Source organism: Aplidium turbinatum, chromosome 1, assembly GCF_918807975.1.
Source record: "Aplidium turbinatum chromosome 1, kaAplTurb1.1, whole genome shotgun sequence".
Classification (NCBI taxonomy): domain Eukaryota; kingdom Metazoa; phylum Chordata; class Ascidiacea; order Aplousobranchia; family Polyclinidae; genus Aplidium; species Aplidium turbinatum.
Window position 1 is genome coordinate 49,450,508 of NC_137472.1, and position 72,089 is coordinate 49,522,596.

At 37.4% G+C, this 72,089-nt stretch overlaps 2 protein-coding genes across 5 annotated transcripts in view; both read right to left on the reverse strand.

Moving 5' to 3' along the window:
• Positions 1 to 3,978: 3,978 nt before the first annotated feature.
• On the reverse strand, positions 3,979 to 43,344 carry LOC145782086 (tripartite motif-containing protein 2-like). 4 transcript variants are annotated; one of them, XM_082593853.1, is made up of 15 exons: positions 43,220 to 43,344; positions 39,830 to 39,894; positions 12,696 to 13,215; positions 11,987 to 12,121; positions 11,707 to 11,865; positions 10,991 to 11,119; positions 10,531 to 10,755; positions 8,704 to 8,820; positions 8,248 to 8,400; positions 7,675 to 7,892; positions 7,283 to 7,430; positions 6,899 to 7,067; positions 6,405 to 6,509; positions 6,063 to 6,230; positions 3,979 to 5,564 (listed from the first exon to the last, which is right to left on the reverse strand). In XM_082593853.1, exons 3-15 carry the CDS (start codon positions 13,197 to 13,199, stop codon positions 5,254 to 5,256), a joined length of 2,541 nt encoding a protein of 846 aa, XP_082449979.1. In that variant the 5' UTR covers positions 13,200 to 13,215; positions 39,830 to 39,894; positions 43,220 to 43,344; the 3' UTR covers positions 3,979 to 5,253. The 4 variants fall into 4 exon arrangements, with proteins under 4 accessions (XP_082449979.1, XP_082449971.1, XP_082449962.1 ...); XM_082593845.1 differs by lacking the exons at positions 39,830 to 39,894; positions 43,220 to 43,344 and adding an exon at positions 31,262 to 31,368; XM_082593836.1 differs by lacking the exons at positions 39,830 to 39,894; positions 43,220 to 43,344 and adding an exon at positions 14,720 to 14,861 and having other exon boundaries at positions 6,405 to 6,503.
• A 15,012-nt stretch (positions 43,345 to 58,356) lies between these two features.
• LOC145782113 (cytosol aminopeptidase-like) overlaps positions 58,357 to 72,089 on the reverse strand; it is a 16,814-nt gene continuing 3,081 nt past the window's right edge. Inside the window, exons 2-10 of the mRNA XM_082593864.1 lie at positions 64,001 to 64,304; positions 63,337 to 63,498; positions 62,278 to 62,412; positions 61,859 to 61,988; positions 61,274 to 61,458; positions 60,724 to 60,812; positions 60,181 to 60,283; positions 59,669 to 59,748; positions 58,357 to 59,299 (exon numbers count right to left, since the gene is read on the reverse strand). Of these exons, the coding sequence (XP_082449990.1) occupies positions 58,991 to 59,299; positions 59,669 to 59,748; positions 60,181 to 60,283; positions 60,724 to 60,812; positions 61,274 to 61,458; positions 61,859 to 61,988; positions 62,278 to 62,412; positions 63,337 to 63,498; positions 64,001 to 64,304 (1,497 nt within the window). The 3' untranslated portion in view covers positions 58,357 to 58,990. The remainder of the gene's footprint in view (positions 59,300 to 59,668; positions 59,749 to 60,180; positions 60,284 to 60,723; positions 60,813 to 61,273; positions 61,459 to 61,858; positions 61,989 to 62,277; positions 62,413 to 63,336; positions 63,499 to 64,000; positions 64,305 to 72,089) is intronic.

Here is a 72,089-nt window from a genome sequence, read left to right on the forward strand (position 1 = left end):
TTTTCATGTCCTGGCTCAAGGTGTCTTCTAGATTTTCCCATGACTTTGTCGAGTGGAGAATTGCCAGGTCGTCCGCATAAGCATATTTGGCGGAGACCGTAGTCGGCAAGTCGTGGGTGTAGATGTTGAAAAGAAGTGGAGCCAGGACCGATCCCTGTGGGACGCCGTTTTTCAGGCGTCTCAGTCTGCTTCGCCGTGAGCTACCGGTGGTGAGGGTGAAGCTTCGATTCCTGACAAGTTCCATAATCATATGAACCATATGTCGGTCAGGAAGCAGGCGAAGCAGCTTGCAAGTAAGGCCACGATGCCATACGGTGTTATAGGCAGCTGTAAGATCTAGAAAGACAGCGCCGGCCTTCTTTTTTTGCCTCAAAGCAGTCCTCGATGTCTTGGGTTAAGAGTGTGACCTGATCTACGGTGGATTTTCCGCGCCGAAACCCAGCTTGCTCTTTTGGAAGGAGCGGGTCGATGATTGGGTTGACGCGTGCATAGATCAGTCTTTCGAAGATCTTGAAAGGAACACAGAGGAGGGATATCGGACGATAACCTACATAGCTATATATAACCTACATATCGGACGATAGCTCTACATAAACCCCCTCCTAAACCTTAAACTTGCTTTGATGTAAGTGAACTAACATTATGCTGAGTATAGCCTACCACGCGGGCCACTCAGAACAACGTGGTGGGCGGTTACACATGTCCGCAATAGAACAATGACCTAATTGTGACCTAGATCGCCTGTGACATCATAATATATAATATCTGTAGAAGACTATAAGGCCATTGCAAGTAAGGTATTAAGTACAATCACTAAATGTTGATAAAAAAGAATATACAGGGCTCTAAACTCAGTTGGAATGGTTGGATTGTGTAAAAGTCCTCATTTGTATACGTTGTTATGTAGGCCTACCATTCCGCGACCCTCAGAAGCATCCTCGCGATCCTCATTTGGGTCGCGACAATGAGTTTGGGAACCACTGACCTACAAGGACCAAGAATTTCGCGTAGCGAGCGGATGCTCCCTGCCATTACGCTGTTGCCGGAGCATGACGCGAGCTTTTAATAAGTTTTAATTTAATACGAAAAATACATGTATTTTTCTGTCGATGTATTTTTCTTGTATTTTACACAAAATGTATTTTTACAACCTTAGTCGCGACCCATTGGTGGGTCACAAAGCTATTTCAGGTGGGTCGGGAAGCATTTCTAAATGTTACTGAATGTTAAATTTTTTAAAAAATACCGACATTAGCCTACTTTGGATTTCGCAAGCCGCAGTTCAGTCTTGAACAGTAGGCTACTGCGCCTTCGCCATCGCTACTCTTATCTTCACTTCACTTGTTGACTTTCCATTTTCATAAATTGTGTACCCTATTTTCTATTGGATCGGGAAATTATTGCATTATCATTACGTAACAATTATGCAACAAGGTAACAAATATGTAACAATTAGACGTGTTGTGTCGCAATGACTATTTCAGTACGTACGCCAGTAGTAAAGATGCCATAATAAAGATGTCATATCTCATTGTGGGTCGCACAATAAAACTTGCATTAAAAGTGGGTCGCGAACTAAAAAAGGTTGGGAAGCACTGCTCTAACCTATGTTTCAACATTTTTTTCACCTGCCATTTTGATTAGGAATACGTCGCTCATCAATGCACAGTGACGATCGGTGAGGGAAAGCAAGGAAAGCAGTGCTTACTTGAGCGAAAACTATGCAAAATATAATGACTGAATTCTAGGTTTAACTTCTTATTATTTTTATCACGTCTATTTTAACTTGAAAATTACTGTATTCGTGACTAGAATTACTCGTAACGCTTGTGAGTAGTCTAAGTCCTTACCAAACCGCATGTCTTGCCTATAAATGCCAATTAACGCAAACGCTCCTGTCAGAAACAACCATTGAGACTCCAGGGAAGCAACTTTCACAGTTGCTTTCCCCAGGTTCAAAAACGTCAAAAAACGCCTTCGTTTTATCCAATCCTCACTCGTTTTGCAAAACGTCACCAGCTGCTTAGCCAAACAGATGTGTTATGGTTAGAGTTGCTTTCCCAGTGACGTCAATGTGTACATTCGCTAGACTAACTCGTCATACGCACAGAATGGTCTCTCGTCACGGTACACAGCACAGCATCATAAAGGCGAAAAGATTGTTGCTGTTTTTTGATGTCTCCTCGCCATGTAGGGTAGGTGCGGGACCCATGGGACAGATTTTTTTATTTGTTAATAGCGACTCCAACATAAATACTACGTCGTCCATTTTTTCATAGTTTGTAGATCCACAGACTTACAAGTTATGATGTAAAAATTATTGAAATGTTATAATTAGTTATTGGGTTATTCAACATTTTATCAATGTTGTTGGTTGTCCCATGGGTCCCATACCTATGGGACCGATGGGACAGTGTTATGGGACCGATGGGACATATCCAAAATTGCACAAAAGAAGTACAAAAAATGATTTTATGAACTGAAATTGATTATTTACATTAAAAGTGAAAAATCAACATGAAAAGTCAAGTTCCTTTGTCAATGTTCGTAAGCAATTGCAATATCCATGTATAGATTGTCTATACAGACGAAACAATCTCTGAGAAACGTAGAATGCCGCTTAGGCGTGTTGTCATATCAACTGGTTGTGGCAAGGATTGTTTTTTCTTTATCTTTTTGAGAAATTGAGGCAACATCCTCATTGTTTGGTAAGACAAATTAAAATGCCTATTTAAAATGCCCTTGTCCCATCGGTCCCGCAATCAGCAACTTTGGAAAATATTTTTCTGCTGTCCATGCTGTTGACATCTGAAACTCCATTAGTATCACAAACCTTGCTTCTTATATCACTGATTTAAAACAACTTTATTGTCAATCATTGTTATTTCTGATATTTTCCACAGATTTTTTTTAATCCTATAGCTACAAGTTATTTTAGTGTCTTAAAATTAATATTTTGCCGCCATTGTTTACACAGTTGAGCTAGAGCTAAATCCTACTCCTTTCAAAATCAATATTGACAAAAACTATTCACTAGAGGGCAAGATATTGATTGATTGAATCTTTATCCTCGGATATCGCGCTGTCCCTTCGGTCCCCGTGTCCCATCGGTCCCGCACTTCCCCTACTAGCTTTCATAGTCATGCCTTTGCCCTTTTTACAGCGTTGATATAACGTTACTTCGCCAATGAACGTTCAGGTGCGGATGCAATATTTAGTTCGTTATGCTTCTCTATACGCAGGAGGCAAACTTATCCAGCTTTTTGTACAAATTTTGCTTGCGGTTGTAATGTTTAGGCCTAAGTGTTAGTTTTTGTAGTGTAGGCCTAACTGAATATCTGAGAATGAACATTCATGACGAATTAAATATTTAGACAACTATTATTCCATGTCTAACACTGGATTTTGGTCCTGCAACGTTAAAATTAAGATTGTTCATAACTTCTAAACATTAAATGGATGTATGATCACGACATAGGCGAAGCACAATTTGACAGATTTTTATTTTTGATTTGTTTTGGAAATGCTCTCAGAGCGCACCAAATTGGAAGTGTTTTTCAAACATTTCTGGAGGAGGCCCCCCAGACCCCCGCTGGAAGTGTTGGCTTCGGCAACACGCCTTCGGGCTTCGCCCGACGGTTACGCCCTTCGTGCCTACTATCTTGCTGCAGCATATTTCCAAGTTGCTTTCCCAACGGTTTAAGCCACCGAACGTCACTGTCAATGCATATAGACTAATTAAAGTAAGCTTACCAGGAGCCTAAACTTCTAAGGAATGTGCGAAATAATACTTAGATTATCGAAAAATCACTTGCTTGAAAGCGTTTGCAAACTACGATTTTGAGTGGACCTCAGTCTTTAAAATTTTAGATCAAAAAAAATGAAATTTAGCCTATACTTTTTCTGAATGAAGCGCAAACTTAAACCCAGGATACTTGAAATTACTAGGAGACATTAAGACCCACCATGGTTAAGCAATTAGGATACACACTATTTATTCAAGCTTACCATACACAAGTATGCGAATACATTTTATGCGGTCACTCACTCAAAACAATTGCAAATCAATACATCATGGAATTTCAAACCAATCACCATAGTTCCCAATGAGAAGTCTGTGTTGGTTGGGTAAATAAACAACAACAAAAATATATTTTTTAAAAACAAGGCAGGATTAATTTCCTTATCAGAATTTTTTTTTGGAAGCTAACACAATTGTTATTTACGCTGCATTTTTGCTTCTAATATGTCAACTTATACAGTAACCTAAAAGCTACTAACAAGGAATGTTTAACAATTTATTGCATGGTATGCTCGATGCGTAGGCTACAGAAACAAAGAAGTTTTCCGTCGAGCTTCTGCAAACTTCGACCTTTCTTGTCCATTCGAAGTCAAGCAGCTTACTTTTATAGACTACATCTGGAAAAAATATGCTCCGATTTTTGGATTGAACGCAAAAACATAGAAAACTTTGGCATCATATCAAGCTAAATATACAAACAAGCGCGCAAAATGCCCACACCGTGTGCGTGGAGTAGGGATTTAGGTACGGTAGGTTGCAAAATGGAAGAGCGAAAATAATCAACTTAATGTTGAATCAATATTTGTGAATGATAAGTAGATACAAACACAAGGTGTTGCTCTGAAAGTGCACTCCGTGAACAAAAGCTTCACATCAATGAAAAATAACGTCAATAAAACTGAGATGATTGATAGGAGCACTTCTTAGCCCACGATCAACAAAAGGCTGGTTCGTTCCATTCCAAGTTACAATGAAACCTTGTAGCGTTAACATTTGGAAAGTAAGAACTGCTAAGCATTTAACAGCATTCTAAAGTATTGGGCCTACTACGTTTTTTATAAAAGTCAAAGAAATTCATGGTTAAAAGTAAAAGGTAAAGTAGTCGTCACGGTGGTGGCATGTTAATTGACAAGACAATCAAAATAAAAAGTAGCAACGCATAAGTAAAACGACTGCAGGTTTTACTATGTAACAACAAAAATAAAAACAATTGCATGCAAATATTTGTGTATGCATTAAATCTACAAGTAGGCCTAGCCTGCACAAAGGTATGATTGCAATATTGCAATGAATGCTTTGCAGAACTACTTTTTACGAAAGATGGGAATTCCCGCTCTTTTAACATCTATTTAATGAACCACTCGAATTAGGTTTCTTTAGATCATCCAACCTCGGCGCGATGACGACTGCCATACGGTAGTTTGTTCTGTTACAGTACAGGTACAATGGAATTAGGTACCGCTAACCATGGAAATGTGATTTGAATCACCGAGGGATGTGATCTTTCCGGAATAGGAAACTTTTCCGCTTCCGCTGCTGCTGAGGCTCCCACTGCTGTCATTGGTCGTACCATTTGTGACGCCATCGTTGAGGTATTGTGAAGGCACAACGTTGGATGTAGGCGGAGGTGGTGGTGATGAAGGCAGTTTGGTGAGGTCACTGTCACTGCTCGAAGCTTTCTTACTCGGCATGGTTTTATTGCGTTGCTGCAGACTCGATGTCGCTATGGTGTTATGCAAACCTCCGTTCGACATTCCGTTCACTAAAATGTAAAGGTTTACCTTTATGAAAAAACTATTTACAATAATTGCCACTTCTGATGTCATTTTCTTATCGTCAACAGAAGAGCGTAAGAAATGTCACAATAATTAGTTGCTTTCTCCCATTTAAGTTAAAAAGCCATAAACCGGCCATTTCCTCAGAAAAGATTTTTGTTGGTTTTTAACGTCATGATTTGTGTATTTTACTGCTTGGTTAATTACTTATAGACGAACGAATAGGCTTAAATGGTCATCCTGTATTCAACTATTCATATCGATTAAGCTAAGTTGCATTTCGAAAATGTGAAAAATGTTGCTCAAAATACTTTTCCGGCCGATTAAACAGCTGGATTTTAAATCTAAACACGCAAAGAGTTTTTACCGTTAAGCTGCTACCGTTATTTTTTATAGTTTATCTTCGTATTGACGCTATCTAGGATTGACAGCAACATTTTACTTCAAGCTTTGAACAAACTCTAGCAATTCATCAGATCACGTACCTTGCTGCTCGGTATCATGTGACCCTGGTGACGTGAGCCACCATGACACTTTGTTGCTAAGAATGTTTGGAAGATCAAATTGACCGGCAAGCTGTTCGAAGTCAGGAATTATCGATGGAGGAGACATAATCTCTTCCATGGAAGATATAGATGAGCCATGTTGGTATTCTACAAAGAGAAAAGAAAAACCTCTCTACCAAAATTGTACAACTTTAGTTTGTACTTAACATCTGACCAGTTACACTTTCGTTAACGAATATTGAAACGCAGTAGAAGACTTTTTAGGTTAGAACCATTTGATTGGAGATGCTGTGTTCAATCATTTTCATAAAAATTGAATACCTGGCAGTTCAAACATTTTGATTGACCAGCTGTAGTCTTCAGAGATGACAAGCTTTCCGCTGGTTGTAAGAGAAAGACACCACGGGAAGTGAAGACTGTCTGCTCCTGACCAAAATACAAATTTGAAATTTAAAAAAACGATAATAGGCTACTTCAGATAACAAAATCAATGGCTTCAACCAAGACAACGTTCAATTAATTTGTTGTCTAACTTAAAAGATGACAACAAAGAGCAAAGCATTGGCTTATGTTAAAACGAACTTAAAAATTGAGTTTCAAATCTGCTCTTCTGCTGCCGTTACTTGTAAAGTTCAACAGTGCACTGAAATCTCGTTAAACTAAATCTCGACGCAAGTAACAAAAATCCATTTAATGCTTAAATAAATTTAACATTTTCATACATAAATTTAATACTGCGCTTCTCAAACGCATGATCTTCATAGTTTTTGAGTGCTTAGCAGGAAGAGCAACAATCTTTCATAAAATCAACCCACCAGTGGCAATATGTCGGAGGAAGCATCCATCCGGAGTAAACAGATCGACTCGATGGTTCCAGCAATCTGCCACCAGGATGTTGTCCTGCTCGTCGGTGCAAATTCCTCTTGGACCCTGGAATTGTCCCCTTTCTGGACCCTCTGAACCAAAACTCAGCAGAAATTCACCCTGGAAATGCAAATAAAAATGCATCAAATACGTTTGTTTCCTAATAAATAGGCTAAACACTAAAAAAAAGTCTAGACAATTTATGTTTTGTTAATGACAATATAACCTTGCTAAAATACAAAAGCGCACAAATAAATTTTACTGTTTTCATTATTTTTTAACTATTTTTGAATAGCAACCACAAAGAAACAAGTTACATAAGCAAGTGCACCGACCTGCGCAGAAAATTTTTTCACGCTACAGTCTCCACCGTCTGATACAATGATATTGTTGTGTGAGTCGCAGGCGACATAACGCGGCTCCACGAGCTTGCTGTCTCCCTTTCCTTGTGATCCAAATTGAGTCACAATCCTCCCCGTCTCCCTGATCATGAACGTAACCATGAAAACTGTTGTCTTCAAGAATCACTTTCAACTTTTTTGTATTATAATACACAAAACACTAACATAATAAACAATTGTAGACTTACCCTAAATCAAACTTAACACTTCATCATAGGTCACTTTATTCAAGTGGCTAAGTCACCAGTTTCGCCCAAATATTTTCTGTCTCATAAAAACTCTTTGAAATTATGCTTTGTTATTTCATCTAGTCCAAATCAACTCACGTGTGCACAGATATAGTGTGTTTTCCTACGTCAGCAACCACCATCTGGTTATTGGAGTTGACTGCAATGCTTGTGCAATTCAAGAAGAAACCTTTCCCGAAACCCAATACGTTCTTTCCTTCGTGTGTCCATATATGGACCTGATCTTCACAGCACACGGCTATGTCGTCATTATGAAGGACAGCTACACCTGCTGGTTTGCACATGCGTTTGTTCACCTGCAAGCAATAGGATATCATTTTAAAAGAAAAATTTTCAACCTTCTAGAATCTAGATGGTAATAACAGGCCAAAACCTTATCGACAGTGCAGGAACATACAAAATACATGTTAGATGCATAGTGGATTAACAGACTATAACTTGTAAGTATGTCAAGATTTTTTGGTGTTTAGTTTAATAAAAGTTTTATATGAGACAATTATGTTGTACCATAAATAAATAAACTGCACAACCAGTTACCACAGCACTAACCAATTATAAATATGAAATGAGCTACGTTATCGTATAAACAGAAGTTTAAACATTAACATCAAATCAAGCACAGTTATATAGTGTAAATCTGTAAAGTCGTACCTCAGTGACAATGGAGTCCTTGAAATTTCCTTGTGGGTCAAAGATTTGAATTTTTGCACCATCATAATCGGCTGATATGATTTCATTAACAGAATTAACAGCTAGCGTAGGGGTGGATTCGAACTCACCATCTCCAATTCCTTGTTTGCCGATCTACGCAAGACACAAGTCACGTATTTATTACATTGATTTTAAACCACAGTATTTCAAGTTTTGATTCACCACATAAGCGTAAAATGAAACTTTTCAAGCTTTTTCGTGTTATCAATAAATCAGCCCACTTCAAATCGAGAACAGGTATTCGAGTCCACATAACCGATTTTCAGCATGCCAATGATTTATAAATTACAATAAGAGTAAAGCGACTAGTACGAGAATGGTTTAGTGATAACAAGTCTTACCATGTAGGCTAACTTCTCAGGAGATAACCGCTAAGGCGGTAACCGCTAGACTAACCTGCACCAACAGTTTCGTTTCGGAGGTTGATTCCTCCCGCTGAATGACCGCCTTCCCACTTTTCCTCACCAGAGGTCCCCCGTCGCTCAAACAAAATGAATCCAATTGCCGCAGCACCTACACACAGCAACAAATGAAACCTTGAAAAATAATTTTCTTTATGCCAATAGCCACAAAACAAGAACTGTACAAAAATCATTTTGTGCAAAAAAAATATTAATCAAAATGCAAGATGATCACTTGTTCAAGCAAACTCTGTGTACACCTCAATATGATTTTTCATAGTTTTGGTTGGAAATATTTTACGAACTTTTTTAACCAACAAACGCAATAGCTCTGGCATTCACCAATTTGTGATTTAAGCAAAATTTCTTTGCCAATACACTATAAAGAGAAATAAAACATAGTAACTTCAGCGGGTTTAGCATACTTTATTTCACACAAAATATGACACAATCACTTTTTCAATAAAGTCTTAAACACCTTCATGGCTGATGAACCAAAAGACACGCCTGAAGAAGTAGATTTTAGTTATTTCATTAATATACCCTACCTAGGAAAAGATTCAACAATTTTTGCGAAAAACCTAGCTAAACTTATAAAAAAGAAATTTTCATGTGACATTCATCCTGTGTATAAAACATTTAAAGTGCACCAATATTTTCAATTGGTCGCCTACCCCCTTTGCTCTTTCTTTAAATGTTGTGTATAAATTTAGTTGTTTGCGTGACGCAAACCAGACATACATTGGTATGTCAACCAGACATTTGTTGACAAGGGCCGGGGAGCACTTAAACCCAAACCTAACAACTAAAAGTGCAATTAAAGAGCACATCGCCTCTTGTGAAACGTGCACTGACAATGTCTCGATCGAGCAATTTAAAATCATCTCTCGAGGCAGATCTGATTTTCAGACTAAGATCATGGAAGCCTTAAGAATCAAACGTAACAATCCATCTCTCAACCGGCAGTTATTCGCCTGTGGCTCATCGTTCCTTTTGTGTGTGTTCTAATTGTTTTGTCCAATGCCTGTAGTCTACACCTCACGTGATCTGTTTCCCACCGCATAATTTACTCGCAATCATTCTCGTATCATTTGTTCAGTTTGTGCTTTCAGTCCAGAGTGTCGTTACAGTTACAGTGCATAGTCAAATTTATCTTACGATTTTTCATTTTATGTATTGCAGATTTAATTCCTGATGAGGACACACGTACGTGTCGAAAACGTTTGAGTTTATTTTATTTAATTATGTTATATTTTGTGTGAAATAAAGTATGCTAAACCCGCTAAAGTTACTATGTTTTATTTCTCTATGGTTCAACAAAGCAAACTCTCTACCAAAGCTTTAACACTATAAAGATTAATTGAAAATGGCTTGATAAACAAAAAAGTAAAATTAGTTTGCTCTGTTTTTCTTTTTACTAGTCTGGTCTTTCACCGTTACAGTGCTTACAAAGGTTATTAAATTACTGCGTAGCCTGCTGCAAAACCTATTTTTTTAGGCAGAAGAATTGGTAGCCTACCACAAACACTTCGCTCTGCAAATCTATTTTTGAACACAAACGCACATCCACAGCTCAGCCAGATCACATATCAGTTTCGAGCTGAGCACATTGGTCGTTAGCCCATGACCGAAACCACAGCAATATCGTGTCTTACCACACTCTTTTATCTTTGGCAACAATCAACAAGCAAGGTTACAAAACAAACGTACACGCTCAAATGCAACAGAACCAGCCTTTTTACATTGGTTTAACTATTGCGCAGGTTGAATGACTGCAAAAGAACTAAATTTCTAATTACAGTTATGTAGAGTTTTGGATTACCTTGTTCACATTTTCGTCAAACGTCGCTTTCTGCAAGGATAGCCGCCCAAGGTTGTCCCTGATCACACGAACGCTAGAATCAGCGTTTGCATCAAAGTGCACGACTTCTGTGTGATCGATTTCGTGGTATGCGAGAGCAGGGTGAGTTTCTAGGAGCTGATGGAGTATTTGTGTCATCTGATTGTTTAGTCCAAGGACTTCTTTTGGCGTGCCATACTCCAACACCTACAATGAATCATAAAATGAAAAAAAAATAATGTATTGCAAAGAATACCGTACCAGACAGAAAATCTTTACATTGCCAATAGATATTATGCATTTTAAACCAAAATATCATGGGTTACTATAATACCAATACACACTTTTAAGGTTTGAGCTTTATTTTTGTCGTTTTTTATGTTCATTTTCTAACTATTTTGTGTCTTCAGAAGCGGTGTCAAAAACAAATCACAAATACTACCTTTCTTGAAAATTCTGTGCATGAAACAAGGGAACTAAGTTGCATTTCAACCGAATCCTCATCACCATTGATATGCTTGATCTCATTTGCGTGCATGTTGTGAAGCTCGTCAATAAGCTCTTGCTTGCGCTGGATATATATATTTCAGAAATAAATAAACATGGAGATGTGGGAATTTGTGAAGTCATCAAGGTCTCGATCAAACGAAAATGGAAAACGCCATACACGAGTTTCACTATTGTTTGGGATCATCACTGATGATCACGGGTGAAACTCGAGTATGGCGTCTTCTATTTTCGTTTGATCAAGACCTTGATAAATAAAACACATTTTCAGTTTTCACTAATACGCCAGATGAAGTTGAAAATATTTTTTTAAATAAAAAAATTTATGTGGTGAGCGGAGTATTTTAGGACTTCTAAAAATATGGGTTTGATGCTATAAAAATGTGGTGCGAATCGAACAAAAGCTTCCAGAAAGGTACTTATTGAAAAGCGTGACTTCCCAGACAGCCATCTTATCTGGTAAAGATCTGGTCCAGATGAAGTGGATGTCTGGGTTTGTATTGAATGAGATATAATCTTATTGAAGTACAAGACTAAAATAAACCACTTGATCTAAAAATTTGATTTGTTTTGTCAAACAATGCGTTGTAAATATTTTCCTTTGTTGACCATTTTGAATACAAACATTTTTATGTTAAAAATTTGTCTCACTCTGTGAATGGCGTTGATAAAGACTTCACAAGTCTTTTCAATATCAGCCTCTGCAGCATCCCTGTCCATTTTCTTCATCAGTTTGATTTCTTTCAATGTTCCTTGCAAAGTTCGAAGGACATCTGCTTTTTCTTTTGCAGTTTTCAAAAGGTTCTCGATCTGAAATGGAATAATGTTATTGTTCAATAACTAGAACAGACAAAAAGAAAAAGAAGCGTAAACTGGAAGTTGTTTAACGTTGTATTGCGGTAAGAAATTATTCTCTGTCGGTAAGTTTCACCTGGTGCCCTTGGTTCAAGACTTCTTCTTTTAGAGAACATCTCCGATGTCTTGCATGTTCTGATTCTACGCATTCATGACATATCGGACGTTGACAAGATTGGCAGTAGATCTTTGCTGCCTCTCCATCGTGAATCTGGAAACAACAGCAATAAGCTTGACACTACAAGTTACTGAGATTTGGTCAGACTTTGTAATTAATAAATTTGGTCAGACTTTGTAATTAATAAATAAGGTTCTCTTCGGTAAGCATGGAATGCATGAGTACACTGAAAAGTTAATGATTTTCTCAATTACAAAGTTGCCACTGGTTTTGACTTGACAAATGAAACACCCATCTAGCAAAAATTGATTGAGTCTTCACCCTTGCACTGGGAAAGCTTCTTTAAAAGCTTAATCCTGGCAGTTTCGCACACTTGTAGAGGCTTTAAACTACTGACGCAGACCCGGTCATTGAGATTGACTGGGTGAAGTTTCCGATTGTTAAAATGTTGTTGGCGGGAATTATTCAATCTATTATTGCCATTTTACATTTTCAACGTTTGACGATGTCAACAAAAACGTTAAAACGATGTGACAAACAAACTTTTCGATCTGAGCTACACTAACTGTAGAATATGAAAACGGCAAAACAATAATGCTTTACCTGTTGCATTGGTTTGTTGCAAAATAACATTAACTAAACGTCAAACACTGAATCAAGTACTTACCATGCAATAGATCTTAGCTCGGCTCTTCAATTCTTGGTTGTGCATTCCAGATTCAAATTCGGAAAGAGGAACTATCTTGTGTCTTCTGGTCAGTTTCGTCCGAATGTGCCAGGTGGAACACTCTGAGCACAAAAAGTCTGTGCAATCCAGACATCTAGCGATGGCTGCTTTTCGACTATCATGATCACAAGTGTCGCACATGAGCGAAGTGCCATCTTTATCTTCACTTCTTATTTCTTTGACGGTTTTCAACATGTCTGACATGTTCAAAATAAAAAAATTGTCCTTCAAGCCATTTATCCCATCCGCCGTCAGATGCTGCTCACTTCGGCATGTCGGACAGACCACCACTGTACTATTGGCTGGCTTGTATTCATCTAAGCATTTCAAACAGAATGTATGCTGGCAGTTCAGACTCTTTGGTCTTGTGTAAGTCTCAAAGCAAATTTGACAAGTGAGAAATTCATCGTTGATCTTGGTCAGAAGATCGATCGAGCTAGCCATCACGTGACCGGAAAACCTATGGAAAAAACGTTGTCATAGTTACACAAAGATAAAGCTTTACAAACTTCAAAATATATGTCTATCTTTTGTGGTGATGCATTAAAATTAACTTTAGCAAGACATACTGCTGGAAAAAACACGTAAATGCATTATAGATTTACTGGCAATGATAACTAGATTATGTTTGGAAAAAGAAAGCTTAAATCCATAATCGCAGGATGATTTGTGCTGGTTAGATCAAGATCAGATGAGTATGACTGATCTCCACCCTAATTAGATGCTGTGCAGCTGAAATATTTCACCTACAGCTTATTTGAATCGCCGAGCAGTCTACATGCAAGATTAGCTCTTGTGGGTAATGTTCCGTCACATTCTTTCAAACTTTGTAAAATTTAATTTTCTTATTAGTTCATCTTGCCCATTTGAAGAGGCGAGGTCAATGCGGCTAGCCTGCATGTGGCATGCACTTTGAACGAACTGCAATGAACAAAAATCAAAACGCTTTCAAAATAAATGGGCTTATGACCAAAATCTTATAAAATTTGTCTTTTTTTGTTTGTTTGAAAGTCTGCTTCCTATTTCAAAAATTAACGATTCGGATTAAGACAAAACATTTCATGCAAATATTTCACCAATACTTAAAATTGTTAATGCAGTAAGGAAGCATATGGCAATAAAAACAAAAACTATAGTAGGCTACTGTAGGCTACTTCGATGGTTGGTTTGAACTTTTATTCTCGGACTGGTAAAGTCTTTGAAAGATTATTCCTGGCAGTTTCGCAAACTTGAAGAAGCTTTGAACCACTGACGCAGGTTCAGTTACCGAGATAGGCATAGTGAAATTTTCGATTGTTAAAGTGTTATTATCTTTGAATTATTTCATCCACTAGGTGCCGCTAAATGGAGAGCACAGTCTTTAAAATGGGTTACCCCAAGAGTCGAACCAGCGCTACTTAATCTTGTGATTTTATTTTGCATAAAGTCGGAAGCTTAGTCAACTTAGTTGCCGAGGCTGTCGATAACCTATCATGTTGGTTAGTAGCCTACGATTAAAAAAGCCGTATGTTTCATCAGCTTCATCTGGCAAATGCCATCAAAATTGTTCTAAGCCGCAGATTTAGTTGCGGTGTGAACAAAAGAAACTTTTTGCTGCAAAAGTCCACATTTTTATCGACTTGTGTGGTCGTCTGACGGATCAGTGAACATCTTATATGACGCCATTGCCAAGTTCGCCAGCGTCCTTGTGTTACTGCGTTCCGGCTGACCGAAGCAGCAAAAAAACGACACAATTGTCCTCTGTTTAAACCAGCACTTACGCCAGCTATGCATTGTGGTGAGATAATAACTGTTTGTTGGGTGATAATATGTCGCAGGTGCGAAATCACATTCATTGAGATTCTGAGCAGCTAAGACGCGGATAAATCTTAAATATTTCAAATACAAATACTCTTTGAAAATGACCCCATCACTGTTCTTAGCCACCGGAAATACGGTTGCTATGAGTCGTGGAATGTCATTACCTGATATTCTCTTTGAATATATTGTAGTCCGGTGAAGAGCGCACCCTTGTGCGGATTGGACTCATTAGTGCAGTTAATTTTGTAAGTCAAAGTTCAAAAATCATTCAGCAGCTTGTCCTATAACTAGGCAACTGCCTTATTCAGCTAAATAGAAATTATTTTATTTTACTGTTTGACACTGTACAAGAAACTTTTCAAGAAAAACCTTTTTCACACTAATTTTACTTTTTTCTCCTCGTAATAAACATAGCATTAAATTTTATTCTAAAGATAATGAAAAAAAATAAAGTTTTTGGCTTCGTCTGTCGATGTCAACAAATTGTAGCCTATACAACGTGACTTTTAAAAGCTAACTTTTGACAATAGCAAGATTTTTTGTGGCTTGGTTACCCTGAAAGTTGTCAGACAGATTCTGCGCTAATCCAGCCATTGTTTTCTCCACAATACACGTCAACGACGAAGTGAAATTTTTAAGTAAATTATTTTGAAGTTAGTGAACTTTAGCAAGTCAATGCACTAAACAACAATGTTTTTTTCCGACGTCAACTGATTTAGCCTACATTCCCTTCCTTAAGCTACTGCTATACTCTCTTCAACTTGATCCCAACAAAGCAGAAAAAAAGCTCAAAACAAGCCTCACACTAACTCCAAAGACATTTTACCAATAGCCATCTAATTTCTGATACTTTCCTGAAACGTATGAGACGCAGATGCGTTTACTAGCCCAGTCGGTACGACGTCAAATCCACATAACTGTCTGGCAAAAAGTTGAAACTACATAACTTCTTTTTTTCTTCAAGAACTAAAACTTCGATTACTTCTCGCTTCAGTTTTTATATATTTGTTTTAGCTGTGACGTCGTGATTTAAAATGTCGAGATAAGCTTTTAGGTTTAAATTACAACGTTTTAAGCACTGATCTGGTATTTTTACAACGTGGTTGAAAATAGAAAGTTTCAATATAATTTACTTTCACAGATACCGAGATCTACATTTAGTGCATGATTTCATGAGATTTATGTCATTTCAACAAACGTCGTCTTTACCCTTTATGTTAAAGCAAAAAACCTTCGTTCCTTTAAAACATATTGTAATACTTCAGCTTATTTTACACCAAAAGACCGTGCCATGTTATTGAAATTAAGTTTTAAAGTTGAAGCAAATTTTTTATTGCTTTCAATCGAGTAAAGCGAGCCCTATCGATGGTTGAAAAAGAAAATTACTCAGCAGCAAAGAATGGATCCTTTTTTGTATTGGTTTGATACAAGATGATCATTGGACTAACAAGATACTTGGCGTCGCTTTGTCCAGGGTATTAGCAGAAGGAAGCGTAGCTGTTTATTATTTCTTTGAAAACTGAGCTCTACTAACTTCAAGTTATACTTTTGTTTACTTAAGTTTATACTATCAAAAGCGAGTGCATCAGAAACACAAACTAAAAAAATCGTGAAAGGGTAAAAAGACTGTGCATACAGCACGCCATGAATTACATTATTGCCACAACAATGAGCAAACAACCAAAAGACGGCAAACTAGTAGGCCGGAAAGTAATTGCACCGCAACAGGCTTTTCTAGATCTCAAACTTGAAAAAAAAACTCGTAAACAACTTTCCATTTCAACAACACCATTTTCGCATGAAAGTCAAAGCATGACGTTTCGATTACTGAAATTTGCTACTGTCGTATCAACTGTTGATGCACTAACGACTCCACAAGATTGAGATAAACCTGTATGCAGAAACGTTCACCTTTAATTTGACGTCACAGCTCAGCTGCATTCGTCAGCAAAGGTCGCGGTTCAAGTTCTCGCATCCGGTTACAACAGTCGGCAGCAGGAAAATCACGGCATTTGCGTTGAAGCAGCATTTTTTTGTTAGATTGTTATTTGAGGGAACAATACACGGTTTGAAAGTTTGAAATAATACCTTTTGTGGTAGATATTTTTGTGTGCATAAGGAGAGACTTCAAACAATGCAAGATGCATTGTCAAGTCAACAAAATTGTCACTACGCGATGACACTGACGAAACGAAATGCTGATCTTATCTCAAAAGGAAAAAGATTTGTTTGTTGTTACAGTACTTAGAAAGGTTCAGAAATGGACATGCATGCTTGCTCATATTAAACGAGCAACTGTTCGTGAATTTGGCTTTATGAAACATACAGATTTTCATTTCTAAACAATATATCATTGAAACGTTTGGGTTTTCACTATCTTTAAAGATGGTAGTGTGCTCAACTACCGAACATTAACAATTACCTTGCCAACAAATACCAGATATGGTCAAATCTTCCATCTCAATAATCTTTTATTCGCTTGAAGAAAGTTTGTATCAAAGTGGCACCTGAATAAAATTGCTGAGAATTATCTATTTGCAATGGCCAATCACTATTCTTAGTCTGGTGCTCAAATGACAGAACTGAGCGGTTTGGTTGCAATCTTTCTTCTATCTATTGTATGCCTCGTGAAGGCATTCAATGAAGAATAAAGATTTTGAACATTTCATTTTCAAAACCTAGTTTTTCTTTCTGCTGCAAAATTCGATCTCTGCGCATTTATTATTGTTCAGTCAGTTTCTAGATCTGTGCTATGTTTCGCATACATTGTTTTTCGTTGTGATGATCAGAAATAAAAATGAACTGAACTGAGCTAGTGACGTTTAAGAAATTGAAATTTACTGCATTTGGTACAAATGTTTTCAGATCTCTGAAAAGGGCTTAGGTTAAGCCGAAAACGTTCAACTGTTCAAATTTATTGTAAATATAAGTAATGTACTAATGTAGTCTTACAATGCTCAACCTGTGGTGTTGTTGCTCCTTGCCTGTCTACACGTCTTCGAGTAAATCTGCAATAACGACAACTGTTTTGATTAGAGCTTTTAACAAAGATCTTTGATCTAACAATTTTATCACAGCTGCTCTGACTGACTAGTCTGTAGAAGGCACAACTTACATACATCCATTCTTCCAAATATAACGTTGTTCCAACGTCAAACAATAATGTTTGTCAACTGGACGAGTTCTCACCAACACAACAAAATCAGTTCAAACGTTGCATCAATAAGAAGTAAATGAATTTGCTGATTTGATATACTTTCTTGTCCTATTATGACCAGCAACTAAAAAACAGCGCGATCCTTGAATGACCTGCTTGATAATTAGCTTGAAATTGAACCATGCAATGCACTATGCAAAGATAATAGCGACCAGTTAAACGACCAACAACTTAGCTCAGTTGAAGCATCTTGATCAGATTTTGAAACGTATTATCAATACTCCTTTATTATTTCGAGCCGTTTTTTGTGATAACCAATTAGTCTACCGTTTTCTGTTTAAAAAATAAATTTGTTTTGCCTTTTTTAAGTTTTCAACGTTTGTACGGGATAAACAGCTAACACAAACGTCAACATAATGTCTCGAGACAACAAGATACCGTCTTTAACATTGACAGACATGGCCATATTACATTTGATAAACAAACCTAACAAGGATATTTGTAGACATCCGCTTACAAACTGTGTGAACATAATCCCAAATAAAGTAGGACAGGATTTACAAACTACTTGGGCTTCAGATGAACGTTTGCATGACAACGCTTCTTTGTATTTATAACCAAAAATATGCAAAGGATTAACAACGTAGTTGGGCGTCGTCACTAATTCTGATCAAGGCCACCCACTAGACGAGGCGTGGCAGGATGTCCGCAACGAGGATGACTGATCTAATTTATTACTAATTTTCAGAAGCGCAAACGTTTAAATCGTCTTCATTGATGCGTTTGAAGCTGGAGGAGTGGAAGTTTATCTATACCAATTAGGTCATACTTTTGTATCGACGACAACAAACTACCAGTTAATCTTTTTTTATATCAAGCTATACTGGAGATCACATGCTAAGTTTCTTACAGTAACTATTCGTTACGTTTCAGCAAATAGTTAAAAATTAGTGATTGGCTCGGGATGTTAAATTCAACAATATTCGCAAACTTAGCGCTGAAGCATCAACCCTGAAAGACGCAGTTCAACCCATAGGCTATTTCATAGACTGATGCTTGGTGTAATGTTTAAAACGATTTTTCTTTTGGTCGAAACGAAAGTCAATACAAAGCATTTAATCAAAAACAAAACAATTAACTTTGTGCCGAAACGAAACTTTGGAATATTTTCAAACCATTTTTGTGCTGGACACTCTACGTGAGCCTGAACAAATTTGAAAATCATGCTCTTTCCAATTTACAAGAAAAAGAAATTGCCTTTCTGTTAAAGCAAACAAAGGTAATAGATTATAAGTCGAAAAAACAGAGTATTGTGAAATTTTTAAATATTTTTTTGCTTGCAAGAATCCTAATTGCTAGTCTTGACTTTTTTCTTTTGGCTGGTTTGCAAAACCTTCAAATTTTTCTTGAAATCGTTTTGTCACTGCTATTTTATGACAAACTACTTCTTATACAAACAACCAAGCCAAAAGTACATTAACTGCAGTGTCAAACAACGGACAAGGAACACTCTAGTAGCTGGTTTAACTGCTCTTCGAACAATTTTCATACTGGCTTCAAACTGTTTTCATAATGCAATGCTTCAAAATTCAGACGTTTCGTTTGTCAGAAATTTGACTGAATTTAACTGGTTTTAAAAGTCCAACTGAACTTCAAGCCTTGCCTTTCATCATCATCGCACAATCAAAAGAATTTGATCGTAGTTTCCTTTCAAATTCAATATTCACCTTGGCAACACTGGCTTTGTGTGAAACTGCATCACTCTGGGGCTTTGAGTTTTTGAAATAACTATATTTTAAATGTTGCTCTGCATGCTTCAACGCATTCTCGTTATGCTCAATTGCATAAAATTTTAACGCCAAAAGAATGTTTTTGAAGTTTTCAGAATTTATTATCAGTTGCGCAAGGACAAAACAAAATGCATCAATAAAGAAAACGTCCATTCTAATTTTAAAAGCAGTTTACGACAAGTTCTGTTTCTTCTATGTAAACTAGAATTTAGGGGCTTTAAAGGTCATTGCTCATCGTGCCACTATAAATTCCACAACTAAATTGCTGCTCCAAAATCACAGCCAACACACTCTGTGTTATCTATTCAACATCACAAAATGTCAAGTAGGCCTCGTAAAACAATGGTAGGGTCGGGTTTTCAAATAACTTTGGACTGATGCTAATTTAACGACTGCACCCAACTGACCTACAAATTAGCAAGACCACACAACCATTCAACCAACCATCATAAACCCCTCATAGACAATCGTACACAAGAAACCGTTTAGTGGTAAGTCTCTGATTGCTATTGTTTGGCTTTTGAAGCCCGAGTTTTGCTTTTGATGTAGTTTATCATGAACTTAAAAAAATGTTCTTTCTAACTCAAAGCAGATAGCATTAAGCAAGATAAAGTTGAGCCATTCTGCAGACGACTGCAGTGATAATACAGAATAGAAATTAGAATAGAATTAGAATCTACACTGTGAAGTAAGCAACGATCATGCTGCTAAAAGCGAAACTCAATCAATTACAGAATAGAAAACATAGAGTTACTAAATAATTTTTTCAACAGGGAGCAACTATCCACTAAGTAAACTGTAGTAGCCTACTGTTATTGTTGAATCGGGGCATCATACAATAGGCCTTGTACTTACTATTGGAAATAAGCGGCTTTTGAAAGGTGCAAAGCAGAACAAACATGATCTAAACGTCACACAGCTCAGTTTTGAATTGAATTGTTTTTTCAAATAGTTTGTATTCATGAAGGTTGAAGGGTCACAAAAATTGATGTTTGTTTATACAAGTAACAACAGGCGTGTAGCTTATATAGTGTCGGAGTAGGGAGCAAACTTAGGGATGCCCCTAAGCAAATCACCCTTCTTCAGAAAGATAAATTAAAATACTGGGCTAACCTTGAACATGGACTAACACTTTGCTCATACTTTGCTTCACAGTGTTAGGATGCCAATGTGACAAGAAGTGCTTGACACCCCCTTACACAAACCTTTAGTTACGACTTGTCCAACACCTTGCAGCAACATTTCAACCAGGCGCCTGATGTAAGCTAACTGTAAGCTTTTTATAAATTGTGTACATCGTGCAGTTTTGTTCGTACATCAGTACAGTCAACGCCGCAGATATTTTTTGTGATATCTTATACATTAGCAAGAAAGTAAGAATATTGTTGTTAAATGCAAGAACGATATCCCTGCTGAAACCTGAAAGTTTTCCGACCTAAATTAAGACTTTCAATGACTACATTTTTAGTCACAGTATTTCACCTTCAAAAAAATATTACTTCATCAATATCGATAGGGCAATTATCCAATTCATGATCGTCTTTATGTGAATATACAACAAAATACTGAGCGTTTTTTTACGACATATAAAAATAGATTTATAAGTGTTGAACGCTTTGATAAATCGACTAACGACTATCCAAAAACATGATAATTATATAACTATCAACGACATGTTTTGTCTTGGTTACAAAATAACTCTTTTCAAGCTTATTTTTCTCACACGCCAAAATACAAATATCGATTTCTCACAAAAAAATGTACGTCTGTGTATTTTCAAATTGCACTCTATTGCATCCGGCAACAGTTTGTGGCGTTGAACAACATCCTTTCATAACAGCAAAGTCGAATAACTTCAACTTCTTCACTCCAAGCGATTTGATAACTTTGATGTTTGAATTTCTGCGCTAAGGTTATGTGAAAGTTTTGTTTGATTTGTTGTAGAACGCAACGTTGCTGAACCTAGCTCACACCTTTCCTTATCAGGAGATTTTCTCCGACCCTGCAATTCTGTGCCATTGTCAATATAAATTTCGACTCAAGCCAACCACTTGAAATAATTTTGTTTTTTTCTCACGCAAGTCAACTTCGGCGTGATCTCCTTCTTTTAACGTCACAATTCAAGCGTTTCTTTATTATCTCGTCTTCGTGAAATCTCATGCGGCATTATCGAAATCTGAAGATTTTACGATTTTGTGTCTGCTGTTACGACTTCATAGCTTAAAATAGAATAGCAACATGACCATATACAGTTCGCCTTTGCAAAGTTTCAAAAGTATTGAAAAACGCTTATCGGTGATAAATATATGTTCTTTTAATGTTGAAGAAATGTTGACTCGCGGTACAACCAGCAAGAAGTGACCATAAAAAGATAAGCAAAAACGATTTTCAACAGATAGCTGAGTAGAAGACACTAAAGTAGTGCTTTTGGTGGATTTATGACTAAGAGCAAACAGGCTCCTTATCACAATGCTTTCATAGAGACAGGAAACGGCTCCTCTTCACATAGCGCCTCAGAAGCGACGACAAACAACGGCAACTTAATTGTAACGAAAAAAATCGCATTCTTAAGGACACATTTGGTTAAATAGGCTGCTTAAAACGCTTTTCAGATGTCTTGTTAACCGAAGCACATCTGTGAATTTGCAAGCGATAACATTTTTTTAAAAGTGTTCTGTTAAAAAGCATCGTAAAAAGCTTTACAGTAAAACAGTCAATACTTCTTCATTTGTTGTTCAGTGGTCCACAACCTTTAGTGTATAACTTGTGACGACCCCGCAACGACTAAGTAAGAAAAAGGTCAAAGATCATCTTTCATACCTCGTACCTACCTCAATCGTGCTATGACAGGTTTTTAATTTGATGCTTGTCGATATACCAACTGTTCCATTTAAAATAAATCTACCGAGGGCTCTTTTTTTAATTTGCTCTGCTGAACAAGGGACTGGGAAATACGGTGTTCAACTTTAAACAATCTCATGAAAAACAATCTGTATTATGACAACGCTATTCGCATTTTTACAACTGCAAAGACTGGCTTCAATTTTAGTGCCACAGTGACAAATATTGTTTGTCTTTTTTTCAAAAACATATCTCGTATGGTGGCGGTAAAGACTTTATTTGCATTCCAAGTGGCAAAATTGCAATAATCTTAAGTACAATATACTATACAGCTCAGGAGACCTTCTCCCCCCTTAAAAAAAACAAAATTAACAAGTTGCCTACTCATTTTTTACAGAAAAATATTCTGTAGACTATAAGTTGTTTGTCTGGTTGTAAACAAAAAGTAATCTCCAATTTACAAACCAATTTACATTGTTGCAAGAAGTACCAGTGAAGCATAGTCTTGAACAGACGCAGTTCAGAAAATTAAAAAAAAACTTTTATTGTTTTATAATATTTGGTACCAGATTCAATTTGATGGCATTCTTTTTTGTTCGGGTAATCTAAGCAGAGATAGACGCAATTTTGCACCTAAGTAAACACACGCAGTGAAATTTCTGCTCGCCATAATGCAGCAAGTTGAAAAATGGTGATGCCATATTTGAGCTTCTAATAATCCCTAGTTTATTTTTTCAATAAAACAGCAACCAAGAAAAAACATTTTCTTTGTGTCTGGAAAGTATATTTGTCAACAGTCACCACTAATCTCAAAATTATGGTTTCAAACTCTCATTGTGATATCATTTTTACACCTGGAATTTAAGCTCTAGAATTCCAGCTTGATGTAATAAATATTTCTTCAAGAGAAAATCATTTCATTTGAAACTCTTTGGCACTTTTTGTGTTGTTTAAAGAACAAAGAACATCGAATCAACGCGAAACTGCAGCAAGGGATATAGGAAGAAAACAAAGAAGTCTTTGAAGATATAAAACGTATTGCACCAAACATAAAACGCTGAAGAAATGTAAACCGCTTACAATTTTGCGCCCCAGGGGACATGATAAAATCTTTAAAGTTTCTCGTTCGCTTTTATATACAAACCTTTTGTTGTCAAAAGTAATGGATGAATTTGTTGTTTTAAGAATTATTGCTGAAAAGATATCATTATATCCTGTCCTGGTGCAAAGCATATTTCAAAGCACATGTTTGCCCAAGCGTCGATGTTGTGAAAACGTTTCAATTGAACAACACTTTTATGTGGTTATTCTAAATGAGATTGAGCGGTATCATGGCGGTAAATATACAGGTAAACTTTCACTTATACAAATCAAATCTAAAAATATTTATTTTTCGTCCTCCTAGGTGGGATGTCATAAACACCCGTTATCCACTGAACGCTCCAGAAAAAAATCCAACAAACAAATTTCGCTTCAAAAGTGTAATCAAAACCTTTTATTTTCCGTTTAAACACGACTCTAACATAATTCATGAGCAGAAAATAGTGTCTTTGCTCGTGTATCATAAAACTGATTGCTAGAATTCGGCATAGAACTATAAAAAAGATGTTGCTCTAATCGATAAGAAATAACCAATTCATCGTAAGATTCCTCGTGTTGTGTGGAGCTTCAAAATAAACAAAAATGGAAGAAACACAATAATTAGTGTGTTGTAGATTTTCTTAATTGCCATATTGACCACGACTTAGAAACGAAGATAAGTTGGACTTGCAACAAACATTGAACCACAACGCTTGCAGGGACTGTCGGTTAATCTACCCAAAGCGTTGTCTTTCAAATTATCTTGAAAGAAATCGACACGACCTACATCACGATGACCGAGATCGCTTCACCACGTTGTCATGATGATTGATGTTTATCTCATCAAAGGCACAAATAGAAAGCAAGAAAATGATCACAAAACGTCGCATTTGTCGATGAATTAATAAACAAAAATATCGCTCCCTGCGCCAAAGACTTAATGCTCTGAAAGCCCTTGCAACAGAAAAACCCCGTTTTTCTGGCTTTTTCAATGAAAATAGGTGCATCAGCACAACATATTTTACTAATGGACTGGATGGCGTTTAGAGACCATGTTTTCAGTAAAAGTAAGATACATATTGGGTTGGCTTTTTGACAAATATTTGATATAAAGTAAAACTCCTTACATTCACACAAGGTTGTACGCCGATAAGTTTATTTTTATGGTTTCATTCTTTAGTTTATACGATGCGATTCTGATAAATAGTTTGTGTTTATATGATTTACAACCATAATGCACTTTCATTGCACTGTGCATGAAGTCGGAAGTACCGTGTTGAGATTAATATCTCCATGTCCAGCTCTATGGTCGGATGTAGAATTGTTTGTTTTGACAACAACAGCTCTCATGGGCATAGCCGTACGAGCCAGGGGGCAGGGGGGCAGCCGCCCCCCCTGTTGTTTCAAAACGTCGCGAATTCGGGCAAAATCTTGCAATTATTAGGGCAACAATTGCTATATAAAGCGCTACAAAATTGCATAAATTAAGAAAAACTATAAATTAATATCTTTTACCTATCAAACTAAGTACAGCCTCTTATTTGCACAAGAAACGTGCCGCAAAATTTTCATTTGGCACACCCATATTGATATATTGTATTGCATGGTGATCAAACTGCAGTACGAAATTCATTTAATCAACTGCATCATGCCAATTTGGGCAACCACCAAAATATGTCTCTAATACTTTTGTGAAACTGCCCAAATCAAAACGCAAAATTTGCTATATAGCTAATTTTATTAATTTTCACAAATGCATCGTGTTGATTTGGGCAGCTGAAAACATGAAATTATTTGATGAAACTGATTAGTCTGTTTATGCAACTGCCCAAATTAGCGTGAGGCAGTTTCCCCAAAATGAACAAATTCATTAATTTTCCCATTTACATAACTATATCGTTTAGATTTGGGCAACAAAAAAGTATGAAATTGCAGTATCTAATCATAGTCTATTTATAAAACTGCCCAAATTGGCATGATGCAGTTGCCTCGGCATCGACATTTACAAAGTCTTTAATTTTTTTCATAATATCCATAAATGCATCATCTTGATTTGGGCAACTACAAAATATGAATTTATATAAATCTGGTAAATACTTTTATAAAACAATTCGGGTGGGGAGGTCACAGTACTTTTTCAACCATAAACGAACATAGCTAAGCAACACCACAACATTAAACAAAAACATGTTATACCTGTTAAAAGTAATGTTAAGGTGTTGCTTAGCTTTGTTTGGTTACTTTTATAAAAGGTTCTGCTACTATTCGGCGAGTTCCCTATTCGGCGAGAGCCTTTTTCGGCGAGTTCCCTATTCGGCGATTTTTTGAAAATCCAACGACGCCTTCTGCAAATCCGATGATTGAATATTATTCAATATTCAGACATTGAATCAATGTAAATACGTACTGCTAGGCTAATTGGGTTTTTTTAATCCTACGTCACCGTCTGTATGCAAACTTAGAATATATCAAGCTTAGTTATTTTTGTCATCAAATTACCTAGCCTAACTATATTTTTAGAAGTAGTGCTGCCAGACCTTTTTATTTTTGTACTAAAATTCGTATCATCAAAACTACTTTAATTGATTGAACAAAGTTTATTTGAACAGAAGTAGTATGTCTGTGTTTTATTACATTTAATTATAATTTCTCTATTGTTATGTACTTTTTTCTGAATCTGCATGGTCCCCCTGAGCCGGTTTCCTGCAATGTTTATTTTTTGAGTCTTTTATGACATCACAACTGAATATTTAAGTGGCGTTGTTTATTATTTGTGGTGTGTAAAACAATATTTGTTACTCCTACTTACCATGCCAAAGTGCAGAAGCATCGAGCAATGCACAAGCAAGGTATCTTCAAAGATGAATTCAGTTGTTCTATCTTGATTACTTTGGTAAGAAATTCTAGCTAGCTGGTGATCAGTGGCGTAACCAGGGGGGTGGGTGGGTATTGCAAAGAGCGAGTTTTGCCATTACCAAACATTCAAATATCTCAGCCAGGAATTAACAACAAGAAAACATAGAAAATTGTAGCTTTATTTCCGAAAAATGCCAAAGAAAACATGATCTTATCCTTTTGCTATGCCACCGCACAGTACCATTATACAGGAATATTCATAACCACATTTTGTTGAAAATACTCTCAGAATGCACCAAATTCAAAGTAATTTTTCAAAATTTTCTGGGGGAGGCCCCCAGACCCCCCGCTGCTGGATGTCGCCATAACCGAAACACGCCGTCAAAACCCCCCCTTTCAAAATTACTGGCTACGCCACTGCTAGTGATCTTGTTATGTTAGTTTTTCACTGTTATCATGCACCGCATACATTATATTTGGGCAATTTCTATAAAAGCGTGCACATTTGGGCAAATTTACGTTCTGCCCCCCCAAAATGGTTTGGTCTCGTACGGCTATGCTCATGGGACAAGCTCAGCCAGTTCGAAGACCATGTGACTTTTCATTTTCTAAAACTTGTATTTGCTCAAACATATTACGTCAACGTCAAAAGCCAAAAACTCTTAAGTAATTGCGTTTGTTCACGCAATTTCAACATTAGTTTTGTTGCTTAAGTCTACATCAGTGGAAATTCCAAAACATAAACTAAACTGCATTGAAAAACCTGACAAGCAAACGATGTGATGTCGTGATGAACCCTTTTAAATATTAGCCTACTCTTAATGGCTGTTCATATTAAACTGTTATCAATGAAAAAAAAAAAATCATGATTTTTCTTGCAGTTCAAATCTTTGTTTTAAATCGCAGTGACTTTATTTGTTCATTGAAAAATACTAAGGTAATTCGCAGCGATGTCTGTCAGTCAAATTGACTGAGCATGTTTAGCACGCATTCAAATGCAGGCATAAAGCACTATCAAAATCTTGTCAAACGTTAGCTTGGGCACGTAGTTTAATCCAAAATGCTTTTCAAAGTATTGTGTAAGCTTTGCAGTGCATACTTTCATGGACAAACAACTTGGGTGGTATTGTAATCGCATGGGAAAACATGTGTTAATTGTAAACTGTCTTTTACGATAACTTATACATGAAGTATATACATATGCAGTGTACATTGCATACAAAACATCATATATTAATTTAAAGGTTGTGTAATCATGATTATGATGTCATTGAAAATCCGTCATGAGATGTTACAGTTGTTACACCCATGCAGAAATTTTTACATTGATTCGACGTCTGCAGACGTCGAATCAATGTAAAAAGCGGCTGATTTGCTGTATGGGCAGTTCATTATTTCAGTTTTGTGGATGTATATACTATGTTAACGTCATTTGTGTCAAAAAAGTCAGTTCATTAGAAAACTCTCTTCGTCTTTTCGTGATATTTTTCACTTTGGAAATACTGTACACTAACCGATAAAGCTAAAGAACAACATTCACTATTCTCTACTGCCATCTAACGTCAAAAATTTAATTTTAAACGTTGGATAAAAGATATCATTTTCAACGTTGAGACGAGAAGATTCGTTGAAGAACCGAGCAGCACCAGGTTGGATGGTAAATTTGTCACGTCACGTCTTATGCTTCTATTTCTAATTTTGGAGTAACGATTCTCAACCTTTTTGTAGTTAAGGTAGTTACAAGGATTTCCTTTTCGAAGGACTATTAAGCCTGTGATCTCTTAAACTTCTCAAGTAATCTTGATTGAAACCTTTGCAGAATTATTTTTAAATATATTACTTTTAGCGTTGGATGCACTAACAGTAGAGTATCCACAATCAGCCGATTAAGCAGCTTAATTTTCAGATTAACTAATATTTTGTTTACACTTTTTGTAATCTGTTGATTACAACTTCCAAGTACCGATCCACAAATAAATTTCCCTCAAACTGTTTCTAGTTTAACTAATCAGACGATTAGTTTCATTGGCCGCTTAGTAGATATGTTGTTGTTGCCATTCAACTCTTAAACGTCCAATTAGTTAATCAACAATTAGTTTGCACGTTTTTAATTAGTGGATCAGTATTCAGTGATTCTAATCTGCCGATTACATTTGTGAAATAAAAAAAAACTAATCAGTTGATGAATCTACTTAATCGGCCGTTTTGCTTAATGGGTAAGTGATTCGCTGTTGGTGAATTCCACCATGAGCGTTTAAGTTTTAACTTTTTGTCTTGAAATTAATGTATTCAAGTACCCCTCAAAATTTTCCTCGTCCCCTCGGGGGTCCGTAAATCTCAGACCGGAAACCATTTGCTTAGGCGATCTTATGACTGGAATCGTATGAAAATACGTTCTCAAATGACTCATGTTTAAACTGGTGATAAACAGAATAGATAAAATAAAACCGGAATATAGATACTGTATCAATAAAACAATAAGAATTGTTTAGGATGCTGCTTCAGTAAATTCAAACATCAAAGACTCGAAAAGGATTGAAACTCTTCAAGGCGATTAGGTTATTTTCTTGCGTTAGGGTTTAGGCAATCACTTTAAAAAAAACACTACTAATCATTAATCATGATGCTTTGTGTTGTTCTTTTTTAGCTCTGGAAGCAATTATATCATTTGGAAAGTATCCTTAATCCAATGACCTCATATTGCATGACATCATATGCTAAACGCGACAAGTACAAACAAGCTCATTAAGATAAATGCAGCAATTGTGAAGTTTTACTTCTATTTTGGAAAACGGTTCATACGTGTATGACTCAATGTCTTCTGGTACATGTCCAGTCCACAAAACAAAGATTAAACATCTATTAAACATCACCATATTATGTCGAAACGATGTGAAAAGTTATTGTAGTTAGACAGGCAGAAATAGGATTTAGTAAACTTGGATGTGGTGATGAATGATGATGCAACATTTAATCAAAGAAGATAAGTGTGAAGTAAAGTCGGTCTAATACAAACATATATTTTCACTCTATGTAGGACAGCCTGGACAGGGAATTCCTTCTAGTAATTAACACAAGTCTGAATGGTAAGCAGTTGCCATGAGGTTGTTTGCGGATTTTCAAAGCATTACTTCATGTGCTTGCAAAATTGGCAATATGGCAATATGAGACTACAAACACAAAGCCACACCCAAAACAAAACATGCCCGGAAACATTTGAACATCGGTAATATGGAGCTTATGTGTCTTTAATCATCGCTTTAAATATCTCAAATGGACCACCAATTTTGAGCGCTAAAACGACCATATTCATGTAGCAACTCTGGAAGTTGAAACATTATAAAATTTGCAGGATATTGCTTTTTAAAGTTTGGTGTTTGTGATGTTCAATTGGTCTTGAATTCTTTGTCACGTAAGCCTATCATTTTACAGAACACTTCTTTCCGCTTCCATTCGCCTGCTCGTTATGTTATTGAGGTTTTAAAGCTTGACAATATGAATGTTGTTTATTTAAACAAATTCCATTTATCTTGAGCGCTAGCAGCGAACAGCGCACTGCGGTAGTTCATTTGCTGAATTTTGATTTTGTTATCACAACTAGAAGAAAGAGACTTTGCAAAGCTCTATTTTAATTAGCCTATGTGCTGATGTGCTGAGAAGTGCAGGTGTGTGTGAATGTGTTGATATCCTAAACAAATTACACCACATGTTTGCTGTCGAAAAGTGGAAGTGCGCGATGAAGTGATGGACCAACAAGAGCATTTGTTGAGTGCGTGTTATGAGTCATACCAACAGGTTGTTTTGCTTTGAACACTTAGCAGATGCACTGAAAAAGCTGTGAAGAAAATATAACTTGCATTACGTAAATATCAATGCCAAAACCTTAACAGCGTGTGTGATCCTTGACGGAAAATTCAGAAGATTCTTATTCAAACAGAAAGAATACTCAAAACGATTGATCTTTGAATAAAAGTTTTACAAAAATAACATTTCCTTAAAACAGGGGTCACCAAACTTTTTTCTCTGAGGGCCGGATTGCTGCGAGATTGACAGCTGCGGGCCGAATGCAAATTGCGAAAAGATATACAACTATTTAGAATTGACTTGAATTGAGCACAGTAAATAACAAAGTCAGCGGTGGAATAGCAAAGTTGTGAGGAAAATCGAAAGGTGGCTGGAAAAGGGATCCCCTGCTGTGATACACTGCAGGGCATCGTGCTCTTGAAAAAACATTACATCTTTCCAAATTTGGCCTAGGCTGTCCCCATTTGTGGTGGCCTTATGATAAAAACAGAACACCAACATGTAGGCTGCCTGGTGGAAAAATGTACAAATTCAACATACAACAACGAACTATTAAAACGAACAATTTTAACAAAAAAATTTTTCACTCTTTTCCTTAGCACTTGTATTGCAGCTGTTATTTCCGCAGCACGCGGCGGGCCGGATGAAATCAGTTCACGGGCCGGTTCCGGCCCGTGGGCCTTAGTTTGGTGACCTCTGCCTTAAAACTAAACTTTAGACTTCGTAGGTAAACGAATCATAAAAGCAAAAAAATTTTACAAAACGTCACGATACGTATATTCTCTTTTAAAGCATTGTGAATGTAGGCACTTCGTCTACATTGTGAATGGCATGACAAAACAAAGCTTGGAACCAGTTTAAAAGTCTTCAGTATTACATTAAATTTCACGGAGAATCAGACTCTCAACCAGACGCCACCCATGCAGTGTTAACAATGTTTTTGTTAAATCTTATGCTATAAATTATTTTTAACTTCCCGATGTTAAAGAAACAGGATGTCTTGCTGATTTTAAGCAATTCTTTTAAAAAATGTTTGCCCTTGTTATTACTTGCCTGGCTGCCTCTTCAGTCAGCAATATATGGCAACGCAACTTATTCTTCGAATCAAATCAGATTTTTAAACTTTATAAAAATAAAAATGAATGAAATGGCAACACAGCTATGACGCAATAACTTACTTCTCGTCTTCCTCTTCATCCAGAACGCACAAATTTTGATTCACGATTCCAGCCATCTTACAAACAATATTACAACGTCCCTAACACGCAGTTGCAACGTTACTCCAACAATTCTACAATGCATTCAACAACGTCATGTCAATGGATGCGTAAAAATGTCCCAAAGAGGCTGATTTTGTCATAAACAGGTCTACACTTGATCAGCAATAAATTAGCCTTGTTGCAACGAACTCACCACGAGTCACGACCTTATGGGTGAAAGCACGCTACCTGCCTACTTTGGAGCCTCCAACACTTTTGTCAAACTTGCAAAATATACGAACTATTATTAAAACATTACGTAGTTTGAAAAGCATAATGTGTTACTTCAATTGGGCAAAAACCCCAAAAAGTCTAAGCAAAGAGAGCGGCAGATATTCTCTTCACCAAACGTCACTAATTGCTTTTGCCAAATCAGAATTAACAGTTCGGTTTAAAACGAAAAAGTTTCGAATTGCTTGAAGCGAGATCTTTCAGATAGAAGATCATTGTGAGCTTTAATCTCAAGTTGACATGAATACAAACAAACTAATCACCAGCTGCAGAAGCTTGCTTTGACGTTGCTTCAACGTTGTTTTAACCTAAACCAACTATCAAAGATTTCAACAGATTTCATCAGTGCTACGATATCACGTTTGTCTAGCACTTTCCATTAATCTACATAAAAATGATATTTCAAGATGGCGAAACCTGTGTTTTGTTGTCCACTGCCTTAAATACATGAAGTAATTAAGAGTCTCATTCAAACGCTTGAGTTTCTTTTCAATACACCAAAACGAAATGATTGTGTTGCTGTGTGAACCCGTGAGTTAAAGGTTGCATTGAATTAAAAAAGTACACTTTTACCTAAGCTGCGGTTGCTCAATGCAATTTCATGTAACGATTAAAATATCTTTCGCTGATGTGCACTTAAAGTTGCAAAACTTGCTCAGATCTGTCACAATAAAATGTGGTTTCATGGCAATTTGAAGAAAAACGTCGCCGAATTTCTGTACGTTTATCGAGGCATCTAATCCACGGTTGTACAAGGGATCTCTTTTTAATCTGCTCAGTCATCTCTCTCGTCTTATCAACGTGTTTCATCTGCAAGATGACTGCAGCAAAGCTATTATAGCTATTTACTTGAGGATTTAGTTGCAACTTCAAAAGAACACGAAAGGTTGAACTTGGATTGGTTGAATAGCTGTCAAAGAACGTTACGTTGTTGGCTCAAAGAAAATAAGAATTCGCGTCAAGATCTCGCATTGCAAAACGCAATAGTAATTTATTCTCTATCTTGTTCTACTATGCTTGCAATAACTTTGGCCCTTTTTAAAAAATCAGTTCTTTTTACATTGATTAAACATCAAGAAACATTGAATCAATGTAAAAATACAGGTTGATAACTCATGTCAGGTTTTTCTGATTGAAGACATTGAACAGATAAAATCTAAACTTCTAGCCTACACTTTCAATATATAGATCCAGTTCTTTCTAACACAGCAGTGTTTTTAAGATTAAACAGAAGTGATGCTTCCATACTCGCAAAGCTTAGTTTCTCTTACAACATAAACTACAACTTTTCTTTGACAATTCCCTTACAACTTTCCTATAATATCTGAAATGTTCTCTTGAAGACACGCCCTTTGACCAAAAATGTTGTTAGTCTATTAACCGCCTAACTTAAGAGCGGACAATGCCAAAAATCATCATTGTTCCGTTGCTAGATAGCAATCTACTTTCCAAAAATATTTTCTAGCGTCATTTTGTTCCGCATCGCTGCACATAACTCCGAAGAACAGGTCGCATGAGCATTGGGCATTTGAACAGATAAAAGCAACGCATCGCTGACCATCCATGATCAAGAGCGGATATGTTAACTTTGTGAAAACTATTTTTGCCAGTAGCGGATATGACAACACACTTTAGATAAGAAATATTGATTGTGTGACAGAAAATAACAAATCCAACCTCCGGATTTAAAATTGATATAAGACTAATCAATTGACCTCACTCTCCTAAACTTGAGGTGTTTTCTAAACAGACACGGGCGCAAAGAAGGTAAGGTCGTGATGTTCAAACGAACCACGAAGCGGTATAAGCGCATGCACCACTAGTACACAGGAAACCATGTTTAAGGAAGAATTTTTTCTCTACACCTTAAAAAAACAGAAATTTAATTTTTGATACTTTTTTGTGTCCGCCAACGTTTCATAGATGCAATAAAAACATTGAATCTTATTCATTAATGATATCCAATGATTTTTTGGGTTGTTTGTTTTTGTTTTATTCAGTTTATAGCTAAATTGAAGATGTGAACTTTAACTGTGAATATTACATGGCTTAGACGTAATTAGGGGAATGGATAATGTATTTCAGTTAATTCTAATTTTTTTTTGAAAACTCCGTTATAAACACAGAAAGTACAAAACGATAAAATACAAAAGTGTATAAAATAAATCATGATGTCACGACGTATTGCATTACATAACATTGTCAAGTTTCAAGAAAGCACTCGATAGTTTGAAAAATGCGGTTGTTAAACTGCACAGTGGAATTGCATTTGTAAAAAAATCAATCTTTTTTATTTATCAAACGTATAAAGTTTTATCAAAGAATTTATGTTTTTTAGTAGAAGAAATACAGTAGCGTGTGATCAGCTGACAGTGTATAAATGTAGCAAAGTTTTTCCTCTACATACATATCTGAAACACATCACTCGTCACATCAATCTTACAAGTAAGATGTTTTGTTTTGACTGCAGACATTCTGCAAGTGTTTGATGTCTGATGTACTGTAATAAGCAGTACCGGTAGCTTAGCAAGAGTTTTCAAAGTCAAAAGAAAATAATGCTTTCTTGGCTCCTGCTGACAATGTGTGAGCCATTGTTGTTACTCCCTGTACATTGTTGCATAGAATGTAAAGTCAATTTGGTGCCTCTAATACTGCGCCTAGAGAGGGATATCCCCCTCTCCCTATCTAGGGCTTTGATAACCAACAAACTGTAGTTTGGCTGAAATAGTGATCAAATATTACAATTTATCTTCACAATTAGTTTGGTAAGTTGAAGACGACAAACAATACTTGATTATACATCAATGACATTGACAGACAACTATTTATAAAGTTGTGAAAAAGTTTATGGTAAGTTGATATTGTTTGCTTGGACACCTCCCAAATAGACAAGCGCATTGTTTCGTATCAGTCGCTTAAACGGGTGAATTGACAAATTGGAGCACGCGGCGTTATTGCAGTGCAGATATAGCATAAAGTCACGCACGAATAAGATGTTAAACCGATAAAATAAGTCGTTCAACGTTAATCTAATATTAAAGAACAGATTTGGCATTGTGCATGAAATGTCGAACAATGCATTGCTTTGTCCGAGTGGTCGTATTGCATTTCATAATAATCCTGTTGAAACCACTCAACTGTGACCTTTTTATTTGCAGTTTGTGTTTCGGATTTTCATTCCCGTGACAAAAAGTGTTTCTCTATCAAAAATTTTAAATCTAAGGAATTCAATTGTTTTTCGTAATACACCTTGCATTTTCTTCATCGTTTTCATATTATAATTCGCTTTTGTTCTGTTTTATCTCAACAATGCTTTCAAGTGTTTTCTATAGAGATTATCTACCGATAAAACTTCACCAAGTTCTTCTACGCCTTCAGACATCGAAGAAGATTGTTAAATTGCATGTTTTATCGTTTTGTTTGTTTGTAGGAATCTTGATCCCCAGAATGAGAAAGCTTCTTTAAGAACTAAATTCAGGCAGTTTCGCACATTTCTATAGACTTTGAACCACTAACGCAGGCCAAGTTACAGGCCAAGTGGCCTAATGCAGCGTGGTGCGCCACCGACACCAAACTACATGGTTTTATACAATTATACCCCACCCGGTGGCGCGACCTCCTGGTATGGACCTGCCTCGGCCGACTTGGGTCAAGCTCAACAGAATCCGAACCGGAGTCGGTCGCTTCCGTTCCAACATGCACAAGTGGGGCCTAGCTCCCTCATCGGCCTGCGAATGCGGCGCGGAGGAACAAACTGCTGACCATGTCGTTCTCGAATGCCCCATCTACAAGGCACCAAATGGAACGCATGGTATGGCAACGCTGGACGAAGCTACACTCACCTGGCTCTCTACCACCTGCCCTGAAATTTGATTTGATCTAGTCTCAAACGAAAGAAGAAGAATTAAATAAAGTAAAATGAACTTCAGACAATCTCGCTTTTTTAAATACGAAAATATGCAAATTTTATTTTCGAAATGGTTGTTTACACAGAACAAAAAACGTCCTTGTCTTGACAATTTGTCAAAAAGTGAGTATCCTTTAGCGATTTCGTTCAAAGGAAGCATGTTTTGTTGCTACAAGTTTTTACAAAGCTTTGTGTTGTGGTACAAAATTATGTATTGACAATAGCACTTGAAAGAATTTATTTAGTTTTAAAGTGCATCTTCTGCTTCGCGTCAATACCTGCAGAACATCTACCAGTCCACCCATTTGAAGACATGCCTGTTGCAGTTTGCACAACAATGTTCTGAAAGCTCTACCTAGTGACAAAACTTTTAACAAATTATTACCACTTGACGGCAGCCTACACAAAAATAAGCTGATAAAATTCTTGGTGGTGAAACAATGTTGAAAACAATTTTCCAGTGAGAATAGGTTTTTATCTTTTATGCGTCAAATACTGTTTTGCAAAGTTCAAAGCAGTTGCAACTGGATAACTTGTAATATATCAAAGCATTGTAATTTGGCACAAAAATTATTAGAAACAAAATTATTTTGCCGAAACAAAAGTTTATCTTACTCTAAGTTATAAAAGGCAGCAAAACGAAAACACAAACGAAGAAAACAATTTCGAACCACTCTGCATGGCAGGTAAAAATAAACTAAGTCTATGTGACGTAGTGTGGACGATTTTCACTTGTCACCAAAATCACAACCACAACATTGATACATTCTATAAAACTGCAACGGATTTCAAATGGCAAGCTGGTCGACACAAAATGCACTACACTGCAATTTAGTGAAAACACTTAGCCTATATATCACTCGCTACTGATGATCTCAGTAATCTCATTCTGTTCTATACATTTTCAACACGTCAACAACTATAGTTGCACGAAAAAACAAAATACCTTCAGAATTTCAAGTTAGCAATTTTAAAAAGTCTGACATCAGGAACGGAAATGCCAAAGTTTCTCCGATTTTACGGCCCCACATAAAGCTCCAAAGACGGATCAAAATTTTGGCTAAATGCCACACCCAGACATATGTAAGGTCCGATTACATTTCACAAACCGATCTTGCAAAGATCAAAATCCTTACTTCTAGCATGGACTGCACGGCATACAGGATACGCCCAGCATAATTTCAGACAATTGAATCTTTTGCAGCGACCAGTAGGCTACTCCAAAAAGTAAACACATTGAATTTTTAATTGCTTACTTTCTCAACTATTTGCAGTAGCCCAAATCTAATTTTAGTTCTCGTTATTTTTTATTGTTAAGATTATATTGTACCAAACCGTATCAGCGTAAAAATAGCTTAATTATTACCTTATAACTTATATATTACAACATCACCAAAGTTCAGAGAACTCCTTCCTATCTTCACAAGCAAGCAACATTCTGCTGCAATCAGAGGTCAAGTTTACTCCAGTTGTGTGAGGAGTGTCATGCCGAAACGTGGGCAGCATTAGCAAACATCATTAAGCGCTTACAAAAACGTAATGACAGAGCGACTGTAAGATGGGCCTGCCTGAAGACAACATCCAGTTTGAGAGTATTTTATCCAGGCTTAAAATCAGTGTTGTACGCGTCATTGAAATAATTTGACGGCGTCAGCGTCAGCGCAAATTGCCTAAAAACTTTACGGCGTAAAGGACTGCGTAAGCTCTTAAAGAAATTGACGGCGTCAGCGCTAATTTCTAGCGCTATTTTTTGCCAGCGTCTCATAAAACGCAAATATTTCAACCAAGTTCAGGCTAACAATAGCTATAAATAAAGAGCAGGTATTATGTTTTGAGACTGTATTGTAATTAGCTGCTCAGCCTATTAGTTATTTCCTTGCAGAAAAACAAGCATTTTAAAACGGTTGTCTGACAATCTGCTGCGTTTGGGACGCATATTCAGGGGCGCCGAAGCGATTTTTGATTGGAGGGGCAGGAGTATGAAATAAGGGCACTTTTGTTGCTGAAAGGCCAATTTTTGAACAATGGCATTTTGAACCAATCAAAGAACAATGGCACGGAAGGGCATCATGCTATTTTATAATCATGTAATAGGCTATAACTTACTGTGATGGAGAATTTTGTGTCTTGAATATTATTTTGAGGCAAAAATAGAACATTATAATTAGGCTAAAAGCGAATAGCATAAATTGTTATATTGCAAAGTGTGCAGTAGCTTACATGACCTTAAAAGGGCACCATTGCTCCCTCTTTCCTCCCCATCCAAAGAAATTTGAGGGCAGGGGGGCATCTGCTCCCCCTGCTCCACCCCCGGTTCTGGCGCCCCTGCGCATATTGTCCTTTCCAAGTGAAAACATGCGTTCCACACTAGCGCTGGTTGGTATTGGTGTGTTGTATTTCAAAAACAAGTTGAAAACGTTTAGTCGGAAAGGTATCACTGTTCCAAGCGTGCTGTGATAGTTTAGCATGTATAAATCTTTTAACGAGGTCCACTGCACCAACACCGCTCTTTTCAGGGGCATAGAGCTCTTGAAATAAAGTATATTCAACGTCCGCGATGCCATTCATGGATTTTTCGCTTTCTGTCTCTGATCCCTCGTTCTCAATACATGGTGATCACCATTTGGCGAACTTCTTCCGCATGTATTCCAGGGAGCCATTCCAACCAACGCAAAAACTGGTAATTCGGATGAGTCGCGCTGGCCAGAATACATTGTGAAACTCTTATTGTGAAACGAAATTTTCCATGAAAACAAAAATGACGCTTAGCGCTTGACGCTTAAAATCGGCAAAATAGTTGACGGCGCTATCACTTCCGTCAACTGAAAAATAAATTGACCGCGCTAGCCTCAGCGCCAACAAAAAGTTGACGCCGTCAATTTGACGGCGTCAACGTACAACACTGCTTAAAATAAGAAACACTGGTGAAGTCCTCCAACCGGGCAGAATGAGATGCCTTAGGCACGTTGAGCGCAGCACTATAGCTGGATCTCTCAGGTCAGATGCGTCAATGTTGCAGCACAGCGGGGTCAAGGTGAACCAAAACTTTCTTGGGAAAAACTTGTTAAGTGTGACCTCTTAGCCTTGAACATAGACTCTGTTAACCCAACAGACCACGAGGTTTGAAGAGGAAGACTTCCCTCTCGGTAGACAGACAGGCCACTCCCTCAACATGAGGATCAATTTATGGCCTGTATCACCAAAATTGGTTGATGAAGATGATGATCCAAGGCCGTTGGGAGAATGTTTGGGGCTCGGTATCAACCAGCCCGGAGCTCTAAACAAGACACCTCTAGAAATAACATTCTACTTCCACCGCTTCAAACAAGGGGAGATCGCTCACAAATTCATTAAACAAAGAGATAGTGTAGCCTACTTTTGAAAATAGAGTTTTGAGAGTTGTCGCTTAACCAAAAAAAGAATCTCAAGCAAATGCAACTGTATTATGTCAAAACAAGATTCCAAAAAGTCCAAATATTTGATGTTTTCTCCCTGTGCCTGTTACGAAGATTTCAGGCTCATTACGCCATTCCTGATAGGCGTCCAAAAAAACTTCCTGAACCCTCTGTCAACGTAACTGCTTGTAGCCTGTTCATAGCCGTTGTACTTGACATTTTATTTACTTATCAATGAAATCTAAACCAACAGAAAATTGCTTTGTGCCTTCCCAGAAATACAGTACGTCCTGTTATGATTTTTTGAATCAAGTTAAACTTAGGTTTTCGAACATTTTGAATCAATGTAAAAACGGCGTATTTTGCTCTCTGGGTTGTCACGCTTGGCATCACCAATCAAACATCACCACACGTGTGTAAACCAACAAAGACAGGCCCTCATTAACAACAGACAGGTTAGCTAAACATCACAAGGACATCCCGCCATGTTAGGAATCATAACGTCATAAGTCACTTCCTGTTGACATTGCGAATAATACAATAAATTCATATCAGAGATTTTACCGCTACTGGCAAACACGTGGACTAATATACCGAAGCTCATGGCTGAGAGTAAGCCCAGAGACGTCATTAAAAATGAATAAAATTGACTTGTCAAAATGTTTGCTAGCGCATGCAAACCTGCAATATGTCGTAGACTATGTTGCCAAATATCAGTATGCTTTTCATGCGAAACGAACGTAATAATATGATCGTTCTTAATTGTCGAGCATTCGTTCATTATTGTCGAGCAATTGTTCAATTAAGTGAGATAACCAAATATCGCAAAAGGGAGAAAAAGGGTGTTTTTCTAATAAATAAACTTGCAAACATGAAAACATGCAAAGTCATGCAATAATTAGCTAATAATAAACTTCTAAGGAAAACAACATTATACGGAAAACATTGTCTAACCTGTACTAGATGTAATCTTTGTCTTGTGATGTCCCCTGTTCGTACCCCTGGTTCTGGTTCTATTCCTAATGAAAAAGTTACAGTTAATAAACTAATATCTTATAATTGATAAATTGTTTCAAACTCAAAAAATAGATAATGACATGCAAGAAAAGCTCCTCTCATGCTTTGACGAAAGGTCTCAACTGGCACATTGAAAACACTCAAACAAGTCTGATTTGAGTCCTTGATGAAGCTACAGCAAGTAAACATTCTTGAACATAGAGCAGTCATCAAGGGACAAGAAAAATATCTTTCTTTTGCTCCAATGTTCTTGTACATTTCTATTATCTGAAAAAGTTAAGCGACTGAGACGTGCGTCAGTTCAGAACAAATATGGCCGAGAAGTTCTTGCTTTTTTGAAGACAAATCGCAAGCAAACATATCTAACACGGACATTTTACAGAACTGCTGGAACATTTGCACTCTGAGATTGATATTCTAACCTTTAAGAGAAAACAGTCTTGAGACAAACATAAATTCATAGAAACATCTCAATGCAGACAGTAAATAGTCGCTGCAAAGATAGAGGAGGGTTTGTAAATCACAACCATCTTTCGGCTACGATACTGCATTATGCCTATTCGGCAAATGATTATATAATTTTACTTGTTCAGTTCGGTTCAGTTCAGTTTGTTTTTATTTCTGACCATCACAACGAAAAAAACTAACAGTATATATATGACAAACATAGCAGAGGTCTGGAAAAAGGTAGAAGCGACAATACGCGGAAGTTATAGCGTGCATGGTACCAAAGCAGGACAATCAGTCTAAAATATGGCACGGTCGCTCGCAACACTTTAATAAAATTTTTATAAATTTTGTAAAGGAACTTGCTGCTGACATGGCCTATCGTAGTTTGATGTTGAGTTGATGGATTCGCACATCAGCAGGAAACAGTAAAAATTATTGAATATTCAACACACATTTAAAGCTACACGCGGTAAGCCTTGTGCTGATAGAAAAGGAAAATGCAATGTAGGTCTCTTTGAAACGATTCGTTTTTTGGTTGACACAAAACATTAAAGAGTTTTTTCAAAATGACACAGAAAAAATAAAGAGAGAATTTTGCGTCGCAGCGAAACAAATTTTGTTTTGAACAGCCCCAAACGCCACATTCATCTTGCAGCCGTATCAAGACCTAAGTTAACTGAACAGCCACGCCGTGACATGCAGCCAAGATCACAGTTGAATCTCAGATTAGCACCTTCGGCAGCTCACAGTTATTAAATCAGCTACAATGCCTCACGGTGAATGAGATATTGTAGCAAGTCCTGACTCTTGGGAAGGTATGCAACATGGATTGCAAATAAAGCCCAAAAAACTTTCGATCTGTCTGCGCATTTCAAATTAAGACCGCATATAGAATTACAGCCGGAATACTGAAAAGTTTGGATGTGCATCATTCGTGATTCCTTCTCTGGCAATATTTTCAACTTTAAGGCGATGAATTCATCTTCTGAAGGAAATCCCATTCATTATATGAACGTTGCAACTTTGTTTGTTGAAGATTACAGCTCACTAATTGAAAAAGGGTTGTGGCTTTAGCGGTATGAAGTCATCTTCCACAGTCTCAGAAATTAGTTATGCGATATTGTTGTCTGAGTGCTGTTAAAAAAAAATTGATAAGATTTTCAAGTTTCAACATTTTTATTTGAAGTGTTCTCAGCAATTTTGAAAATTAGACCTTGATAGATGTTTTCTTTCAACCAAACTACAAAATAAAAACACGTTCTCAGAATGCCAATGTCGTCAAAGAAATTACGACTCGTCATCAAGATTCATCACAGAACTTGCCAACAGAACGTCGACGTCAAGAGCAATTGGCATAGTTTAGATAATGTATATATAAAAACATTCTTACGTTTGTGGAATGTAAGCAATGGAATAAATGTGACTTTTTAAGTCTTTCTGAAATTGGTCTTCAACATGTTTTTTGTAAGTTATTTTCTCACTAAAATTTTTAACTTTTACGCATCGGCAGGGCCTCTGAGAGAAATTTTTACTAGGGGTACAAAGAGTCATTCCGGGCCCCCCTCTCACTCCGGGCCCCCTTTGTCTTGGGCAAAAAGTGTGATGTTTGCTTAAGCGTATTGCACACCACACAACATTTTACTGCAGAATTGGACATCTGTGCGCAATAATAGTATCAGGCTGCAATAAAACTATTATTTTGTGTTGTGCATATCATGTGATCTGTCCCTCACCAATTTGTGTATCCTGCATTGAATTCGTGTGTCAGTTGTTGATGGTGCTGTTGAGAGGTGTCGCTTGTACTTCTACATCTTTAATGTAAGTTTTTTAAATTCATGTTTTTATTTCTCTTAGATGTAGCTTATAATTATTTCTGAAGAGGACACTATGTGGTGTCGAAAACGTTGGATTTAGTAGTTTTTTCATGTTTATTTTGTGTGTTTAATGTTAAATCCGTTAACGTTACTGAGAGTTATATGTATCTGGCACAAGCCAAGCTCTCTACCAATAAGGCTCAAACATAACATCTTGTTAAAACATAATCAAGTTAATCATCTGACCAATCCTAAACTTTCTTCATTAACTTTTGCATTCACCACATGCCCAGCACTAGCAGAGGTGAACGAGAGAAGTCACTTTTTTTACGCCGGCTCTGGTCCTGCTCCGAAAGTATTCTCCGGCTCCTGCTCTAACTCCGAAATTCATTTTGAAGTGAAATAAGCGTGAAACTACCTTTGTCACATAGTTTTTAAAAAACACAAAAAAAACACCTGGGCTTTTTGCCCGGGATTTTCTCAAACTTACTTTTGCTACACTATGCCCCTCCCGCCCGGACAGGAGAATAACTAACTTTTATGATTTAATTTAAGGTGCTTTTAACAGAACATTTTTGCACGTAAAGCATTAAATTACCACTTTGGGACCCTAATTTGCTTGCAAAGCACTCGATTACCTTTCTGGGCCCTTTTGCTAGATTACGGGCCCCCCAGGAGTGGACTAAAGAATAACAACTTTTATGCTTGAAATCAGTCGTTTAGGATGGTTTTAACTAAATATTTTTGGACGTAAATTATAAAACCACAATTTCGGGCCCCCAACAAACACACGCCTGGGCCCTCAAGGGTACACCGTACCCTCGGTACCCCCCTCTCATAGGCCGTGCGCATCGGTACTGTTAAAAAAAGCTATGAGAGTTTTCTTTTGAACATCTGATGATAATGCGGCTTGCCGACTCTAAAATCGAACTTTCGAGATTTTGCTGAAGTTAAGGGTTTCGCTTTAAGATAAAAATCACTCGAAAAATATTTGCAACCAATGCACATTGCACAATGCTATTCAATCATATAACTTTACGAGAAATTATTAAACATGACTTACCCTTTACAAAATCGATGATACTTTTGATAAGATTTCCACAATCGAGAAGTTGAAGTTTAGCTCACTTCTGCATCTGTCATCAACTTTACAGATTTGTTTGGGTTGATTGCAGTCTTTGAGTACTCACAATGTACTGACTTATGGGTTCAGTGCCAAGCTGTTATTGACAAACTCTAGTTATGATTTCATAGAAAAATCTAGCACTTGAACAACCCCTAAAGTTACAGTACAAGTTGAAGTTAATGAGTTGTAGCCTACAGCATTTCATTATATTAATCTATTAGACTACAAGGCTATCATTTCACTACTTTAGTTTCATTCCTATCTAGCTGAAGTTTCCGCTTTGACATGGCTTCAAGTTTTGTCGGCTGGGATGATGTTAAGTTACTTCTAAAACTTGTGAAAAACGAACATAAAATATCACGTAATAAAACTAATGTCTCAAATTGGTTCAATGTTACTTTTTAAATTGTGACTTTTTGTCCAGTGTGGCCAAAATGCTGGTCAGCTTTAGAACGACTAAGCAGGCCTATGTACGTGGGAAAAGTCAATCAAGCATATAAGGAAGTATAAGGTGTCAAAGTCAAAGCAAATTTAAGGTTAAGTCTAAGGTTAAATTTACTCAGTATTGTATCAAATCGTGACGTTTCGGATCAACAAAGCACCAGCTGTCTTACAGCCGCCAACGCGAAAGCGTGCTATTTTTCCCACTGTTGCTGTGCCTACAGAAGACTTGAAGTGCGTTGATTCATGATTGTAAGATCTTCGACGCAATTCGACATGGGCTACACCGCTACAGTGAATGATTTTCTGATTTAGATTTAGTTTTGAAAAAATAGCAAAGAAATTTCGTGACCACCTTACGCTGCACAGAATAAACTTATAGATAGGGAAAAATTTTTTTCTTCAAATTTTCTCATTTCAAATGGAGTAAGCTAAACAAAAATATAAGTTTTGATGCAAATTCATAAGTTCAACCGTTGAAATTGCCAGAGGAGGGAAGAGTCCATAGCTACTCTTAATCCGGAAAGTTAAGTTGTACTCATGAAGCTGAAATCATTTTTTTCCAACAGGCTTCATCTCTTGTGTTGTGTAATTCGTGACATTTGTGCTCTAATAATCGCTATTAATAATTACTAAACTTCAAATTTACTGATCTCTTTCAGAAAAAAATCGCAAATATAACTTGCTTTTCGGGAGTCAATTCTTAGTACAAAGTCTACTTTACTCTCACACATGGACTACACAGGCTACAGAGTCCACTCTAATTAGGCTACATCGCTTACATCAAAAACTAGAAATTGCATCAAAGTGACAATTCGTAAATTTCAGTAGCACCAAACAGCGATGTACACTTTAATTACTTCACAAAATAAATTTAACCTAAAACATTTTATAAAAGTCACGTGATGCAACCACATTCCATCTATCTACTACGACTGCTACGTGCTGAATAAAACCTGCAGAAGAACTGGGATGTATCTGTAACAGGCTAAGTAATAAAATAAGCCCATCATGCGATTGCATCCAAAAGCACAAATAAACACAGCAATTAATAGATAAAAAAAACTTTTATCAAGCCTATTGCAGAATTCCAATATCAGGCGACGACGCAGCTTCTCTACAAGTCCTGTATTAGTACTGCTTTGCTTCAGCAGAGTAGTTTAAGACTTTAGCTAGGCCTAAGTACACGTTGCTCACATCACAAAGATCTTATTGTATAACAAAGCTCAAAAATCACCAAATGCTTGCTTCTCATTTACAAAACCTTGACCACCAAACAATAAACAATGACAAAACATAAATTAACGTATGACAATATTTTTCGGCGACTATGGAAATGCAGAAGAAGAAGAAGCTGAATGTTGCCGGCAAATAATGTTAGCTTAATGTTGCCATTTTAACACCGATTGGCAAAAACAATTGACTATATAGTTTCTACATTAAGTAATTTTACTAAATATTTTTAAATGTTCTGAAGCAAATGTTATGATATCTTATTGATAGGTTTCTAATGTGACAAACAATACTGAATTAGAAGTTTCCAATGTAATAAAATGAAGACCTTTCTACTACACATAAATACATAACAGGCTAAGCTGAACAACATATGGTATCACATACAGGGCCGGATTTAGCTGATGGGGGGCCCGGGGCACTTTTAGATCGGGGGGCCTCCGTGCAAAAAATTTTTCGTGCCTACTGAGCGAAAAACCACCTCTACGTCTTCAGTAGCATCAGTCCAGTACTGCACAGCATTTTGCAGAAACTTTAAAGGCCAAAAGGAAAAAATAACACAAAATCACATTTTTTCCACATAGGGGGGCCCTTCAAAAGTCGGGGGGCCCGGGGCAACTGCCCCCTCTGCCCCCCCCCTAAATCCGGGCCTGATCACATACCAACACAACTAAGACTTTACTGTATCGACTATCGTGGCCATTCTCATATTATATTAGCCTACTTATTGTCATGACAAAGCTCACACGTTCACTTAGCTGTTCTTAAAGAAACGTAAGATGTTGTATTTTAACTTCAGGCTAAACAGCTTTTGACCACATCAGTTCAGAAAGTTCTTAGCCACGTTAATACGTGACGATTAGACTTGACAAAGCAATGCTTCGAGCGTATATTGTCACTTCCGGATCAAAGATTACAAGAAAACCTCCTTTGTTAGCTGAAAAGCGGCAAACTCGCTAAAACAACCAAGTTGACCGCAAACCAATGACATTTTTTCATCAATGTATCGCTAAGAACGATGAAGTCAAACAAATTTGTATAAGAATGCCCAGTACCTTTTTATTGTTGACTATTTTTTGTCGTTTTAGTCTGATATGAAGTTAGAGAAATAACCAGTAAAACACACTTAACTTTTAACAGTAACATGCTAATGTAATTCCATCTGGAGGCAATTATTTCGTAGTGGAGAAAGCTGAAGTTTCAGTCCAGAAATATATAAAAAAAAATTGCCAAGATAGGAACAGCGCATTGGATAATTGCTTTACTAATTAGCTACATTTTGATGATTTGTAGGTTACAAACAATAATGCTTCCAGTAATGTTTATACCGGCTTTTGACACAGACAAGGCTGCCCGCTATCTGACCTATAGGAAGTAAACCTATCCAGTTATATTCTCCTTTCCTTATGCTGAACTTCTCCATTTTTCATTACGCTGCTTTACTCCACGAACTCACCAAGAAGGGGTTATCTGACTCATTGGTTCATCCCGAACTTTTCATTTTGTTTTTTCGCCAGATGATTGTCAAAAAAACTGAGAAAACCTTATGCTATCACCAAAGTATGCATCTTATTTTTAGACGAGCTTATGGTAAATGCAGTAACAATGATTAGTTTTTAAGTTTCGTCTGCACCAAACTAAAAAAAAGTCGTTCTTTCGGACTCGTTGGAAGCTTGTAGCGACACAAAAAAGTAGTCTAGCTCCTATTGCCTTGTTGGATTAATTATTTATTTATCTTGTTACAGACTGGTCTTTTGATGGTGGTATCTGTTCCCTGACATCTGAATGGCATAATGAAGAACACATGTTTAACCAGTAAGGTTTCACAAAAAATATGAATAGGAAACAGTCTATCTGAAATCTCTAACACAATTTTCAAAGCTTCAAAGTCTGACTTGCTCCATGTTTCAATGAGAAATCGATTTGAATGCAATTGCGTTAAAAAATTGAGCACTGACCACCTGCGCTAACTGACGCACATTGACTTTAGGGGTCCAAGTCTTGCATTGTTTCAAGTAGAAGCGAATACTTCAGTTTTGATGATAACCAAGCTTAGGTGTTCACGCTTGAATGAGCAGGGTGGTAATCAAAGAAGCATGACAATTTTGACAGGAAACCACGATGCCGCTTTAACGTCACACAACCACTCAGGTGAGTTGTTTGCAAATTTGAGTTCTTGCATCGGTAAATTTAGGTTCGCTTTTGCCGTGTTGGGTAAATGGACGAAAAACGTAAATAAATGGTTATTGCTAAACTTAGCATTGTTCAATTTTAGCATCAGCGTGCTATATTTAGTGTAGGCTACCCTATAGGAAAAAATCCCACTTCTCTCTTGCATAAAGGCTAAGAAAACTGCCGTCCTTAAAATTGTTTTGTTGAGTAATGGTGCGTGCTATCTTTTTTGTATCACTATATAATCAAAGAACTTGGTGAAGTTTGAAACACAATTGAATGCTTAGTCAGTGCACGGGCATTTAATTGCGCAGTATCACACTGGGTCGTGGAGATCATTTTTCATTTTAGTTTTCCAAGCGACAAACAAGCCAATGTTTAACATGTTGAACATTAAATACTTAAGAGTGAAAACTTTTCATGTTAGCCAATTACCGTTATCAGTGCCGGATTTACCTCTAGCCTGGAAGGCTGGAAAGGCTAAAGCCTAGGACTTCAAGATTTTGGGTGCATCCAAATTTAAGATGTAGCCTATATTTAAAATAAATTTTTTGAACAACATAACTAAAATATTCGGATATATACGTTATCCGAGTACCACACATTATTGGACATTGATTGACGAGCCCTATTATTACCCCTCAGCACAAACTTTTCATTCTTAAAAACAAAAAGTACAAAAATAGTCTGTATAAAAAGTAAGAGTAAAATAGTCTCAACACACAGTTAGTCTTAGCTAGAAAAAATGTATTTTTGCATCGTTTCTATGTCTCTAGACGCTGGGAAATTCAATAAGGATTTTTCTATGTTAGTATTAAACTCAAAATAAATATTTGATATACTTGAACTCGAAATGAATTTTTGATGTTAAATAAACATCACAACATAATCAGTAATAAGTCGGTTTTAAGCTTTACATTGTAGACATTGATTAGCCCAACAGCAGGCTGAGAGTTGAAGACTTTCCAAGTTGAAGTTATTCGAAGTTGAAGATATTCAAAGACTAACAGTGCTCGGATCCACGTATCTTTGCTACTTTTTATACTGCAATTGCTGTCAAGACCAACGACAGGCTGAGAGTTGAAGACTTAAGTAACGTTGTGCAATATCTCGAGTTAAACCTTGCATTGAAAATCTAGTTGCTTGGAATAAAATTCAAGTAGGCTACCTCACTTATAGGTAGCCTACCGGAATCAACAAAAGCAAAATTACTTTTGGTGTCAGTGTCACAGTTGTTTGAAACTGGAGGGCACAGAATTTGTAATTATTGTTAAAAGGATGCGTGCCAAAAAAAGGTTAAGAATCACTGCTTTAACCTATATCCATAAATCTTCAAAAATATTAATATAATCAAATTTAAGCATACAACCTACTAAATGTTAACAAAAAATCTCATCTTGTTTTAAAGCAATTTTCTGCTATAAAGATAGATAAAGTTACAGTATATATTGTAGGCCATTATACCTTTTCCTTAAATCTTACAAAAAAAAATTGTAAACAGAGTGAGGGAGAAAACTTTTATTTCGTCTGTTGCGAGAATAGAAATAGAAACAAACCTCAAACTTGACGGAGATTTAATAGGACCTGTCTTACACGTAGAACAACGTAGGCAATAATTTAACCAGCCACACATAGGTTTATTGCATTCTTCTATAAACTTGCACAGTATCATTAAGACGTTCTTGTTTAGCTTGCTAAACTGTAGCCTAAGTGTAAGATCCTTTGCGTAGGCTGTAGACACTAGCGTTAACAAAGGGGTCCAGAGGGTATTTTTAGACCCGGGCCTTGGATAATTTTAGGGGCTCGAAACCTTTTCAAGGGGCCTGGAAACATGAAGAAACAACAGCGTATTGTTTGGATGCAGTGAATTTTCTTATAATTGCCTTGATTTGGCGCCCAAGGCCAAGGATCTCATTGGCACTGGCCCAAAACGTTTCTCAACGGCTCTGGCTATAGAGTAGGACCTACACGCTACAACTGCATGCATTTCAATAACAAATAACGTAGGCTACTTTTCAATAACAAATAGCACTCAGTTAGAAAGTCTTTAAAGCTGCAGCTATTTCAACACAATGTCCCTTTAAAATAAAAACTCTTGTAGTTCGATAGGCTATAAGCTACCTTTTCTAAAACTTTGATTTCTAAATGTTTTGCAAATTATCTAACTTTCAAATCTTTCCCTGAAGTTTGGCGGTCATAACTGACAATCAAGAACAAGTCAACAAGCCATAGCCTATTCTTATTTAAGCTTGCAAATAGTAAGTTGCACTACTAAGAATGTTTTAAATACAACTTACAAATCGCAATAGAGTGATTTTGCCAATGCCAGAACGAAATGGCTTGCAAAGCATTGACCTTTGCGAACTGCAACACTGCACTGAAGTTTACAGCTGTGCGTTCTCTTCTTAGTCAAATAAGTAAATGAAAATATAACAACACCAGCTTCTTATCAGTTAAAACTGACAAACACGTTTTGAAAAAATACGTGCAATGCTAAACATTCTTTCATAGAAATAAATTAGCAATAACTAGAAAGACACCTTGTCCCCTTCAAATATTTAAAACATTTAACCACAAGTATTCGATCAGGTATCAACTAATATGACGCTGGGCGCAAAAATGTACTTTTGGCATTCCGTCGAACCGTGCAAGAATATCGCCCCGGGTTATAGACTTGACTTTGTCTTTTAATTTTGTTCGAATTATGCTCGGAATTTGTTCTTTCCTGAAGAAAACAAAAGAAAGCTTTTTAGAAGAGCAACAATGACAACCATATATTGCATAACAATGAGTTACCTGTTAGGGCGTTAGACAAAAAGATTTATCAAAGAAATGCATTTCTCCTTTATCTCTGTCATAGAATTTTTAAAACAATACAGTCACTGACGCATAATCTATGGTTAAATAGACAAAGAGTTGCTTATAGATAATAACGCAATAAATTGTTCAAGAACAGACAACTCACCACGCCTATAAAAGAGTCTTTCACACTTGAGCTGGGCAAAACAGACTACTGTACATGTTCATTAAGACTTTTGTCTTCATGAGAAAAAATCTGTTGTTGCCAAAATATTCAAGCAAGGAATTTTATTGCAAAGTTGTACCAGCTTAATATACTTGTTTTATTTTTCAATTCTCATGATCTTTTCGTTCTTTTTCTGTATGCAACAGTTTAAATGTTTTGATATGACCAGTTGGTTTATGGTTTATTTATTGTCACTCAACTGCTGCTAAAAGTTTCTACCTGCTGTGCTTTTTAATCTTGTTTCTTATGACCATGTAACCACATTATTGCCTTGATTTATGTTCGCTGATGTGAAACACAAATTAACGTAAACTCTGCCTACGTTTTCTTCTCAGATATCATGAGCTGCCAGTAAAGCGGGAGCGCGCACTGTTTAGGTCAAAGTTTTTAAGCTTTTGTTTGTTTGTTTGTTTATCTTTATCCTGCATTGCGGGAAAGCGGACTTGAGCGTTATGCATCGGTGTACGCCTTCCGACGTACACCTGACCCACGCTGCAGCCGACGGCAATGTCTGTTTCCGGTTGTCTACTCTACTTATGACTTAAGTTTGGTACTACCCATTACTCGAAATCGATCACTAGGTAGAGGCAATTATCGTAAAGTTTCTTGCCCAGAGAAACAACAGCAAGTGCGCGGGTGGCTGGAGTCGAACATGCAGGCTCTCGACTGCGAGCCCAACGCGCTAACCACTCGGCCACGGCTGCCGACATGTAACTACCAAAAGAGCGTGTATCATGTTTTAACTAAATGCCTGGTGAACAGCCTCATTCAATTTTTATCGAAGTTAATAGTTACTCGTGGTTGCCGTGAGAGCAGAACACATTGATTTGAGAGGCATTCGTTTTGGAACAATCCTTGTGCACTTTGAAATCCATCTTGAATATCACTAATTCTCAAATGTGCGCTTCAGAGCGTGTTTTCCCTGGTCAAGGATCTAAGAGTAACTCCAATCAATTAGTAGCTTAGAAAAGTCCACATGGCGCCAAGCAGGCAAAGTCGTGTCTTTGATAGGATCTTTTACAAAATGCTTTGCACTGATGGTTAACGGAAGTACATTGCCAGTAACTAAGTCAAAACGTGAACGCAGTTAAGAACACAACCTAAATGCTGTTGCATAATTGCATTCTTGCTAAAGTGTTTTTTGTGGTTTTAGGATATAGAAGCTTATGGAGCGACAATTTTTTTGCCTAGCCTACGGTCAGCCTATTGTTTGAAACTTTCACATTTTCCCAACAGTTAAGCCTAATTTTTTAATTTAAATTAAATTTTTAGCTGCACAAACACACTGTTTTAAATTTTAACTACCCATTGTAGTGGTGAATATTAAACTTTTAGAATAAAAAGAAAACATTTTAAGCTTACAAATGCTAAAAATTCTCCTAGACGCTGTTTCAGATAAAGATCGAGCGATTTTGAACTGTAGGCCGAAGTAACTTGGCCTTTTTGTCACACTAATATAACATAGATTTAACTCAGTTTGTTGGCAGACAAGTGTTGTTGACTAATTTTTCTAGCTGATTAACATTCCATAGCTGCTATTACTTACTTTTTATGATTGACCTTTGCCACCGTTGTAGATCTGCTTTCGTATTGGTTTACTTTTCACTGTTATGACGTATTTTGGCTGGTAATGACGCGTAAGCATGTGTCCGATTTGTGTGGATTAGCCGACGGCTACAGATCAATGACAAAGTAAGGGTGGGCTGTGTTCTTGTAAGTTGTAAGACATCTATGAATCACAACATCCATTGCTGTTTTTGATAAAAAAAATTTTTGAATAAACAAAAAGTACATTTTGCAATTAACGTCCTATTTGCATGTCCTTCAGATTTAATTAAGCTTAACTTGATTAAAACTAATATTCCTTAAGACTTTTAGATAACGTACCTTAAATGGGGCATGGTGTAATGCCTCCTCCTGCGTAATGCCGTAATGTCATGCCGTAATGTAATGCCACTGGCAATAAGACTTGCGTTTTTACTGGTTTTGCAACCGTGTCATAATACCAGACCACACACGAGTGTTAGGAGGAAGAAATATTTAACGAACCTCAGCTAGCGACAGTGCTGTAACCAGGGCCGGATTAAAGGTTTATGGGGCCCTGGGCTGAGCTGAAAGTGGGGGCCCTTATCAAGTGACATTTTTCGCTAAAAATTAATGGTGGAGTGGAGCTACGACACGGGCCCAGTTGCATGTATCTGTGGCACCGAGCCCCAAACAGCGGACCAGTAGCGTAGCCAGAAAAAAATTGTGGGGGGGCCAAATATTTGATGAATTGAAGAGAACAACAAAGTGTTTGATTTAAAGCCATCGCCAGTTGATGTGCAGTGGCGTATCCTGGTGGGTTGAAGCAATAAAAGTGGTAGGGGGGTTAGAGTGTGCCGAAGGCACGCGTATTCTAGGGGGGTCCGGGGGCATGCCCCCCCGGAAAAATTTTGAAAAATTACACTCAAATAATGGATTATAGCGCATTCTGAAAACACTTTTAGGGTAATATTTGTATGAAATTTATTAGCAGATAAACAGCTATTAACTTATTAAAGATAGCTCTTACACACGAACGGGCAAAAACTGCGGCTAAAATTAGAGAACACTAAAAACTCAGCTACACAAAAACTCAATAACTACACAAAAACCCAACAGAGTAAGCCATTCTGAAATTGCTTCCACAAATTACAATAGTTCAAAGAAACGTAAATAGCGTAAATTTTGCGCGATTTACGATTTGCAAAATTTATTGGTGTCTTTCTGTGTGTCTAAAGCAAGTCCTTGGGGGTGTTAATAGCCAGATGTCTTGGAAAACGATATAAATTTCTACAAACTTTATTATATTTTCAACAAAGGGCTCAACTTTGGAATCCAAACTTGGAAAATTTGGGGAGCATGGCCCCTTTCGCCCCCCCCCCCCTGGCTACGCCTATGCAGCGGATCACCTTCTTGTTTGCCCTCGGCTTGCCACCCGGTGCAGTAGGTGGGACCTGTCAGTGTATAACTCCGTTGCGGAAGAATGTGTCAATCTGTGGTGTACGGTATCAACGAACTTTAGAAGACTCGATAGAAGAAGAAGAACTGCATCATATCTAACTGACTATCTTGTATCAGATAATGTCTTCAAAACAGGCAAACCATCTAGGAATTTTCGATGGACTTGCCAACGATGAGTAGACGAGACGAGCCATGAATAAAGGCTTTGCAACAATTCAAAAAGCTCAGCGGCAGAACGGCATGTTTCTACAGGATATTTAGGCTACCGATTAAATTAAGTGAATGTGCTGTGCAAGGGACATATTGAGCTACACTACATTTCTCGCGCAGAAGAGCTTGAAGACCGTTATACTTGCCACTCATATTGGCAGCATTATCATAACTTTGACCCGCAATCCGTACCATTTTCGGATATGAAAGTATCAAATAAATATGTTTTTTGTTAAAAAAACGAAGAAAAATTGAATAACTGGGATTGGGCAGGGGTGCTGCAGCACCGCAGCACATATGGGTGAGCCGCCCTTGCTTGTTTGAGATACGAATTAAAGCAGTAATCTCCAGCTGTGCAACTAAAAAAATTAGTAGATTTTTTTCTTTGAAGTGGGGGCCCCCAAAGTTGGGGCCCTGGGCTTCAGCCCAGTCCGCCCCCTCCCCCTTAATCCGGCACTGGCTGTAACCGTTGGAATAATACTGAGCTGGCACTGTCCGTTTCTTTTTATTCTGGCCTAAAAAGTAAAGGGCGGCTAAGGTTTTGCAGACAAGATTTTCTGACTTTGACAAGCTGAGTCATTTTTGCAGTGACAGTCCGGAGTGCGGGCTCTTTTGATTGATTGATAAAATCTTTATCCTTGCTGGCCTAAAGCACATTGAGAATAGTAGACTAAGAGAATCTTCTGTGACAACTTTTTAGATTTGAAAGACCTATAAGCCCAGTGCTTCTCAACCTTTATTTGTGGCGAGCCAAAATTTAAGATTAAATTAATAGCGAAGATTTGGCGACCCTGTTCCGCACAACGTTTTGTAAGCACAAAAAATAAGCCACACTCATATAGCCTATAACACGATTAAACATAACAACAAAATGTCGAATTTAATCAAAGTGAGCCTTAACTTTGTATTGTTTCAACAACTTTGTCCAAATTTAGAGCTATCTTGCTCAATGCCAATCTCATGTCATCTTCAGGTTGATGACAATTTCTCTAATTTGACTGGAGGGTGATCTGCTACGTTTGATAGCAGTCAGAATCAGGGCTGTGGAGTCGGAGTCGGTACGATTTTGGCGTGTCCGGAGTCAGCGTCGTCAAAAAAAAACCCGACTCCAGCTTGATACAAAACGATAAAAAATAATTTTGTTTTTTACTTTACAATGTAGATATTAACGACTTGTTCTAGCCATAGGCTGCCAGTTCGCTGTGGTAATAGCGGTTTACACTAGCTTTCGGAACACAGTTGCCTCGTCATGTGCTATGATGAATGGTGTTAGAGTCAGTGTGTAGTTGTTTTATACGGCTCTTTTCCTTGGGTTGAGGCCGCTGTCTGGATTGCTGTTATAATTAAACAAAATTTTTGTTTGCAATCTTTTTTCAAGATATTGTTTGTTGTTCTCCGTATTGAACTTTACCAGAAAATAAAAGTGTTTGTTTTTGTCAATTACAGTATTATGAAAGTAACCGTTTTTTTTTCGATCACAACTTTTAAGTGAAATTAAATTTCAAAACAATAGGACAAAAAAACAAAAAAGGTGGAACACTGAAGACGGAGTCGGATGCCTACATTTTTGCCCGACTGTACAGCTCTGATCAGAATAGTATAGTTTGGTAGTGTATGGTTGATGAATATTATTTAGTGGATTTTTTTGGTTACTTTTGTCCTACTGATACCATGATAATTTCCGCATGGACCAATTGGCAGTTATGGCTAGGCTACTGCCTTTTTATATTTTTTAATTGTGTTTTGACTGAGATTTAGGAGTTTCGCAATCCTAAAAGCAGCCAAATCCTTAATTTAAGATGAAATTGTGTGAAGAGGGGGAGCATGGACAATGGCTCCTTCTGCGTACGCCCCTGACTATCACACTCCTTAAATCTGTCACTTGTAAACTCGCCTAACAATAGACTACATACCTACCGATTGATTTTGTCAATACTCTCCAATCATGGCATCACTTTAGAGCAGATGCTAAAAAATCTTCGTTCATCCGCACTGATCTTCATGCCGGCGATAAATGGAGCTCATGCAGATACACGACGTCCATCAACAGCAGGTAGTAGGCTATTTGATCTTCAACTTCAAGTACCGTATAACTTCGTCTTTAAAAATTACTTAAAATACCAGTTTTCGTTTAAAATGGCGCTCTTCAAAAGAGATTCCGTGAGTTTAAAGGTTTTAAAACCAAGAAAATTGACAGGGTTTTAACTGTGAGCAAGTTTTACAAAAAATTCTGAATACGGTACACTCGGTACAGCAATTAATCCTAACGCTTACCCTGGTACCTTAATTAGCTGTAGCCTACAGGTAGTAGCTGTAGTCTATGTAGTAGGGTGGGTCGCAAAATGGACTTTTTCATCGATTCGAAAATCTCAAATGGATATGTGAAAATAGGCCCGAAAAAATATTCCATGCCAAATCTGAGCTGATTTGGACCAGAAATAGTTTGCGAAAATTCATTTGAAATTTCCAAAAATCCTGATTTTTTGGGCGAAAATGGCATTTATCATTTTTTATCCAGAACTTAAAAACAATTATTCTGTGATCCAATATTGTTGAAATACATCTCCTTATACATTTTAGATAACACTATACCCTTTTAAAGGTCACAATTCACCTCATGATTATGTTAACAATTTCTTTAAAAAGTGAAAAAATTGCTAAATTAAGCAATGTTGCATCATCCACAAAATTAGACTGTACGAGAGAGAGATAAGGAATATCTTAGAAATGAAAATGTGAATTGCAATTCCATCGCAGTGTGTCCGGCTTTGATCCAGGGTGTGTTTTTTGATGGCCGTAAAGATCAAACACTTGTTCCACGACCAGGGAGTAGCGGCAAGCACATGGCCAAAGAGGAGCATTACTCTGTAGTGAAACAGCCTGGTGGCAGGTATATAACTTACTTCACCCCTCAAAGCGGACAGAGTAAGGACATTCAGCAATCATTATCGGCTGCCCTACAAGAAAAAAAATTGCTGACCAGTTTGAAGTTCATCGGATGTGACTCAACAAATGTTAACGTTGGAATGCATGGCGGGGTTATCGCATTATTAGAAAAGCATTTGAACCATCGGCTTGTCTGGCTGATATGTATGCTGCACACCAATGAGTTGCCATTCCGGCATCTTTTTATCAACCTTGATGGAGATACTACTGGTGATAGGTCATTCAAGGGACCTATTGGGCAGCTTTGTAAGTCTGCTGAATACCTACCTATCGATATCAATTTCCAACCGATTGCAAATGCCCCACCTATCTGAGAATTACCTCAAGAGATTGTCGATGATTTATCGGATGATCAACGGGTCTGCTACTATTCGGTGAGTCCGATTCGGTGAGTCCGATTCAGTGAGTTCCTAACCTCTAACCCTAACCCCTAACTCCAAACCCTAAAACGACAATGATAATTAGGCTACGGTACCCAATAATTTAAAAAAAAAATTAAAAAAATTCCCCTTTAAGGGATCGGACTCACCGAATCGGACTCACCGAATCGGACTCACCGAATCGGACTCACCGAAACGGGCCATTCCGTGATCAACGGTATCTGTATGATGTTTGTGTAGCTATTCGAAATGGATCTGTACCAGCCCGACAGCCCGACTCGAGAGCATCAAGATCGGCCCCTTAAACCATGCTCGATGGTTGACTTTGGCCTCCAGAGTTTGCCGGTTGTACGTTAGTGAACATGGTCTTGTTGGTAGTGTGAAGGCCAACCTTGAGGCACTCACATATTTCATTGTTACAAACTATGCTTTATGGTTTGACATTAAGTGCGAACCCTTGTACAAAGATGCTCCAGCCCACATCTTTCGAGCAATCCAACTGTTTAAGTTGCTTCCCAAGGCTTCACAAGACATAGTTAGGCCATACCTGGAAAGAAACGCCTACTCTGCTCATAGTGAGAATTTGGTCTTGGCCATGGTTGCAGATCCAGACCCAATCATGAGAGAAAAGGCGGTAGAAATCATCAGGAACATCCGTGGAGATTCTACGTTTGGAGATGATCGAGTGAGGCAATTCTGTGTACCGAAACTCAACTTTGATGCCAAAGATTACTCGGACTTGATTGACTGGTCTCAACCGCACCATACGGAACCACTGGTGACAGCAGATATGGGTTACTTTTCTGTTAAAAAAATACGCAAAGATTGTTTTTTGGGAAATTTGACAATCATACTCAGTCCATCGAGCGAGCCGTCAAACTGGTGACCGAATCCAGCAAACTTGTATTGGGACATCATCGTAGGGAGGGCCAAATTCTGTCGAAGGTTAATTCAAGAGCCATTCATGCAACATCTGATTCGAAGAAGGATGTCATTTCGTTTGTGCACCAAAGAGACAGTTATGATGGAGCAATCATTGATGAATGAATTGACTGACTGCAGCCGAACTGCTTTCATGGATATTTTTGCATAATATGTTTATACAGTATAATACACTGCAGTATACAATACACATTATTTCAATTGTATTCGACATCATGCATATTTGACGTTTTTTTCACATTTTCAAATAAGTAGTTTTGAGACATAATCCTAGTTGAATTGACTTTTAAAGGAATACAATGACATCTAAATTGTATAAGGGCATGCATTTCATCAATATGATGTGACAGAAAAAATATTTTTTTTCAAGTTCTGGTGAAAAAATGGTAATTGGCATTTTTCCTAAAAAATCAGGATTTTTGGGAAATTTCAAATGCATTTTCGCAAGCTATTTCTGGTCTAAATCAGCTCAGATTTGGCATGGAGTATTTTTTCGGGCCTATTTTCAAATAACCATTTGAGGTTTTCGAATCGGTTAAAAAGTCCATTTTGCGACCCACCCTACTATGTAGCCTACAGCCTGTAGGTTACCTAGACTAGAAAAGGAAAAGAACGTGGGTTCGACACCGCTCCAGAGCATACGGCTGTGTCTCGGCAAAGACACTTAATGGCAAGCCAAACTAAGGGGAGCAGCTGACTCGAAGACTATATGTCACTTCGTTGCTTCCTGTCATCTGTTGTATCGCATCTGTGATCGCAGTGTAATGTATGTTATCGCAATGGGCGCAAATAAAAACACGATTATTATTATGTTTGTAGCAATGTAGCAGGCCCAGCCTATAGATGAAGTGATCGATTTGGAGCGCAATTGATTAAACCCGAAGCAAACAAGGAATAGACCCAAAAGTCGTGAAACGACAAACATCAGAAGAATAACATTGCATTGGGTGCATTGCATAGTTTTGCAGCAGTTTATTAAAAGTTGATTGAATTAGTCTACCAGATTTTCGTAAAATGAAGCGTCTATGACCATAATTAGTGATAACAACGTATTCTACACCCTGTAACAATGCACTGATTTGAACGTGAAAAATATCGGCTCGGTCTTCTACCTAAACTGAATTTTTATTAAGTTATAAAAAATAGTTCTAATTTAAAACAATGGAAGAAATTTATTTCAATTTAAAATTAAAAAATGGCATTTGTAGACAGCTAGCCTCCTCAGCAGCTATAGAGTATGTTAAGTCTTCCAGCAAATCTTATCTTCGCAGCAAATGCCTAATTTGCGGAGGTAAAATTTTCACTAGTTTTTAATAATAATTTCTATCGTTGATATCTCAAATTGGCCTAACAAGTTTTCTCGCTGATCAACATTTATGGAAGCTGTTGGTGAAAATTTCGAATAAATTCAGCGATTGTTCTTGTGGGTCTACCAGACATTCCGTTACAAAGGTAAGCGTGGTCTTTGCCATTACTAGTCATAACTCCGGCTATATCCAAATGGGCCCATTTTGTTGTGGGTTTCACGAAATGTCTAAGGAAAGCAGCAGCAGTGCATGAGCCTCCATAGCGGCCTCCTTTGCCCACGTTGCTGACGTCAGCCAAGTGAGCCGGTTTGATTTGGTTACTGTAAAAGTTGAAGAGGGGCATCCTCCAAACTCTATCGCCTGTCGCTATTCCAGCCTAGAAAAATATATACAACGCTCAAATCACTTTTAAACTTCAGTTCGAATCGAAACTTCTTGTTTATAACAGCCTACATAATAATTGATAACTAATTTAGTCATTTAGTCTACTTCGACTAGTCTACTACTATTTCTAGTCTACTACAAAGCCATTTAGTCTACTTCGCTTTCGTTTCGAATCGACAACGAAATTTGCTTATTCCAAAACAAAACTAAAACAACTTTTTCGTTGAAACGAAATATGTTTGTTTCGACTCCTTCAGTCTAGACCAAGGGTAAGCATTGACATTGATAAAATAAGCAGGTTATTTGTGGCGTCAGTTTTCCATGAATGCAACTGACACAAATGCGCTAGATTTCATCTCACCTTCATTAACATCTGCCATATTTCCTCGTCATTTGAATATACACCACTGGCGGACGCGCCAAGAGCAACAGCGATTGCGCCTGTGACAATGAACAGAAAGTTGTAATTGGAAATAACGAAATGGAAGGAATTGAAACATAAAAACAACAGAAACCACACAGAAAGTAACGTATTTTCTTCGCAAGGTCGTGGAATGCGACCAAAAACTCTGCGTTTTGTATGCATATCCAGTTTCAATGCGGTAACGTCCCCGTTATTGAGGGTTGCCGGATGCGCCTTGACGTGTCGCAATCGCCTTCACACCCTGCCTCCATATCGACCTGTCCCATCTTAATAACGTCTTCGGACACACCACATCTTCACATTTGCGAGAAGGCCATGCAGCACACAAATAAATACACCAGAGCTAAGTCTCAAACACAACTATGAACAAACACTCAGCACCGATTGCAAGTCGGTTTACAACAAGACAATTTGCAAGAAACCGAAGGATTTCGTTCGCTCGTCCTTACCGGTTAAAGTAGCGGCATCAACAATTGCCAGCGGGTTGTAGTCCTGTGCATACAACAAAGTGTCAGCAAGCAGCAATCTTCCCTCGGCGTCAGTGTTGTCAACCTAAAGCAAGAACATTGTAACAGCAACTTCTCTTGAAAACTGCATACTCAAATGCTTCCATTCAAAAAAAATAAAAAATCTTTTGAGTTGCTTACTTATTTTGTTCGTTACCATAGAATTCGCTAATCCGGTCATTACAAGTCAGCAGATTAGTAGTGTAAGCAATAAGCTGCTTTTTAATATTAAACTTAACTTGTCGAGAAACGAAACGGCTTAGCTTTCAACTGAAATATATTGCGCTGCACTGACGTCACCTGTGGATTTAGCGCATATAGTAGATGGAATAATTCCCCGGCAACAACAACCGGAAACTTCATTCTGTCAATCTCAGCAACTGGTGCTGCGTCAATGGTTCAAAGCCTCTACAAATATGCGAAATTGCCAGAAATACCTATCAGAGGCTTTGTCAGTACGAAGATAAAGCTTCAAAACCAACCAACCTGTATTGTGACGCCGTTTCTCGCTGTAACGACATCGCCAGGCTTGGTTGCTTTTCCGTTCAGCAAATTTTCACACAGCGGGAATAATCCTGAAGTTCAAAAACAGAAAAGTTATTTCGAAAGCAACTTTCTTTACATCACTATAACCACTGCAGAGTCTACAGACAAATGCTTGTAACATTAAGGCTGTTTGAAACAAAATTAAATTCGTGTTCTTTTCATTTTCATTTTCAAGAATCGCTTTAAACAGCCCTAGTTATTTTTTTTGTAAAAATTTCTTTCTTACACAGGCACAACTAAACTGGCACATTTTTATTCAAATAGATGTTTGAAAAAAAAAAACAGTTTTGTGATATGTGATGAAACCACGGTTGTGTGGTGAAAGCTGTGTTACATACAATAGACTTGAAATTATCAATTTAGTGCGGTACTTTCTGTTTGTTGATTATTTTTTATCGCACCAGGCATCCTTTTGAATCTTTGGTAAGTTGAAAAGAAGATTTTTGATGAACAGTTCAGTGACACAGTTTCATTTTTGAAATATTTTCACCTGTTATTTTCCCATTCATGTTCAGTTTAACAGCAGCAAGCATCCCCGCCACCATGGTGGCTGCTCCTCCCATGTCTGCTCTCATCTCCTCCATTCCTTGGGATGGTTTGATGCTAATTCCTCCACTATCGAATGTCACTCCTTTGCCAACCAACACCAAGGGACGTTCTTCCGAATTGTTTTTACTGAGTGACAAAGAAAAGATACAAGGAAAAAAATAAGAAAAAAACAAAAAAAATAATTGAAAAAAAATAAAATAACAAACAAAATGAAGTATAACAGTATTTAAAAATAACCTAATAAAACCACATTCGTTTCACTGCGCAGTCATACCGAATAGACGGCCAGAAACGTGTGATTATACACTTACACAGGCATGCAACAATCTCTTGATGTGGCCTTAAAAAATTAAAACGCAGTGAGCGTTCACTTCACACAAATGTGATAAAAAGTAAAAAGGACGGATTTTAAAAACCTTGAAACTATTGTATATAACGCAGAAAAAGGGGATATCGCTCAAGCTACTGAAACGGAGTTTCCTCGCTGAGTATGTTTCAAACTACATAAGAGAAACGTAATACCCACCTTTCATAGTGCACTTCAACTAATTTTGGTGGTTGGTCGGAGCCTTCTGAAACACTGAGAAAGGCTCCCATTTTTTGCTCTGCTATCCAATTACGATCGCGAATGTACACACTCACATTACCGGTGGTGTCTGAAACATCACGAGGAATATAACATCCTTTATAAACACTGAATGGTCGTTTACTACAATCAAATAAACTTGTTAAAATTTAGCTTTACACTTATAAAATTTAGATTCCACTATCCCAAACAGCAAATCAGTCAGTTTTTGATATTGATTTAACGTCTACGGACGTTGAATCAATGAAAAAATGTCAGACTTGCTGACTGGTGTTTGAAGAACAATGAGTAAGCAGTAGCCACAGCGTAGCATGTAGTTCATGAAATTATTACTGTTTTAAAAATGATCTAAAACTTACCAGTGTGACTGAAAGCATGTTTGACGCTATCAGCAAAGATAGAAGGGGTCATTAAGTTTGCGGGGCTATCCATTAAGTGCCGTGCCCAATTTTGGCATTCGGCATAAACCGCACCACGATTCCATTCCGTATCAACTACAACAAAACAAGTACACGCTTTAAAACCGATGCATAGCATAATGTAAAAGTTTTATCAAAATTTATCTCAAACAATTGGCAACGATAAATATTAAGAATTGATAAAATGCATTATAATGCATTTGAAATCAAACATTTAATAAGCTGAGCAAAACTTTTAATGTTCTGCATAAAATGTTCGAATTTGTTGGTTTTATTTTTGTGTAAATAATGTTGTTCAACATAATTACTTTGTTCTTAATCATTAATTACTATTTATAGTGCAGAAAAATCACTTTTTTAAAAAATTATTATCTTCATCACACAAAACTCTTGGACTGCCAAAGTGAACTGCCAATGAATTAAATGAACAAGTGTTTACTTGACAAACATGAACATTGCTAAGAAAACACTACTTTAACACTACAATACAAGACACCAAAGTTAAAAACAGGAGTTAAATAAAATGATTCCTTCTAAATGTCAAAAACAAAGCCTATTTTAGTTAAAAATGTAATTTTATCGTTTAATAAATCATAAATCGCAAATTAATAAAAAACTACATGACTAGTAAAAAAATTCTACCAACTTCACAGTCTGTGGCATAATAAATAAGCTTACCTACTTCATAAATTCTAATGTTTTTCAGTTTGATGTGATTGGTGAGAGTCACATAATTTTTCAGTATAAGTGATAAGATAACTTTTCAATAGATATAGAAAATGTAAGCTGTAGATTTAAATGTTTTATAAGAACACTGAGGGTTCGCCTTTAAACTCAACACTTCATCTTGGAACCATAAATATACTATTTCACAACACCTACCGGAGTACCAGTACTGCACAATGCAGTAGGCTAGAGTAGACAATAAAATGACACAAAGAATGAAGGCCAACTATACATATACGAAACAAAATATTATAACAATAACATAGCAGTTACCATAGTTTTGAGCAGACTGAATGATGGTGGGAAACTTCTTACGATCCTCTTCTTTGTAACTCCACACAGCAAGGTGGGCACCTTCTGCTGCTGCTGCAGTGTGTCGAGATGTATCAATTTCTACTTCTTCAACACCAGAATCCTTTAATTTTTTCACTCCAGCTGAGTTTGAAAAACCACATGATCAATCGGCTAGTTAAGTCATTTTTTTCTGCTGATGACTTTAAATTGTTTCAACATTAGTTACTTTTTTGTTTTAACCAAAATCACCACAAAATAGTCATTTAATAAAACTTAGAAAATCATTATTAACCTAACTTAGATTTAATGGTTGTGAATTAATTGTATTTTTGAATATTAAAACGCTAAAAGTTTTCTGTAGACGAAATGGAACTTCACACAGCTACATTAAACCAAATTTAGAAAATAGTTTACATTGATGTTTTTATTAGATATTTGATAGTTTTATTTTGATGTTTACATTACATCAAAATAAGTTTTTTGAGGCATGTTTTCATAGTTATGTAACAGGAACAATGGTTGTAGCTCATCATACTAGCAAATATCATTGGCTTGAATTAAAACTCAAAGCTCTATAACTGGCTATACCGGTCAATAAAGAAAAAAGGATGTTATATAACTACAGTATGTTACTTCATAATACCTGCCATTGCATTCCTAATATTTTCTTTTCCTTCATCCCAAGATTCCAAGTCATTGATATCTGCATCTTTGGGCCCCAATCCCACAACTGTTACTGAATTATATTTATCATCTATGCCATAAAATGTCCTTGCTTGGCCGGTTTTTAGTTGTGGAGCAAGCGATAACAATGAGGTTAATTTCCCTTGCGCACTTTCATCATAAGCATGATAAAATTGAGTTCCTTCTGGTACATCAACATCAATTGAAATATTACTCGTTTTTTCTAATCCATTTTTTGTGTTCACACCAAGAATTAGTGCTTTCTAGAAATAAAATAAGCATGAATGGATTACTGGTCTGGTCTACTGGATGTAAAGAAAAATCCTTAAATAGAAGTCTGCAAAAATAAATAAGGTCATCTTGACTTTATTTAAAAAAAGAGGAAAAATCGCTTGACACTGAATTACACATGGCAAAAACACATCCCACGACAAATAATTCTTAAGTGAAAACGTTTAGCAGATAGGAGTCGATTTATAGTTTATTTTCCTGTTATCATATCTTGTTAAATGATGTGTGGTTACTAGGTTGTGTTTGTTGAAGTGTTGTCTATGAATTATTCTATCCAATAACTGCCACTGAATGGAGAGCAGTCCTTAAATGCATTGCTTAAGCTAGGGATGGGCAATATAGAATTTCGAATAGTTGCAATCCGAATATCTAATTATTCGAATTGAAATGACATTTCGAATCGAATTTTCCAAACCGAAATGAAAATATCTGCTTTTCCGACTACCAAAACTTTTTATTGATTTTTCGCCGACTAGTTACGTTCGGTTCAGCTTTAGCTATTCGCTCTAGCGAAAACAGCTAGTCAGCTCTCTTTACCAGTGCGGTTTGTAGACGTCGGAAGACCGTTGTGCAGTGGAGTGTGGATTTGCATCGTAGGTTACTAAACATGGAACACAATTCAACTCTGGGTGAGGCTACCGCTACACCTAGTGTCATAAGTTCCGCAACAATGCAGCAATCTAATGAAATGGATGATCTATTGAGCTCCGGTGTTGAAGAGACAAGTACTTCAGCATCAAGTAACAATGACAACGAATAGCTTTTAGCTGCCGAAGGAAACCGATCGTCCCTTAAGGCAAAAGTGCCAAGCATTGATGCAATTGAATGATGGAACAAAAATAAAGAAAAGTTCCCTCGGTTGTTTGATCTTGCGAGGAAGTATATAGTCACTCATGCATCCTCAGAAAGATCCTTCTCGAGTGTTGGATTAACAGCATCAAAACTGCGATTGCAGCCCACTGGCGAGCAATTAAAAGCTTTAAACATTCTTCACTGGAACAAAGACTTGCTCTCCATGGCAGTTACTGCTTTTTTTCGTTTCGTTGCCACTTTTCCATTATGTGTCTTTAATAAAACCAGAATAAAAACAAAGCTTTTTGACATCTTCTGAAATTGAAATAACTTATTCTAGAATAGGTATTCGAAATTCGAAAAATTATTCTAGAATAATTCTAGAATAGCTTATTCTTCTATTTTGCCCATCCCTAGCTCAAGCGCATACTCCAAGAGTCAAACCAGCGCTGCTTGATGTTAAAGCTTCCCTAATCAACTGAGATATCGGGGAAAACCTGAGTTAGAATATGTCATCAAATCATTTTGTAATTAGACAAAATTAGATAAATTGAATTAATATAAAATTAACCTTGAAGATCTACAACCTTTGTTGATTAATAAAAGTTGCTATTAAAGTTTAAGGTATGGAGTAGCCTAAATAAAATTAGCCAGGTTTGATAGCGTATAGGCATATAATTTATCGGATATGGTTTCATCACTATCAAGGCAGCCTCTTGAGGATTTATCTGCGAAAGCACAAGCAAATGAAAAGCATAAAAATCAACTGGCAAAAGCAAATAAGGGCAAATAGCAGTATATATCATCATTGTCAGCCATTGTTGTTCCACTGCAGGACGAAGGCCTTCCCCATATCTTTATGATTTTGTCTGTCTTTGCAGATTTGTGTCTAGTGTTTGTCGAATTGGTAGAGTTCATCTCGCCATCTTGTTTTCTGTTTCACTCTTTTGCGTTTATTTGCGTATTATTCCTCTTTAGATCAAAAGAATTCTATGAAAAACTTTACAGCAGTAACAACAATCAGCAGAATCTCTCCAAAATACCAAAGCCAAAAATAGCAACGAACCACGAACCACCAATAACTGTTTCTGAAGTGAAACATGCTATTGATGTTCTAAAAACACAAAAAGCTCCAGGACCAGACAACATCACTAATGATCTTCTAGAAGATACTGGAGAGACCATACTGAAAAGGCTAGCTAACCTCCTCACTGAATGCCTTCAGCAGGGAAAGATTCCGGAAGCCTGGAATACTGCTATCATGATCTTGCTTCACAAAAAAGGAGATCACAAAGATCTGAACAATTACCGACCAATCAGTCTACTTAGTAGTGTCTACAAACTTTTCACCAAAATCCTTTCCTATAGGCTAGCTAATAGGGTGGTCCCGAAATGTATGGGAAAATTTTTTTTTATTCGAAACATTCCGACCACCCTACAATTTTTTTACATTGGCTAAAAGAAGGTAACAAGCTAAATTTCAGAAAAATTAGTTAATATTTAGAGGTACCACACGAGGTTGCAAATCGGGTTAAGGGTACGTGCTTATTTTAGAATTTCGATTTGATACGATTCCCTAATGATTCGAAATCTTTTTTTTTTGGTACTGCCGATTCGAAATAAAAATTCCCCAGTGCAGAATTTTTCTCTTCAAGCAAATTTTTTTTACACTCAAATCAATGAGTATTGCATAATTTCTTCCATGGCTAGAATTTGAAAGCGAAGCCAAGAAATTGCAAGATAGCAAGCATAGCGAACAAGTTGCAGTTCTAAATTGAATATGCTACTTCTATGAAAAAGAAGAGGCAGGAGGAGTTTATAGACTGACAGAAGGTTAACTTTCATGCACTAAGGGGTCCTTAATCGATGAGCACTGATCGTAGTGTACTGATGAGGTTGTGAACGTTTTTCTTTCTATGTTTTTCAGATGGCTAGCAACAGTAATAATAGTAGTAGGCCTATCGGTGGTGCAAAGCCCAAAACCAGATAGGACAATTATGTTTGGTTGATTGGTCCCACTTCCAAGGAACTGTCTGGGAGAAAGCTTCCTTCTGCTAGGGAAGTCCTTAGCGTGTTCTTCCATCTCCACAAGATTAAGAAGGTAACCATCAAAGAAAGTTGCGAAAAAGTTATCAAATTGTGTATTCCATTCTGGGAGAGAGCCAGGATTGTCACATGCACACAAATACATGCAAGAGAAAGACTGGAAAAGTTATTTCTGCAATGGAAAGGACTCCAAAAGGCGGCTTTAAGGAGAACAGATACACAGATGAAGAAAGAAAAAAAGTTCAGTGCCGATCTTGACAAACTGTTTGACATAGCACATGCGAAAGCACTGGATCTGACTACTATTGAAGAAGACCGTGCTTTTCTGATGGCACAAAGAGATGGACGAAGAGGTTTCCTAGGTTCAGTTGATCACAAACTTGCTGCGAAAAAAGCACGAACTGCCAAGCGGAAACAAGAGGAGCAAGCTCCAGTTGAAAAGGCAAAAGTATCATCTTTTGCAGTGCAAGCATGTTATCAAGAAGATATCTCAACATCGTCATCAGAGTCTGAAAATACTGTCCAGTTCTTCAGAAGTGCAGACATAAAAAAAACGGAAATGTACAATTACAGCTAGAGCGAAAAATGTGATCTCTCCAGGACTAGCACAAGCTCTGGACCGAACCAAAGTCAGTGACAGAGCAGCTGTTCATATTATTGCTGCAACAGCTCAAAGTTTAGGCCACAATGTGGATGAATTGACCATTAATCGAAAAACTATCCGTCAGTCAAGAAGGTCATTAAGACAAGAAGCTGTTATTTCCAGTAAGGACAATTTCAGTCTTGACATTCTTGACATTCTTGACTTGACAATTTCAGTCTTGACATTGGGATATAAAGCTAATCCCAGACACAGCAGGGTGTCAGGAAAAATACGATAGGTTATCAGTGATTGTATTGTATGATGGTACAGAAAAGTTGCTTGCTGTACCAAAGTTGACAAGTGGATCTGGACAATCGATGGCTTTGGCAGTCAAAGAAGTCCTGAATGATTGGGTACTAGAAGACAATGTTGTAGCAATGAGTTTTGATACAACTAGCAGCAACAGGAAAAAGGAATGGAGCATGTCATCTTCTTGAGGTCCAGCTAGAGAAGGAACTTTTATGGTTGCCGTGTCGGCACCATATATTTGAACTAGCAGAGGTGGGCACCCGCTACTTTTAAGCGTCTGCTACTATTCGGTGAGTCCGATTGGGTGAGTCCGATTCGGTGAGTCCAATTCGGTGAATTCCTAACCTCTAACCCCTAACCTTAACCCCAAACCCCTAACCCTAAAACGGCAATGATAATTAGGCTACGGTACCCGATAATTTAAAAAAAAAAATTGAAAAAATCCTCCGTTAAGAGATCGGACTCACCGAATCGGACTCATCGAAACGAGCCATTCCGTATTTTTAAAGTAGCGCGCTACCCGCTACTTGGGCCAAAATAGCGTGCGCTACCCGCTACCAATTTGCAAAAGTAGCACGCTACCCGCTACTCGGACCAAAGTAGCGCGCGCTACCGTTACTTTTTCCGCTACTTTTGTCTAAAATGACACTATAGGAAACACTCAAGTATCTAGTGAAGCAAAAATGACCTTGAAAACGAATGTTATCATTCGTTTACACTGTCATTTTACGTCGTTATAGAAAACACACTCTAAGGGAAATTTATTGTTACGCATCTCTCAAAAACACGAGCATTTCAAAATGAGAGTCACTAAGTCCTGCCCGCTTTCCCTTAAGCACATCTTTTTCAACAGAGAAAAGTCTCTCCACCGCATCACTGGAAGGAATGGGGATGTTGTATTCAATGAACAGATGTTTTAACTCGGTATTCGAAAAGCTCAAGAACTTGCTCTTGTCCGAAAAAAAGGTATCCACAATTGCTGCTTCCTTCTGCACCGACGTTTCACAGGATGGCACCAACACACTAAAAGATTCTTCCTCGGAGTCGTGACTGGTGTTGGTGTCACTCTTCTCGGTATCAACCTGGCTTGATGTCTCCCGCAACAGTCGAATTACATCTGTTTTGACTTTTTCTCGCAGTGCGTCAGCATCATCCGTGGAAAAGTAGTGCAGAAATTGTAGCCACGACGTCTTGAAGGAGGGATGACATAACGCATTTCATGTCGTTCAAGCACTTGTTCAATCATTTCTTCACCCCTTCAAGGACTTTCACTCTCAACTCCTCACAGGTCACAAGATCACTGATCTTGGTCAACTTCTTCATGCAAATTGTAATGGTTGGAAGCAAGACTCTGTAATACGCCTTGGACTCGCCCTGGAAAATGTCTAAAGCCTGGCAGATAGGCTTCATCACACGGAGATATTCGCCGAAGAAGTTGACGTCAGCTAGAAAAGACCGAAACTATGCAACCAAAACGATTATATATAGCTGCTTGACCACGCCAGTGTTGCTAAAAAACGAGTATTTTTTTCACTTTAAATTAAAAAGTAGCGGGTAGCGGGAGTGCGACTGAAAAAAAGTAGCGCCTCTCCCGCTGCCGCTACTTTGGAAAAACAATAGCGCCGCTACTGCAGCCGCTACTCCAACTAAAAAGTAGCGCCGCTACCGCTACTTTTACAAAAAGTAGCGCGCTACTGCCCACCTCTGTGAACTAGTGATAGGTGCAGTATTCAACAATGCAATGGAACCGTCATTAGCAGGGCCTGACATCGAGATTTTCAAGCAGTTTCAAGCGCGCTGGCCACATCTCAAGCAAGAAACCGCAGCAAGTGAATCTTCAGTGGAGATTTATATCGCACCAGAACGTGATTCCTTGTTGATGTCTGCGAAGAAATATCTATGCAAACAACAACCAAGAGAAGATTACAGATAATTTCTGGAACTGATCATCCTCTTCCTTGATGAATTGCCAGATCAGGGTGTTTTGGTTATCAGAAAGCCCGGAACTTTCCACAGAGCACGGTGGATGAGCAAGGTCCTTTATTCTCTCAAGATTTGGATGTTCCGGGCACAAGTAAAGCTGACAGCAAAGCAAAAGAAAGGGCTTGCAGAAGTTGTTCTGTTCGCAGTGTTGGTGTATTTCAGAACCTGGTTTAATGCACCGGTAGCAGTTTCAGCACCAGCCAATGACCTGGCCTTCTTGAAGAATTTGAAAGCTTATGCCTCCATCAACAGCAGTGCCTCCAAAGTGACATGCAGAAAATTCCTCAACCATCTTTGGTACCTGAGTGGAGAAGTTGCGGCATTTGCATTCTTTGATGATTGTGTTGCTGAAGAGAGGAAGCAAAGAATGGTTAAGAACCTTAAAAAGCCTGGAAAGAGTAGTCGTGCCGTGAAAGCCAGCTTGAAGATGGAAGAAATTGAAGCAAGTGAGATAGAAGACTTTGTTTCAGTAAAATCTATGCAGTTCTTCAAAGCTCTGAATTTGTCGACAGATTTCCTGTCATTGCCACCGTCACTGTGGCTGTCAAATGATGGTTACATTGCAGGAAAAAAGAAAGCAGCACAGTTTCGAGTGCTTAACGACACAGCTGAGAGAGGACTGGCTCTAATTCAAGAGTATATCCATGTTCTGACTAAGGATGAGAAACAAAGACAATGCCTCCTTCAAGTGGTGGCATATCACCAGGGTTGAGAAAAACCCGGGTTTTTTTAAAAAAGCCCAACCCGCCCGGGTTTTTTTAAAAAAACCCGGGTTTTTTTGGGTTTTATTGGGTTTTTTTAAAAAAGACGCAAAAAAAGGTAGATTCATGCTTATTTCACCTCAAAACTACTTTTTACGAATGAAGTGCCTTTCACGCACAGTACATGCTTGCATAACTCAATAAAATAATGCACTAGGGTTGTTGTTGCTTGAATGTTGCATCATCCATTAATTTCAAGGTCAAGTTGGATGTTGCATCATCCACTGATTTCTATACCAAGTTGATGCTACCGTGGTAGAAATCACATTATTGCATCATTTGCTTTAGATTTGAAGGCAAAGAGCATTTATGCCATCATGTTTAAATATTTTTTATCATTTATATAAATATATTATATATATAGCAATGGATGAGCAATTGAGTGATTGCGTGGCCAATGGCCATTTAGGCAAATGCTCTGAAACAGCCATGCGTTAGAATCCAGAATCTGTAATTGGTAAATAGCCTCCTAAATTGCATTTCACATCATATATATATACAGACTACAGTAGAGTAGTACTTTCACCAGTTTAACTATAAGGCCTTCTTGCATAAATAAGCTTTAGTGTAGTACGGTATACACAAAGTGGCATTACTTGATTTTGTATACTGTACCATATCCACTGCGTTTTCAGTTTATTCTTGGAAATTTACTTCACAATCACATCCTTAAGTCCTAATTTAAAGTTTGTTTTAAGTTCCTTGCAGTGGTTTTGTTCCATTTTTTTAATTTTCTAATAAAAACTGGACAAATATGATGCTCTGGGTTTTTTTATGGGTTTTTTTGGGTTTTTTTAAGTGGGTTTTTTAAAAAAAACCCACCCGGGTTTTTTGGGTCGGGTAAAATACCGACAACCCTGCATATCACCGCAAGAACTTTCCAGATGCAACAAAAAGAACTATTGCTGCTGGGCTAAAAAACTTGGTTAAAGCTGGCCCAATGCCCATGGAATAAACATTTGTTAAGGTTGTGATGACATTACAGTATAACATAGTACATAAGGGTTTAGAAACAGTTAATAAGCCACACTATTTTATATTGTGTCTTGAGAGAATGGCTTTGTGGCACCTCTAAACATTGTTCAATTTTAACCAAATTTTGCACATTAACTTCTTTTAGGCAATGTAAAAAAAAAGTAAGGTGGTTGTAACAAAATTAAAAAAAAAAAAAATTCGGGACCACCCTACTAGCTAATCAACTAGATGAATGCCAACCAAGAGAACAAGCTGGATTTAGAAGTGGCTACTCCACCATAGATCATCTACAAACAATCAACCAAATA

Excerpts from the sequence above, each read along its gene's own strand:
- LOC145782086 (XM_082593828.1), bottom strand. The coding sequence starts at position 14,784 with ATGAGTCCAATCCGCACAAGGGTGCGCTCTTCACCGGACTACAATATA. Across the intron at positions 13,216-14,719 it reads ATATTCAAAGAGAATATCAG|GTTTTCCGGTCACGTGATGG; the intron begins GTAATGACATTC and ends TTTTTTCCATAG. Across the intron at positions 6,510-6,898 it reads CCTCCGACATATTGCCACTG|GAGCAGACAGTCTTCACTTC; the intron begins GTGGGTTGATTT and ends TATTTTGGTCAG.